The 63,093-nt window shown below is 38.8% G+C and overlaps 2 protein-coding genes and 1 pseudogene across 3 annotated transcripts in view; 2 read left to right on the top strand and 1 right to left on the bottom strand.

The window, feature by feature from the left end:
- Window positions 1-12,253: 12,253 nt before the first annotated feature.
- Window positions 12,254-45,857, top strand: Tcea1 (transcription elongation factor A1). The gene is made up of 10 exons (XM_069990723.1): window positions 12,254-12,513; window positions 21,634-21,696; window positions 26,421-26,526; window positions 29,050-29,137; window positions 33,025-33,170; window positions 34,269-34,325; window positions 35,464-35,618; window positions 37,942-38,088; window positions 42,387-42,458; window positions 44,374-45,857. The coding sequence occupies exons 1-10, from the start codon at window positions 12,451-12,453 to the stop codon at window positions 44,380-44,382; spliced, it is 906 nt and encodes a 301-aa protein (XP_069846824.1). The 5' UTR covers window positions 12,254-12,450; the 3' UTR covers window positions 44,383-45,857.
- A 5,926-nt stretch (window positions 45,858-51,783) lies between these two features.
- LOC138806127 (large ribosomal subunit protein eL34-like) lies at window positions 51,784-52,111 on the top strand (annotated as a pseudogene).
- A 5,522-nt stretch (window positions 52,112-57,633) lies between these two features.
- Window positions 57,634-63,093, bottom strand: part of Rgs20 (regulator of G protein signaling 20) — a 95,660-nt gene continuing 90,200 nt past the window's right edge. Inside the window, exons 6-7 of one of the 2 annotated variants that reach the window (XM_069990719.1) lie at window positions 59,558-59,742; window positions 57,634-59,288 (exon numbers count right to left, since the gene is read on the bottom strand). In XM_069990719.1, coding sequence (XP_069846820.1) covers window positions 59,159-59,288; window positions 59,558-59,742 — 315 coding nt within the window. In that variant the 3' untranslated portion in view covers window positions 57,634-59,158. Of the gene's footprint in view, window positions 59,743-63,093 lie in introns of both variants that reach the window. The other variant, XM_069990720.1, reaches the window with a different exon arrangement.

Raw genomic sequence — 63,093 nt, 5'->3', positions numbered from 1 at the left:
GCTGAGGGACAGTGCCCAGGCCCAGAGTTCAGGCACCATGACTGGCAAAAAAAAAAAAAAAAAAAAAGAATTCACTGGAATTTTAAAATTAGTGTCCTAAAATCAGTTATATTGGAAGTTTTTCTCCATGTATTACATTATTGACTTCTGACCTTTCCTAGTATAGGAGGATTTGTTCTGTTCTGTGTTGTCAGTTTTTCAGTTGCTTTTTTTTTTTTTTGAGGGGGGGGGTGTCAGTCATGGGGCTTGAACTCTGGGCCTGGGTACTGTTCCTCAGCTCTTCAGTTCAAAGAGAGTGAACTACCACTGAAAAACCTCTGGTTTTTCTGGTGGTTAATTGGAGATGAGTCTCCATGCCTTTCCTCTGATCTCAGCCTTGTGAATAGCTAGGATTATAGGTGCAAGCCACCAGTGTCCAAGCCTTTCAGTTTTTTGAATATTTAAAGTGACCAGCTCAGCTTTAAGTGAGTCTGTTTGTTTACTTTTGGTATAATCCTCATGGCAAGAGAGTTCTACACCAAAAACAGTTGTCTAATATCCTCTGTAGATTTACCGTCCATAGCAGTACATTTGATTCTTTTTCTTTTTCCATCATCACTATGAAAAAATACTTTGTGTTAACAATGATCAGAGCTTGCTATTAGTATCTGCCGATAGATTACTGAGGTTACAGATATGGCATAAACACACATACATGATTGGGAAATTTCCTTGCTATTGTAGTCAGTCTTTTTGACACTGTTAAAACAAGATATACAACACATTTATTACCTTCTAAGTACTTTTTTACTTTGTAGAAAATTAATTATGCGGGGCTGGGAAGATGGCTCAGTGGTAGAGGGCCTTGCATGCATGAGGCCCTGGGTTTGATTCCTCAGCACCATAGGAAAAAAAAGCCGGAAGTGGCACTGTGGCAAGTGGTAGAGCACTAACATTGAGCTGAAGAGCTAAGGGACAGCGTCCTGGTCCAGAGTTCAGGCCCCACAACTGACAAAAAAATTTAAAAAATTAAAAAAAAGGGCTGGGAAGATGGCTCAATGGTAGAGTGCTTGCCTTGCATGCCTGAGGCCCTGGGTTCGATTCCTCAGCACCACATAAGCAAAAAGAAAAAAGCCGGAGGTGGTGGCGCTGTGGCTCAAGTGGTAGAGTGCTAGCCTTGAGCTGAAGAGCTGAGGGACAGCGCCCAGGCCGAGTTCAGGCCCCACAACCGGACCCCAAAAAAAAAAAAAATAAGGCAATACCAGACTTATACTAAACATTTTAGATCCTTTATTCATATGATCATGTAATTAGACAGGATATAAACAATGTACCTGTGATTACAGAGCTGTTAAGATTCAAATTAACGTCCCTTACAACCTTGTTCTATGCACAATTGGGGTGATATCAGAGGTTTTTAGCAGCACAAAGTTTATTTGATATGAAATACCTAGAAATGCTGAGTAATGTTATGATGCAAGTCATTGTGCCATAGAGAAACTGTAATCTCTAGTGGCCAGAGAGACCAATGAAACACACTTACATGTGTGCATTGGGCGCAGATGAGGTAAGGTGTGGAAATAATGCACCATGATAAAGCCAAGAGTTGCACACAAAGTAAACAAGGGGAAAGGTTTGGGCCCCAGCACAGGAAAATAAAAGGAAGCTTGTTTTCTGGTACCTTGTACTTTTCTGGGTGCCTAGCTACTCAGGAGGCTGAAATCTGTGAGGACTGCAAGTTCTGGGCAGAAAAGTCCCTGAGACTTTGTTGTTATTGGGGCTTGAATCAGGGCTTTGATGCTATCCCTGAGCTTTTTTGCTCAAGGCTAGCATTCTATCACTCTGAGCCATATCTCCACTTTCAGGAGTTTTATTTCCAATTAAACATTTAAAAAGCTGGAAGTGGAGCTTTGGTTCAGGTTCAAAGCTCAAGGACAGCACCTAGTCCCTGGGCTGAAGCCCTAAGAACGAACACACACACACACACACACACACACACACACACACACACACACACACACACACACACACGCATGCACGCGCACACACACATGCACGTACACACACACACACACAAGCTTGTTCATATATTGGGCTGGGTGCTAGATTAGGAAAAGTGATTTTCCCCCTGAAATGTTTTTAGGCAGGATCTTATGTGTACATATCTTTAGATTTTGAATATACTATTTCTCTGGGCCAGTAACACAAAAATTAACATCAAGAACTTCTGGACCAGCTAGCCTTTAGCGCACGTGGAAGATACAAAGAGTCAAAGTTTACAGTTAGGAGCTGTATAAATTCAGCCCTGTTGAAGTTGAGCTGCACTCCCCAAACTGCAAACCAAATGAAACAGTCACTACAAATGAACAGCTGGTGACAAAAGAGGAAAGGTTAGACTGCTAAAACATTTAAGTAATATAGTTCTTAGATGTAAGAATATAAAAGGAAAGGCATGAAAATGAAGATAGAGGGGCTGGGAAGGTGGCTCAGTGGTAGAGCGCTTGCCTTACATGCCTGAGGCCCTGGGTTCGATTCCTCAGCACCACATAAGCAAAAAGAAAAAAGCCGGAAGTGGCGCTGTAGCTCAAGTGGTAGAGTGCTAGCCTTGAGCTGAGGGACAGTTCCCAGGCCCAGAGTTCAGGCCCCACGACCGGACCCCCCCAAAAAAGAAAATGAAGATAGAAAAATAGAGGTGTAGAAATGAAAATACTTCTTCCAACAGAAAAAATTTGGTGGAGAAGGTACAAAATTCTTGAAGAAAACTCAAATACATAAGAATGGACCAGCTAAATAAATTCAAATTAAATGGAATGCTGTGGAATTACGAGAACGGAATGAATGCATAATATTTTCATTTGGAAAGGATTCATGATACATTCTCTGATGAAAAATAGTATAAAGAGCTGAAAGGGGTAGAAGTAAGTAAGATCATACATCTTAGAATTTGTATTTAAGAAAAAAATGAAATAATGAGGGTAAAAAGGAGGGGAGAAAGCAGAGCTGCCCTTTGTATACATTTTTCAGATATACGAATTTCAGATTTTTTTTATTGTGTTATAAGGCTTACCATTTTAACAAAGCTCTGGGGAAATCAATGGCTAGATCCAGAGGTGCATTGAACAAGGGGGTTAAATTCCATAAATCAGATGAGTACAATGCTTCTTGGACAATTCACCCCTTTCTTAGCTTTCCCTCATCTTCATTTCCCATTTCCCTTCCCTGACTACAAGTTGCAAGGGTTTTGTTTTTCATTTGTGGTTTTTTTTTTTACTTTTTAAATTTTATTGTCAGTCATGGGGCTTGTACTCAGGGCCTGAGTGCTGTCCCTGAGGTCTTCTGCTCAAGGCTAGTGCTCTACCACTTGAGTCACAGTTCCACTTCTGGTTTTTCTGGTGGTTAATTGGAGGTAAGAGCCTCAAGGACTTTGCTGCCTGTGCTGCCTTTGAACCATGATCCTCAGATCCTGAGTAGCTAGGATTACATGCGTGGTCCATCAGTGTCTGGCCATAGTTCATAGTGTATATTGACTGCATTTGTTCACCCTTACTCCCTCCATTCCTGTGCCTACCTTTTGCCTCCTCTCCCCCCCACCCCCGCACAAAAAAAACACACACAAAAATATGTTTCTATTTCCAGGAATTTGTTTTGATGCATAGTACTTTAGTTGTTCAGAGGAGTTTTGCCTTTTGGTTCCTACCCTAAATGTATTCTCCTTAATTTATGTGTAAATGCATAAATCTTTTAATACATTTTTATGTCCAGTTGTATTTTAGATTTAGCTTCCACATAAGAGAGAAAACATGCTCTGGTTCTCTCTCTGAGCTTGGCTTGAGAGTATAGAATATTAACTAAGAATATTAAGTCCAACCAAGTTACCCCCCCCCTTTTTTTTGTGGGTCATGGGGCTTGAACTCTGGGCTTGGGCGCTGTCCCTGTGCTCTTCAGCTCAAGGCGAACACTCTACCACTTCCAGTTTCCTAGTGGTTTATAGGAGATGAGTTTCACAGACTTTCCTGCCTGGTCTGGCTTTGAAACATGATCCTCAGATCTCAGCCTCCTGAGTAGCTAGGAGGCATGAGCCACTGGCACCTGACTAGCTAAGTTACCCTTCAACATCAAAGGAGAAATAAGAACCTTCCATGATGAGCACAATAAGCTGCTCATGACCACTAGCCCAGCATTGTTAAAGATATTTAATCTTTCAAATAGGAGTGCAGAAGACAGTCACAAACACCAGAGCTCAGGAAAGAATCAATTTCAAAAATAGATGAATACATGGGAATTAGAAAGAATTAGTTATTTCCAACTCAGTAAGCCAGTAACCTCCAAAATAAATAAAAGTGAAAGGATTGATACAAACTACATTAAACCCAAGAGAACTGAGATATTTCTGAGGAATTTACTCAGAAGCAAGTTTAACAAAGGGAAGGGAAGTTAACAGACTACAAAAATAAAAGATTCAATATAAAATTAAATGAAAATCGCAGGAAAAACAAGCAATAATTAATGGTAAAAATTAATGGTTGATAGTATCAACCAAAGGAAAAATATTCCAACATAACTATAGATATTAGCAAACACTTCTCAATATAACCTTAAATACAAATAGCCTTAACTAATCAAAAGATGCAGATTGGCTGATTGATTAAAAACCAAGATCTCAGTATTTGCTATCTACAAAGGAGATGTTTCAATAGAGAGGACACATACAGTCTGAATGTGAAATGAATGGTAAACAATATACCAAGAAAGTGGAAGCTGAAAGGAAGCATGAATAACTATACCTAATCAGACAAAAGAGACCCAATAAAAACTGAGATAAACAGGGTTACTATATAGTACTACAAGGAATTGGTATTTCAATTATGAAATGCCAATTAGAAGTTTATGTACACAAAATGTTGGTACATTCAATTCATGAAATAAACACTACTGAACATAGACAGGTGCATACAGATAAAACAATATTAGGCAACCTTAGTATCCCAGTCTTTAAAAAAAATTTTTTTTTACTGTAAAGATACTGTAGAGAGGGGTTACAGTTACATGAATAAGGTAATGAGTACATTTCCTATCAAACACATTGTTACCCCCTCATTTGTTTTTCTCCTACTATCCCTTCCCTCCCCATCTCTCCAACTTTGCCCTCCCCCCATTCCAGTCTTATCAATAGGTAAGTCATCCATAAAAACCCAACGTACTTAATTAATAGTACAGTTTATTAATTAAATTGACGATAGACACTAACAATATTCATCCAACTGGGGTGGTCTACATGTTCACAGCAGCCCATGAAACTTTCTTTAATATAGATCACATTTTGGCCATAAAGCAAGTCTTTACAAATGTGAAAAATAATGTATTTTATCAGATCGTAATAGTACTATTAAAAATCAAAAGAAGCTAATACAATTAAAAATTAAAAGAAACTACAGATTTTTAATAATCTAGTCACTAAATATTGAAGACAAAGCTTTTTCAAATGAAAATGAAAACACAACATACTAGAACAGATAGTATAGAACAAAGGCAGTTCTAAAAGGGATGATAGGCACACATGCCTACATTAAAAAGATCTTTAAAAAAAGATTGATGAGATGTACAAGTCTTTATGTGGAAAACGAACTTTACAACTTTGGTGGTGGGGGAGGATTGGGTGGGGAGGGCGAGGGGAGGATGGGAAGGGGAAACAAAGGAGGAGGCTACATAAGAAGGCTTGATAAGAAATGTACTCATTATCTTGCCCATGTAATTGTAACCCCTCTGTACAGTATTTTCACAATAAAAAAAAAGATTGATATAAACTATATTAAACCCGAGAACTGAGATATTTCTGAGTAATTTACTCAGAAGCAAGTTTAACAAAGGGAAGGGAAGTTAACAGACTACAAAAATAAGAGTCAATATAAAGCTGAATGAAAACCGCAGGAAAACCAAGCAATAATTAATGGTAAAATGCCTGAAAAATTTCTAGATTTGAAAGAAAACAGATTTGAAGAAGTTACTACTAACAGAATAAACAAAACCTCTACTGAGATTTAGTGAAAAGCAAAATAATACAAAATTTAGGACAGGGTGAGGTACTACATGCCTATAACCCCAGCTTCTCAGCAGGTGAAGAAAAGACCAACTATGGTCTGATTGGTGATCTTTGCAAAAAGTCCAATGCTCTATGTATCTGAAAAACAACATCAACAACACAGAAGAGTTAAATGCTGGGGCATGGCCCAAGTGGTACAGCAGGAAGCCCTTAGGTCAAGCCCCGATACAGAAAAACAAGACAAAAAACAACAAAAAACCCACACCAAACACCAAAATAGTAAAGAAATCAAGACCAAAATGAATGATGTGCGTGGATCATGCTATAGTTTGAATATTTGATTCCCAAGCTTAATAGGTTGAAATTTAATTCCTATTGGTAGGTATTAGATAGCCATGACTTCCATTTGACTTTTAAAAAGATCACTTTTTTCTTTAGTCCAGAGCTTGGGGATTAGTATCTGAATGCCTAAATTTTAGCTAGACCTGATTGAGATAAGATTTCTATTTTTTCTTAGGAGAATAATTTTTATATATTTATAACTTTTTTTTTTTTTTTTTTGTCGGTCGTGGGGCTTGAACTCTGGGCTTGGGCGCTGTCCCTCAGCTCTTCAGCTCAAGGCCAGCGCTCTACCACTTGAGCTACAGCGCCACTTCCGGTTTTCTGGTGGTTTATTGGAGATAGGAGTCTCATGGTCTCTCCTGCCCGGGCTGGCTTTGAACCGCGATCCTCAGATCTCAGCCTCCTGAGTAGCTAGGATTACAGGCGTGAGCCACCAGCGCCCGGCTTATTTATAACTTTTTATATATTAACTTTATAGTACTTTTAAGAAATATTTCTAAAGATATTTGCACATACATATGTATGACATACACAGGAGTGAAGTATACATTAGAAAAAGCCCTCAGGCCGGGTGCTGGTGGCTCATGCCTGTAATCTTAGCTACTTAGGAGGCTGAGATCTGAGGATTACAGTTCAAAGCTAGCCCAGGCAGGAAAGTCCCCATGAGACTCTTACCTCCAATAAAAACCACTAGAAAACCGGAAGTGGTGCTGTGGCTCAAGTGGTAGAGCGCTCACCTTGAGCTGAAGAGCTGAGGGATAGTGCCCAAGCCCAGAGTTCAAGCCCCACGACTGACCCCTCTGATGAAAATCAGCCACAACACCACGCCAGATATTTTGTGCATTTCCAGAGACAAATGAAGTTTTGCCTGATGATTGATAGACTAGTGTACAAAAATCTTACCAATAAACAAGTATATTAATTTAGTGTATTCTCAGATCTTTTGGCCAGAGGTTAATTACAATTCTCCCTAGGGGGGGAATAAGATGACATCCAAGTGTCATCATGGAAGAGAGATGGTCTCTATGGAGTATGGCCACTAGGGGAGGCAACCACAAGATTTTTCCAAAAGACTTTCAGATGAAATATAAGCCATGCTATATACAACTTATAAGCACAAATCAAATGTGGAAAACACAAACAAATGGGAATTTCTTTTGCGGGGGGATTCCCAGAAAAAGGTGATAGAACCAATTTAAGAAGTTCTCCTTCCAAACTAGACTGTGCTTCCTTTAATATTTTCAAATGAAATTTACTTATTTATTCACTTATTTATTAATTCTAGTGCCAGTACTTAGGACTTTGTCTTCTTGCTCTGCTTTTTCACTCATGACTGGCCCTCTACCATTTGAACCACACCTCCAGTCCTATTTCCTTTAATTTTTGATAGCTTGGGTAACATGATAACACAAATAGAAACTTTTTTCATCTGGATTTTAACCAGCAACACAAAAAATATCTGAGGAGAGCAAATGACTCCATTGGGCAGAGGGCAAAATGCAAAGTCTGTCCAGAAAGTTAAGAGTAATAGAAGTTTCTAGAGGGGGGGAAAAAGAGATGTTTAATTTTGAGGGATGGGGGGAACATATCACAGAGTTGAAAAAAGATCCATTGGATCTTTGTGGAGTTTGAAAACTTGGGCATTAAATGGCTGTCCTGACTTAGTATGTGAAGGGGACAGAAACTCATAGTTGTCTGCATACGGCAGAGTTTAGAGTGCCTACCTAAGCCTCCAGAGATTTGAGAAAAAGTTTAAGTCTTCAAGAATGGATGCATCTTAGGAACTGGAAGACAGGAGAGGGCTATGAACAGTTTGGATCATGCAAACAGGGCAATGGAAAGCTAGGATCATTTAGAGTATCAAAGGAATCTTTACTTTTGAGGACTCATGTCAGACACATTTGACATCTTTTCTGGAAATCCTGATCCTGACAGAACATGAGGCCTCAACAGAAGGAATCTCAGAACATTTACAGAAATTGTGGCAGAAAAGTTGTAAAATGGTGCTACAGTTAAGAATGCAGTTCTGAAGGCAGATTTCTCAATCTGACAGTTTGTAAACCAGCCATGCCACATTACAAAAAAAAAAAAGGCATCAAATTTAGCTCAGTATTGGAAAATGTGCCCCAAGAATGAGTCTTAAGTGGGTGGATGTGGCTTATCCTACATTGGAAAAGGGATTGTCAGTGGGCATTCCAGCAGCAGAAAAGGGGCCTAGATGCACATGGGGGACAGAATTGGGTGTGTTACCCTTAGTGGGGTATCCTCTTTAATCAGAGGGACCCCAAAATCAGGAGAACATTCTCAAGGATGAGTGGACCCCTGTAGTGCAATTTCAGGGTTGAGAGGACCCCAATATTTGAAGTCAAAGTACTAGGTCTAGACTAGCTCTGACCAGAGAAAAGGAGGGACAATGAACAACCATTATTCACCTCTAGCATCAACATTTCTTATACATGGCAGCAGCACCCTTCTGTAGGGCAGAGATAAAGTCCTTGGAGTTGATAGGGTATGGAAGTAAAAGTATGAAAGAGTTAGAATTCTCTCTTGGATTGGCAGTGAGGACTTGAAACAGAGATGACAGGCTCTTCACTCTTACAGATTGCAGGCAGTCCTTTTGCCCTGATTGTTTTTGTTTCACCAGTTGCCCTAGCCAGAGATCTGCATTTTCAGAAGTAGGTCATTCTACCAAAGAGTCTATAGAAATTTTAGGTCCTTTACTCCTAAGAGTGATTAGTTCCAGAAACCTGAGAGGAGGAAATCTTGGGTCTCACCATGGAGTCATCCTGTCCAGAGACCTGAAGTTTCTTCCACATCTAAGTAGTATTACTAAAGGTCCTGTTATAAAATAAGTCCTCCAAGTCTTTCCTTCAAGTGCCAGTCTTTAGCCAAAAAAAAAGCCAAGAGATTGTGAAAACCATTGGGTTAGAATAAGAGAAGGAAAAGTTTATTGAGACACTATTAGAGAAAAATGCTGGGCAGCTAGGTAAAGAACAGCACTGTTATTGCTGTTACTGCTGCTGTGCCATTATGGTGTTGGGTACAGGTTTTATGGGGATAGCTGGAATTTTGCTGATTGGCTATCTACCTTTCCGTGGCAGAATTCAGACCATGGTTTGAATTTGGCACATGCATAAAAATCCTGAGAGCTTAGTTTTTACATCTGTATTTCATCTGGCCTATTTTGCATTTTACCTGGACCCTGGTATTTCTGTCATGTCTCCCTAAATGGGGATCCTCCATAAAAACTACCAATAAAGAAAAGCCTAAGATCAGAGGGTTTCAGTAGTAAATTCCATCAAATAAAGAATGGTTAATAAAAATTATAAACCATTGTTTTGTATTAAACTCTGACACTAGATCCCAATAGACCAGGCCAAAAATCAAAATGGAGTTGCTCGTGCTAAAGTTCTAGTTACCAAATCAGAGTGTTTATTTCACATTGCTAAACTTCAGGACTAGGGAGAAATCAGCCAAATTTCCCAAACAGACCAGTACAATTAGCATGATAATGAAATTCTGTCCTTAATTCTTGTACCAAAAAATTGCCCATTTTTACTTATTGCTCTGTCATTCCATCCCATCATGTAAGAAAAACAATTTTTCAATGAACAATCTGCTTTCATTTTTTCAACTTCTGCATGCGTCAAATCATAATCTCAGCTTTCTGAGTAGCTAGGATTACAAGTGTAAGCCAGTGACGCCCGTTTCATAGCTTTTCTTTTCATTTGTCTCATAAAAGTCACCTTTCCTGCCCAGCCTATTAGAACACTCTACTTTATAGAAAATTACATGTAAGATATAGTAGAAAATAAGAACAAGTGAGACTAAGTTGTTATTTTTTCCTTTGACAATACTTTTCAACACTTTTAAAGTAAAAGACCATCTCCTCATGCATTCCATGAGACCAGTATCACCTGTTACAAAACCATCCAAAGAACTCCAGACCACAATCTTTAATCAATATAGACATAAAACTCTTCAGTGAAATTCTAGTAAAAAAAAATCTCTAGGTCTATAATCATAGTTTAATATAGAATGAATATCAACTAATCCAGATAAAGCATCTGACAAAACCCAATACCCAGTAATGATAGAAATGCTTAGCTGAGAAGAAAACGTCCTTAACATGAAAGGTGTCTGAAAAACTCACAGCTAACATCATACTTCATGGTAAAAGATGGAAAGCTTTCTAACAGATTGTTGTCTGCCTATTTCATTCAACAGTGTACTGAAAGTTCTTGACAGAAATTGGCAAGAAAAAAGAAAAGGAATCGCAAAGAATTAAGAAAAGCTGTTTACAAATGAGGCAACCTTATATAAAAAAATTCGATACCATTGAAAGTCCTTTAAAAGCTCTATTAAAGCTAATAATTCAAAAAATTTGAAGGATAAAACATTACCAAAAGAAATTAAAGTCGATTTACAATAATGGAATGACATGCCATTGTTATAGATTGGAAGACAATATTGTTAAAATGGTAATGGTTAATGTCCATGGTCTTCATTTGGAGATTATTTTTGAGATTTAACACTAAAAGGTGTTAAGCACTGGTGGCTCACGCCTGTAATCCTACCTACTCAGGAGGCTGAGATCTGAGGATCATGGTTCAAAGCCAGCCCAGGCAGGAAAGTTGCTGAGATTCTTATTTCCAATTAACTACCAGAAAACTGGAATTGGTGCTGTGGGTATTGGCATTGTGGCACAAGGTGGTAGAGTGCTAGCCTTGAGCCAAAAAGCTCAAAGACAGAGCCCAGCCCCAGAGTTCAAGACCTATGACAGACACTTCCCCCCGAAAAGTGACTTATTATTAGGAGAAAACACAAAAGTGACATAATTTAAAAAGAATTCTAGTAGTCACTAAATGACCATAATTGATGCTCAAGAGGAGATTCAACCAGAGTGGATATGGGAACAATACAATTATCTGGCCAATAGTCCTACATGAACACTGTATTTGCTTTTTGGACAAAGGAAGTCTAGTTCTAGAATTTGACAAGCCAAACCTCAAAAGAAGAAAAAGAGCACCTTAGGATCTGTTATTTTCCAAATTCTTACCTCAATAGGAGTTCAAGGTAATAATAAAACGAAATAACTTAAGGAAAAGAGTCTAAACGACCCTTCCTCCGCAGAGAGAGACCGAGCGAGGGGGCTCGCCGTCCCGTCGGCAGGGAAAGCCTGTCATCGGTGGGTGAGCCTTCACCGGAGGGAACTCAACTGGGAATGGGTAACTGCTGTACCAGCGCGCGTGGGCCTCGCCACGTGACGGCGCGCGTGGAATCTTCTACCCGGCCTGCGGCTGCAGCCGCGTCAGCCTCCCGGTCCATTCCCCCGGGCAGGCGACGCGTCCGTTCCACCCTCGCTCTGGCGTTTCTCCCGTACCACGCAACTACCCGCAGAACGCGCTTTCCGAGCTTAAGTCTCAGCCAAGGAGGTTTCAAACGACGTCAACGTTTCGTGGGGGGGGACTTGGGGTCCAATCTGCGGCACATGGGGGACACACTGGGGAACGGGATCCCTTCGGCGCCCCGTGGCTGTCTATCCTGGCGAAGGAGCTCGGTTCCCACACGTTTAAAAACGCGCCAAAGGTCTGCGCGTCTCGCGGGCCGCGGCGGGTTCTGCCACCCCACCCTTCGGGAAGAGACCTGAAGGCGAAATCTCGCGGGGCGCCGAGACGAACGCTCAGCCTCCGTCCCCCGCCCCCGCCCTTCCCGCGGGCGGGAGCCGCGCCTCAGGACTCGCCCCAGCCCCGTGGGCGGGAACGGAGAACAGAGGCTAACCCGGCGGGAGTCTCGGCTCTCCCCGCCCCTTCCCCTCCACCCTCGGCGGTAGATTGGTCACGCCTTTTCGAGGCGCGCGGCGCTCGACTGGCACTGCCTGCGGGCCGGAGCCTTCGCCTCTGTCACGGCTGCCGCGGGCTGGCTTGTGAGGGGAAGGGCCTGGGCCCGGGCCTGAGGTACCGGAGTCGTCGACCGGACCGGACCGGATTGGACCAGACCGCCGAGGCTCGCTTCCTGCCCTTCTCAGTGCTCGCGTCGCCTCCTTCTTGTCCCCAGCTGGCAGGCTGCGGGGAAGGCCTGCCGGAGCCATGGAGGATGAGGTGGTTCGCATTGCCAAGAAGATGGACAAGATGGTGCAGAAGAAGAACGCGGTGAGTGCGGCGGGTGGGCCGGGAGCGAGGCCGGGCCGAGCCGCAGCCCGCGGCGTCTCCCCGGCCCCACGCCGCCGGCCCGGGTCCTCTCAGCGCGAGCCGGCGTCCGCGTCCGCCGAGGGGCGGCCGTGCCCGGCCCCGGGCCCGCGCGCCCAGGCCCGGCCCGCCCGCGGCTTCCCTCCTGGTTGGCACCGCCGCCAGAGCCCCGTTGAGTTAGGAATCGGGGCCCGTTTCCCCTGCGAGGCTAAACTCCCAGAGTAGTAAAAACTACCCAGCAGAAGGTGCCCGAAAGGCTGGAGAGCGGAGGCCCCGGCGGCGGCCGGCCGCAGCCTCGGCCGCGGACGGGGCAGCGTTCGGGGGGGAGCGGTGACCCGACGTCTGGGTGCTCACACGTGAGTCTCCCCATCGGGGCCGAGCTTGCACGGGCTGTCTCAGCTGTGCTGCAGGCACAGTTAGCACTCAGAGAATTAAGAAATACATTTTCCGGGCTCTTGGAAAGTGGCTAAACTTTCTGTTGTTGTTGTTCTTCTTTTCGTTTGTTTGCACACCCCCCATCCCCCTTTTTTGTTTTAAACAAGGGGATCTCCACAGGGATAGAATACAAAGAGCTCTGGTAAGAGTATATTGAAACCACGGTGCTGCTGCTGCGGGTAAACGAGATCCAGACAAGTTTCATTTCTGGGTACTGTCATCTTGCCCTGGATGTACTTATGTGGCCACGTTCTTTATGGTTTATACGAGGTCCTCACACTACATTTCTTTCTTTCTTTCTTTTTTTGTCTACCTGTGAATGCCACTTGCAAGCCTTTTACTGAGCTTGAACTGCCACAATTTCACCTGAACGTGTGTTACTCTGTGTTAGCACATCGAACAAATACGTGAAATAATTATCTCCCATCTATGAAGTAAATTCCACACCATGCTAATATGAAAAAAAAATGGAAGAGTTGCTCAGGTTCATACAGCGCTATAGAGTTAAACCATCTGTGCAGAATGCTTTTGTAACTCACAACACAGACATGGGCACATAAAATGTGTCTCTTTTCCAGATTAAGAGACTGATTTAGAGGTTAAGTTCTCCTGTTTAAGACAAGCACTTACTGTGAGGTGTGGATTAAGTCAGAAGCCAAGTCTTCTAATGGACAGCATCACTGCCAGACTAGGAATTAGTGTTAATAGTAAATCCTTGGGGCTTCTAACGTCCTCTGTTCCTCTTCCTTCAACAGGTGCATTGCCCAGCATTTAATTTCATGCCCTGATAATCTGTATTTGCAATTTGGGCCATTTAAAGTAGTTCCTGTTTGTTTTCTGTTCCATATATGAACCGAGGCCATTTATTTTTTTCTTACCGATTTAGCCCTTTCATTCACCCACCTTAAATGATTTGCTTTTACTTTGATTCATTTGGGAATTTTTTTTCTCTACCCGAAGGTCTTTAGACTTCCACAAATAAGTTTGGAGGGGGGAAAAAGGGCTGTGTTGGGTATTTCATTTTTTTCCCTGTAATCCATCTGGGAAAGAAAGAGTGCATAAGCCCCAGTAATCCTTAAATTCTATTTTCATCTCAAATCTAAGTTTTCTGATAGTTCAAAACTTCATTATGAAGACTTGCTCTGAAAAAGATAAAAGGTAAAACTCACACACACACACACACACACACACACACACACACACACACACACACACACACACACACACTTATATTTGAAACTAACAGGCTGATGAAATATAGTGAAAGGGCAGGATGATACTCTTCCCTTCCCCAAAGTATTTGACAGAAGCTCTTTAGGGTAGGAAGATAGGTAAGAGGGAGGTAGATAGATGGAGATAGATAGATATTGTCCCATCCCCTTTTTAAATCTGTAGTTTCTGATTTTCTTGAGTTGGTGTTTTGGTTTCTTCCCTTTTCTTGGTGAGATAGTGTCTAGTTAGGTGTAGCACAAGGGTCTCCGAAGCTCATGTGGAATATTATTGCTTCGTCCTCCTAAACTGAGATTGTATAATTCACCTTGCCAAACAAATGAACTTTTTACTGGTTAACTGGAGATGAGTCTCTTAGATTTGTCTGCACTGCTTCAGAACTTTGCTGTTCAGATCTCAGCCTCTTGAGTAGCTAGGATTACAAGTATGAACCAGTATTGTCCAGCTATGAGCTATTAAAAATTGTTTTTTGTATTTGTTTTACACTTTGCAAATGAAATCTGGTTGTCAAGTTCGAATGCTATTATTGGATCTTGTTTTGTCTTAATACTTCTATAGATACTACACTAAAACAAAAACAGCTACCACTGGGCTGTTAATCTGATTCAGGTATTTTGCTAAGGATAGTACTTATCTACTTTACCTCATTTGTTGCTCACAACATTACAAGGTAAGTATTTATCCCCATTCTAAAAGTAAGAATTGAGAAAATGCAAACTCCCCCTAGACTCTGAATTTTTTATCTGGGTCTCTTGTGTAACTGGAATTGTGGCTGTATATTACTATCCCTGGCTTAGTACTATGTGCCCTCCTCCTGTTTTTATTAGTGTATATTAATTGCAACATGGGGGATTTCATAGTGATATTCCCATACTTAGTACAATGTTTTAAAGAGCAGTCTGTTATATCTTGTATCTATACCTCATTTCTTTTTATTGATATATCACATTTGTTTTCTCATCTTTTGATACATATTTAGATTGTTATCACTTTTGACTGTGTGTTGTTTTGGTTCTCCTTTTGCTGGCAGTCTACCACTTGAGCCACTTCTGGTCCACTTTTGGCAGTATGAATAGTGCTAAGAACTTTTCTGTACCAGTGTTTGTATGGACATATTTTTTCATTTCTATTGGGTGTATACTTAGGAGTAGAATTGCTGGATTGTATGGTAATTATGTCTAATTTTTTTTTTTTAATTTGCTGGGCTGGGGGTAGAACCTAGGGTTTTGTATATGCTAGGCAAACATTCCCCAGCCCTGTTTAACCTTTTGAGAAACTGCTCCCTCCTCTCTTCCCAGTAAAAACTATTGCTTTCCAAAGCAACAGCACCAGTTTACATTTGGACCAGCACTGCATAAGAGTTCCAATTTCACATCTTGCTAACTTACATTCGACCAGCACTGCATAAGAGTTCCAGTTTCACATCTTGCTAACATATGATATTATCTGTTTTTTAAAAAATTATTATTATAGTTTTCCTAAGTATAAGGTGGTATCTGGCAGTTTTGATTTGAGTTTTTCTTACATTTGAAAATATTAGGTATCTTTTCATTATTTGTTGACCATTTGTGTGTCTTTTTTGGAGAAATATTTTCAGATCTTTTGCCTCGTTTTCCCCATTGCCCCTTTCTCCTACTTTTTGTTGTTGTTTCAGGTAGATGTTTAGAGTCTACTCTGGGACTCAATGCATACTGGTCAAGTAATAATATTCTGTTCTTTTGTTCATTTTTGTTTTTGTGACAATCATTGATATGTAGCTTTGAACTCACTCTGTAGGTCAGGCTAGCCTCCAAATCTTGATCCTTCTGCTTCAGTCTCTTGAGTGTTCCCAATACAGACATGCACAATTATATCTGGCTTACATTCTTATGTTCTGAATACTAGATCCTTATCAGATCTGCAGATATTGTCACCTGTTGTGGCAAATGTCTTTTTACGCTTGATAGTGTGCTTTGTAGTACAAAACTTTTAATTTTGATGAAGTGAATTTATGTAGTTTTTCTTCTGTTGCTTTCCTTGTGCTCTTGGCATAGTAAAACTACAAATTTGGCATGGCATAGTAAAATTGTAACTGAGCTGCAACTCAAAATTGTATAGTGTTTTAAAATTTTTCTTTATTATTATTTTTGAGTTGGGGTCTTCCTATGTAGCCTAGGCCTGGAATTCACTGTATAATCCAGGCTGGTCTTAAACTAATGATCCTTCTATCTCCACCTCCTGTGTAGCTAAAATTACAGGTGTGTGCCACCATGTCCAGCTGGTGTTTCCATTAAAAAAAAAACTTGTAATCCCAGCACTCATAAAGCTGAGGCAGGGAGAATGGAAGTTAGAGGCTACCCTGGGCTACAGTGACTGTCTCAAAAAAAAAATTTTTTTTAAACCCTTGCAATTTCAAAAAAATCTTAAGATTTGAACTCATCGAATGTAAATATACTCACTTAACATGCTGCCTTATGGCTATTTAAGAATGTTACAGTAGAAGTAAATACTTCTGTATATCAGCTGTCTCATGTGTGTCAGGTCTTTTGTTTTGTTTATGAGGTACTAGGGATTGAAGTAGGGTCTCACTAATGTTAAGCAAGTATTCTACCACTTGAGCCATACCCCTACTCCTTTTCTTTTGTATTTTGTTTTTGAGCCAGGATCTAGTGCTACCTTTGCCTGGGCCATCCTCAAATTCAAGATCCTCTTGCCTCACACTTCCTGAGTTATTAAGGATTATATCATTAGGATTATACCACTCTTGTCGCCTTTCTTCTGTTTTGATATTTCATTTGTGTTATTGAATGTGACCACTTCACTTACTACTCTGGGTCAGTGTACTTATTATGCTCACCTATCTATATATAAGAAGCTGAAGCTTGAAAAGGTCAAGGAACATTGACAAGTACTTATAATTAGGAAATGACAAGAACATGGATTTAGATCTAAATCTGTCACATGTATATAACTCATACTTAATTGTAAGTACCGTATTACTTGCTCCTTTTAAAAAAAAATCTTGTGAAGAGGGATGTTTGTCTACTAGTCTTGTGTATACTGGGCTTCTGTACAAGTTTAAACACCATATTTTGTAAAAGCACTTATTTCTGTTAATGGATACCAACCAACAGTGTAATTTTATTTTTCAGCCAGTTCTGTGAATGAAATATGGCTTTGGAAGTTAGTTTTTTCTTTCTCTTGCATCATTATCCATAGCAAAAGACTTGACATTTGGAGGTAGGTGATTGGGAAAATAGAATACAGCTTTTTGTTTGGTAATGCTATGTGCTTGAGTTCATAGAGCAGAGCTGACACTGGTGAGCTACTGGATAGAAAGGGCAATGGTATAAGATCAAGGGCTTATAGTATTTTGTTTTGGGTAGGTTTTTTGGTTTTGTAGTGCTAGGAATTGGACATCAGGCTTTGCTAGGCAAGTGCTGCACCACTAAGTGACATCCCTAACCCCTGAATTTCTTGTCCTTGCTGTTAATGCTTCCATTGTTAAGACCTTGAGCAGGTCAGTTTCCATTTCTTGGTTAATATTCTTTTATTTGGATAATTGATAATATATAATGTAGTAATTTGACATGCTCAAAAGTTTGTTTGTCTTAGAATTCTGTGTGCCTGGTAATGTAGTTTAGTGTTAAAACACTGTGTTAGCCTATAGGTTCAATCCCCAGCACCAAAACAAAATAAGTTAAATTCCATAAAGCCAGTGGGGGTTTCTTTCTTACTCTCTATTCTATCCTCAGCATTAAGAGTATTTGTTGAGATGCAGTAATTTGGTAGAAATGGGAATAGACCTTACCTTTTAAAGTTAATAATCATATGGCCATATTCAAGTTTCCTAATATACCTTAGTTTTGATTTTCTCACTTGCAGAATGGAGGTGCTAGAGTACTTGTGTCTGTGGGGTCTGTTTTGAAGGTTTGAATGAGATAATACATGTGAAGTATTTAAAATAATACTAAGCACACAATAATGCTCAAAGATAGTTGTTACTGAATCCGTTTATAATTATCTGCTTTTTGCTAATCTCACTCATTCAGATAATCATAGTTTTTTTTTTTTAAAGAACTTTGAGTGAAATATTTATCTTAACTGGTTAGAATACATGATAATTATGGGAGAATGTTATAATAGCTATCCATGAGTGTTAGTTTTCCTCCCTACTATGGCCTATATTTCTAAATACTGTCTCACTAAAGAGGTATGAGTAGACAGGGAAAATAACAAAAGTAATACAAATCTATTGCCTTAGAAAGTAACTTAAACTGTCACATTTCTGATGAGTTAAAGTAATCAACTTCATATATGACCAACAGAGTTACTTATATAAGCTTTGGAGAGACCCTGTGTTTTAAGGAACTCCTTTAAGTGTTGGTTCTTTTCCTTCTATTTTCATCTTTGAATCTAAGTCTTTGATCATCTTCTGATTTGAAGTAGGTCAGAAAGACCATGGAGATGTGGTTGGAAAAAAAAATGTTCCTAGTAGATAGAGGGTACAGAACTAGTCAGTTAATTAAAACCCTTGGAGTCTGATATATTTGGTATTTCAAATTTTTCAGATTTTATCAAAAAGATACAGTGCACCATCATACATTGTGTAATTCTCATGGTTGGGATCTGGGCAGTTCCTCATAATCAGACATTGATGTTTCTGAAGTGAAACAGAGTACTCTAGGTGGGATAAATAGAATAAATAGGACATGAGTAGCTTTACATCCATTGAAGTTGTTTTGCTGCCAAATAACTTCATTAAAAACCTATGAAAGAACTGGAAGCATGACTAAAGTCCTAGAGCACCTGCTTAGCATGCTTAAGGCTTTCTTGAGTTCAGATCCCAAATAACAAATCTAAAAAACAAAACAAAACTAAAACATATAAGAAAGGATGGGGATGTGGCTCAAGTGATAGAACACTTGACTAGCAAGAGCGAGACCCTGAGTTCAAATCCCAGTATTACCTCTACCTCCAAAACGAAATCAAACAAAAAACTCTGTAAGAAACATGCCTATATATGTTGGGGTTTTTTTTTTTGAAGATTTTTCATTTTGGTATACACATCTGTGTGTTTGTATTTGCTCATAAAAATGCAATTCTGTGGAAATTTTTATTAACTAATAACTTTTAACTCAACATCTTTTTCTTCTGTAACAATGTTTTGCAGTTTTTTATTCCCTCTAAATAAAAAGAATTTATAGAACTTCACATCAGGAAGGATCAAAAAGTGTTATAACCTGTTTTATAATTCTTCCTGAATTTAAACGCTTCGAATGGGGAAAAAGATCACATGACTGGAAATTTTTTCTTGTTTCACACTTATGAAATGTAACACTATGCAAGTTGTTGCTTGCCTCATCCTTTAGGATACATTGTGTTTCATTGATTTGTATGAAGGGTGATTTTCATATTTTATTATTTTGGAAAAGAAGATGACTTTATACGTATCATTGGCCAAATGGTTGTAGTAGTGTATTTTCACAAACAGCACATCAAATCTAGCATCAGAATTTGTAGTTGATATCTTTGATTTGGAAGAACATTTAAAAGACATTAGTGAGGTACTCTTGAACTCCAAGGAAGTAACTGAACGGCCATCAGTAGAGTGAAGAATGGCCCCTCATAATACAAAGCAGCATGTTGTTAGCTCTTTTATGGATTCTTTTGTGTGTGTTTCTTTTATTTTTTTCCCTTTTGGTGACAAAGTCTTACTCTGTACTTCAAGCTGGCCTCCAACTTGTCATCTTCCTGGCTCAGTCTTCCAAGTGCTAGGATTACCATGCACCACCATGCCTAGTCTATCACTAATACTCTTGGAACAGTTCTGCATTATGGGGTAAATAGCGATAATGTAGAATATGAGTCCAAGTGTTTCATAAGCCTCTGTCTGAATGTGAAATAGTTTTAGCAACACTTAAGCTTATTCTGCTAGTATTTTCTATTTTATGTATGTAAAAGTTGATTTATAATGCCAATTCTAAAGGAATCCTTTTGATAAACAATATTTTGAGGGAAAAAAAAAAACCGAAGAAAACATTGTCAGAACTAGAGGTTTAGCTCAAGTGGTAAAGCACCAGCTGTAAATTAAAATAAGGCCTGAGGGGCTAGGAAGTTACCTCAGTGGTAGAGTGCTTGCCTCGCATGCATGACACCTGGGGTTCAATTCCTCAGCCACCACATAAGCAGAAAAAAGCGAGAAGTAGTAGCCTTGAGCTGAAGAGCTGAGGGAAGCACTCAGGCCCAGAAAGAAAAGAAAATAAGGCCTGGAATTAAAAATAAAAAAGAAAATTAAATATTGTTGTCACTTAACTTTTTTCTGTATTGCTGGTATCTGTAATAATGAATGTTCAAATATAGTACATAAGGTGCACATTTAAATAGGACTAAGTGAATGTGTTAGTTGAAATATGAGATTAAATGAATATCAAATTCAAATGCTTAATCAAAAAATGTAGGTGGCACTGTTGCTTATCTTTTTTTTTTTTTTTACTTGAGGTGCTTTCTACAAATATTCCATGGGTCTTAGTAATCTATCTTGATCATTACATAGGAGTTTTTGATTCCTAGTAGGAACTGGAAATGGGTAGGCTTATGAGCTTAGCACAGACCTTAATTAGGAATTTTCTTTCAGAGCTTGTTCTTTACTATTATGCAAGAACCAAGTAGGTAGCAGTGTTCTTGTGAGACTGTAAAATACAGACTGGGAGCTGGGCGCCAGTGTTTCATGCCTGTAATCCTAGCTGCTCAGGAGGCTGAGATCTGAAGATCACGGTTCAAAGCCAGCCCAGGGAGGAAAATCTGTGAAACTCCAATAAATTTATCTCCAATAAATCACCAGAAAACCAGAAGTGGCGCTGTGGCTCAAGTGGTAGAGAGCTTGCCTTGAGCTGAAGAGCACAGGGACAGCGCCCAAGCCCAGAGTTCAATCCCCACCGACAAAAAACAAAAAAAAAAAAACAAAAAAAAACCCCCAACAGACTGGGAGATACAGAGAGACAAGTGTGAATTTTGTATCCCCTCCCTGAAAATATGCCTTTTCTATTCACCTTATGCTTGAGTGAATGCTAGAGGCACTGCAACATCTATGGGACCCACTTTCTCAGGGTTGACTCCTTCTCTAGGCAGGTGTTCTGTATGGAAACCTGAGTGTGTTATACCACTGTAGTAAGGAGTCTTACATTTCTTCTCAGAATATACATATTAAACCACTACCAAAAAGAAACTTTCACACAACAGTATACACCAGTTAAATAACTAGTGCTGGTCATAACTCATTAAGTTGGTTTTTATGATCCTTATTTTCAACCCTACTTGAAATACTATGCATACATATACATGTATGCATCTATGAGTAAATGGGCCATTGTGAGTTATTTGCCTACCTAATATCTTTAGAGCCATGGGAATTCAATATGACCTTATTTTGTTTTATAGGCTGGAGCATTGGATTTGCTCAAAGAGCTTAAGAATATTCCCATGACTCTGGAATTACTACAGGTATGTATTTCTATGAATAATTGTTTTTGAACTGGTAATTGTAAAATACTGAAACATCTTTAGTACAGGTTTGTTTTTTAACTGTCCTATTGGGGTATATTCTGTTTTTTTGCTGAAGATGGCATCATACATCAATGATCTCCTAAGTTGCCATTATTAAAAATACTCTCTCAAGAAGAATAAAACATGAATCTCCAGGGTTGACCGAGAAAGCGCAATATGAGATAGTGTTGAACTTGTGGCCCTGATTTGATGTTCAACATTTTGATTTCTTTTTTTTTTTTTAAGTAAGTTTTTTATTGTGAAAACACTGTACAGAAGGGTTACAGTTACATGAGCAAGGTAATGAGCAAGGTAATTTCTTATCAAGCATTATTGCCTCCTTTGTTTTTCCCACCCCTTCCCTTCCCTCCCATCTCCACAGCTACACTCCCCCCCTTCCACCTAAATTGTAAAGTTTATTTTTCAACATAGTGTCTTGTATATCTCATCAACATTTTCATTTCTTGGTCTGTCATCAATAGCTGCTGCCAGCATGACATAGCCTCAGGGTGGGATGGCTGTTTATTGCTCTTTTCCAAGTATATAAGACATTTGAATGTTTAGTAGACATTACATAGATTCATTACTGAATTCTTATTTTTCTTTTCTTTTTTTTTGGTCTGAGACTTGATGCTGATGCTTTTGCTCATTGGCTAGTGCTCTACCAACTGTGCCATACCTTCAGCCCCCTGAGTTCTTATTTTAATGTTCTATCAAAACTAAAAACATAAAACCTTAAAAGCCAAACTACTAAAAAATTTAGTCAGTAACTCAAATCTGCTGTTTTTCCATTGTACATATTTTATTATGAATTAGTGTCTTCCTTGATATTTCTTATTTCATTAAGTCAGAATTTAAGAATTACAGGAGTATATGATATGGTGGGAGAGCAAGTTATATATTTATTTTCATTATTGTATAGCTGAAATTGAACACTTCTTTCAATTTTGAAGGCACTAAATTTCAATTATATTAGTAGCATTGTGGGTGTAACTGAAGAAATCACAAACATTTTAGCTTCAGTTGAAGTTGTTGAAAAATGTATTGAAGTCCATTTTTGCTCTTCATATGGCTATTATATCTTTACTAGATCTTGTTTCATACTTCAATAAGGGAGCAGGTATGTTAGTATATTACATTTTTAAATATCCAATGTTTTTTCCAGGGTTGTTTTGGCTGTTTAGCGTCCCTTGAATTTCTGTAATTAAGGGGAAAAGCTTGTTGGTTTATGCACATAAGGCAGATAAGTTTGCTGTAGGCATTGCATTGAATTTAATTAGTATTTACTCTTAACATTAAAGTTTTCCAATCCCTCAACATAAGATGTCTTTTTATTTAGGTCATCTTTGATTTTTTTCCACAAAGTTTTTAGTAGTTCTTATTTGTGTTAATATTGTATATGCTTTATAGTAGCTGCATAAAATGCTGTATAGACTTTTACCAAAGGTTGAATGGTTTGACTGGGATCATAGTCCAGTGGGTAGAGTGCTTACTGAGCAAGGTCTTATTTAGGTTCAGTCCTCTGCACTGAGTAGGGTTGATTTTGATTGATGTAGTAGTAACCTTTCAGTCATCTTGGCAAAAACTCATGAGTGATCATGAAGGAAATTTTTCTTCTGAAAACTCTGCTTGTTTGCGTGATGTTAAAGTGTCTATTATGTTTAGTCTTCTTTTTTTTTGTTTCACTATCAGTATGTAACTGATTCCCTTAATTTGACTCAGCTATGGCTCTCTCTCATTGCCAAGGTATATTGTATATTGTCTTTCTAAATGAACATTTGATGCTCCATTGAAACCTTGTGCCAAGGCACATGATTTCTCAGTACATCAGAATGTATAGCTTATTTTAATGATTCATTATATAGTCAACTGATTAACCACATAGTCCCAATGCTGTTTGCACACTGAGTACTTTTTTTAATAGCCCACCTATCACATCTTGTAAATCTTAGCATATTCATATTTTCAGAAACAGCCCCTGGAGTTTAAAGGGTTTTGTTTTGTTTTGTTTTTTCCCCTGGTAGTGGGGCTTGAATTCAGGGTATAAGCACTGTCCCTCAGCTCTTTTTCTTTTTGCTCAAGGCTGGCAGTTTACCACTTTGAGCCACAGCTCCACTTCCAGTTTTCTGCTGGTTAATTGGAGATAGGAGTCTCATGGACTTTCCTGCTTAAGCTAGTTTGAAACCACGATTCTCAGATCTCAGCCTCCTAAGTAGCTAGCATTATAGGTGTAAGCCACCAGCACCCAGCTAGTTTAAAGATTTTTTTTTTTTATTTTTTTATTTTACTGGTTGTGGGGCCTGAACTCTGGACCTGGGCACTGTCCCTCTGCTCTTCGGTTCAAGACTAGCGCTCTACAACTTGAGCCACAGTGCTACTTCCGGCTTTTTTTTTTTTTTCTGTTTATGTGGTGCTGAGAAATCGAACCCAGGGCCTCATGCATGCAAGGCAAGCTCTCTACCACTGAGCCACCTTCCCAGCCCAGTTTAAAGAATTTTTAAAGACAAATACAAACTTGGTAACTCAACTAAATGACTTCCTAGCCAGTCCCTCTCTTAATTCCATTCCACTCAGAATATTTCCTAAAGACCAAAAAGTGTATATCCTAATTTTACTTTTTAGTCTACCTCAACAACCTTACTTCTTCTTATTTTGATTGGACAATCTCTTCCTTAGTTGAACATGTTTATGATAGACAACTGTATGCTCAGAATGGATTTCTTAGGTGCAAAGCAAGATAACCATTGACTTTAGTAATTAAAACATTGTAATTAAAAGCAATCCTCCAAAAGTATAGTTTATTCATCTATTATCTTTGGTCTCCTCTAAGCTTGTCCTATAATACCATTTTCTTTGTTAATTTGTGTTAACTCTTATGCACAGAACTGCTTTAGAAACTGAAGTTATTTTCTCCACTCATTACAGAAATAGGGTTTCTTGGGGCTGGGAAGGTGGCTCAGTGGTAGAGCGCTTGCCTTGCACGCATGAGGCCCTGGGTTCGATTCCTCAGCACCACATAAGCAAAAAGAAAAAAAGCCGGAAGTGGCGCTGTGGCTCAAGTGGTAGAACGCTAGCCTTGAGCTGAGGGACAGCGCCCAGGCATAGAGTTCAGGCCCCATGACCGGACCCCAACCCCCCCCCCAAAAAAAGAAATAGGGTTTCTTCTAGAAAACATGCTGTTAACCCCAAACTATTTGGAGTCTTTAAAATTATGTTGTCCCCTTTATCTTTCTGCTATTGAATCTTACCTGTTTTGCTCAGCTTTCCAAGATGTAGCTTAGAATACTCCATCCAATCATATATTCAGTTCTTGAACAAAACGTCTTTCTTGAATCTGTCTTTTTGTGGAGAACTGAATAATTTAGAAGGAAACCTTTAAGTACCAATTTATTTTTCTACCTCAAAACTTACAGCAGGAGTTCTCTTTTTAACCTCTAAGGATTTCTTCCTTAGACTGTATGTTTTGAAAGATTGTCCGCTAATAACCTGAACTTACTAAATAATTTATCATTCATTACTTCTCATCCATAGTTGAACCTTTTTGTTCTTTCAGCACAGTTTGAAAACCATTGATGAGTTTGAAAGAGCATAGACTTTGGAGGTAGACAAATCAATATTAAAGTCCTGAACTTTGCTAATTCGTAATAGTGTAAAGCTGGACAGGTTATTATTGATACTTCCAGTCTCTTCATCTTTAAAAATAAGGATAATGGTCTCAACTTTGAAGGGTTGTTAGAATGTCTATTGAATGTGATGTCCTGGCCACTTGCTTATTACTACCATATGTCAAATTTGGTACCATATGATTACCTTTATCTTGCGAAGTCTGTTTTAGTATCTGTGATTATATGCTAGTTACAGGCTCATACTCCCTAATCTCCCTAAAAGTGGATGTAAACCTCTGCAGATGGTAGTTATTGTGTGGATTCCTTTATTATAAGTTGCTCTTGTGCTCTGTGATACCATTCATGTAGAAAAATGCAATGAAACAGATGTGTATAATTAGTTGTATAAAAGTACATTTTGTATTTTATCCTTTGGAAATACTGATTTCATTTAATCAGACTTACTGAGTAGTATGTTTACAGACACTAGTGGTGTGTGTGTGTGTGTGTGTGTGTGTGTGTGTGTGTGTGTGTGTGTGTGTGTGTGTGTGTGTGTGTGTGCGTGTGTGCGTGTGTGTGCGTGTGTGCGTGTGTGTGCGTGTGTGTGTGTGTGTGTGTAATCACCAGTGTTTAATCTGGATGTGTATGTACCTTTAGTCTTCTAGGATAATTCATGTAATTGATGTAGGTTTTTTTATGCTACTGCCCCAGAGCTTGAATTCAAGGCCTGGCTTCTGTCCTTAATGTTTTTTTGTTTTGTTTTGTTTTTTTGTCAAGGCTAGTGCTTTACCACTTGAGTGAGCCACAGCTTCCACTTCTGGCTTTTTGATGGTTAATTGGAGATAAGAGTCTCATAGACTTCCCTGCCTGGGCTGGCTTCAAACAATGATACACAGATCTCAGCCTCTTGAGTAGCTAAGATTGTAGGCATGAGCCGGTATCTGGCTCAAATAATTCAAGTTTTAAAAAGATTTCAAAGCAGAGATGGGAATCAGAAAAAGAAGATGTGGATGATGTACTAATTTGTTTGATGTACTAATTTGTTTGAAATAAAATTGCTGTACAATTTTTTTTCAGTCTACTAGAATTGGAATGTCAGTTAATGCTATTCGTAAGCAGAGTACAGATGAAGAAGTTACATCTTTAGCAAAGTCGCTCATCAAATCGTGGAAAAAGTTATTAGGTATAGTTGATCTTTATGTTATTCTGGCTTGTTAAAATGGTTGTTGTATTTTTTCCTGTTTGAATCTAGATGTATTAAAAGCAGTGCCTCAGAATATGTGTATGTAGGAGGGATGTTTAACCTCCTTGAAAGTTGTATCAAAAAAAAGAGTTGTCAACAACAAATGTCACCAAAAGAAAGAAGAGAGGAAGAAGAGTGTTTAAATTTTTGTGAGAGAAAAAAAAAGACATTACAGCTGTGCTAGTTTTGCTCTTACATTTATTAGAGTTTACATTCTTCTTTAGAAAACTGTATGTGCTGGTGCTGGGCCTTGAACTCATACTCAAGACATGTGCTCTTGCATAGCCTTTTTGTTCATTGTTCGTATTGTATCACTTGAGCCAAGCTTCCATTTTCAGCTTTTTTGCTGGTTAATTGGAGGTAATACTCTAAGATTTGCCTGCTGGAGGAGGCTTTGAACCTTCATCCTTAGATCTCAGCCTCCTGAATATCTAGAATTATAGGCTTGAACAATTGGTACTCAGCCTAGAAAAAAATGATTTTTTTAATATTTTGCAAGGTAGGGATGGAGGTGTGGTTCAAGTGGTAAGGGTGCTTGTCTAGCAAAGAGGAGACCGTGAGTTCAAGCCCAAATAGTGCCCCCCAAAAAAGTTCAAGAAAAGATTTGCATGTTAATTAGTATTAGGAATTTTTGTTGTTGTTGTTGGTCATGGACTTGAACTCTGGGCTTGGGCCCTGTCCCTCAGCTTTTCAGCTGAAGGGGAGCGCTTGAGCCACAGTGCCACTTCAGATTTTCTGGTGGTTTATTGGAGATAAGAGTTTCATGGACTTTCCTGCCCGGACTGTCTTGGAACCGTGATCCTCAGATCTCAGCCTCCTGAATAGCTAGGATTACAGGCATGAGCCACCAGTGCCCAGCTTAGTATTAGGAAAATTAAAGTAGGAAAAACAGAAATTTTCAAATACAATCATTAGTTACTTGTTACCCTTGTCTTTTTTCCCCTTCCATGCCATAGATTTTACTCCACTAACTATAATTTTACTGTATTATATACTTATTTATGGCCATTTTATGAAAATATTTTGTATTTTTCCATTGTAACGTCAGAGTAATCCATCCATGAGTGTCATGATTTAGCTGAGCACTTGCCTATTACTAAATTTGTTCTGCTAAATTACTTGTTTTGAATATGTTGATGAATATCTTCTGTTTAAAGCTTTCCCTTTCATCTTTAGCTCAATTTCTAGACAATTACTAGTACTTGTAGGTAGCAGGTAGCACATTTTAAGCAATTAAGATTGACCTGTTTTAGAGTTTTTACTTCTCACTACAACCTGGTTCTTGAACTTGGCCTTGTGCTCTTGCTTGGCTTTTTTGCTCAAGGGTGTTTTTTTTTTTTTTTTTTATTGTGAAACTACCATACAGAGGAGTTACAATTACATGAGCATGGCATTTTTTTTAAAAAAAATAAGTTTTCTATTGTGAAAATACCTTTCAGAGGGGTTACAATTACATGAACAAGGTAATGAGTACATTTCTTTTTTTTTTTTTTTTTTTTTGGGTCCGGTCGTGGGGCCTGAACTCTGGGCCTGGATGCTGTCCCTCAGCTCTTCAGCTCAAGGCTAGCGCTCTACCACTTGAGCCACAGTGCCACTTCCGGCTTTTTTCTTTTTGCTTATGTGGTGCTGAGGAATCGAACCCAGGGCCTCAAGCATGCAAGGCAAGCGCTCTATCACTGAGCCACCTTCCCAGGCCATGAGTACATTTCTTATCAAGCATTGTTGCCTCCTCCTTTGTTTTTCCTCTACTATTCCTGCCTTCCCATCTCCACCACTACACTCCCCCCCATCCCACCAAAGTTGTAAAGTTCGTTTTTCGATATAACGACTTGTACATCTCATTGTTGCAATGGGTCCACCTGTATCCCTAATTAAACAATTTATTTTTTCCCTTCCCCTCCCCAAATTATACCAACATCAAATACAGTGAAAATGGGTTATACCGTGGGGGAGGGACATAAAAAGCAACAAAAAAATCACCTTATAAATACATTAGAAACAATAACAAGAAAGAGAAAAACCACTTGTGTCCTTGTCTTGGGGTTCATTTTGCCTAACATCATCTTATCTGACCTTTTCTGCTTGTCTCAGACATATACTAGTTATTGTAAATAAGGGAAACCATGGGACCTGGCTTATTTCACTTAATATAATTTTTTCCAAGTCTTACCATTTCAAGGGTGGCATTCTACCTCTTTGAACCACACCTCTAGTTCTGTGAAAATGTTTCATTCACTATCCTGGAGATAACTTATTTGTATTTATATTTATACTACTATAAATTTTTGACTTCATGAAAAATTATTAAATTATCACCTATTGTTTGTAGTGTCATTTAAAAAAATGTTAGTACTCATATTTTTCCCATATTCTTTCCTTCCTTTTGTTCTATATAGTCTGTTAACATGTATATCAGATTTTATTTTTAACAAGTGCAAACATGGGATTTCATACATTTTTCAGATGGACCATCGACCGATAAAGACTCTGAGGAAAAGAAAAAAGAACCTGCAGTTCCATCCCAGAATAGCCCTGAAGCAAGAGAGGAAAGGTACTTCAAGGAAATTATACATTAGATGTCCCATAGTGTTTGTTACCTGCTCCATTATTGATGATCTACACTTCTCTCTCTGCTTTCCAATCGAATGGAAATTAGAAAATGTATATAGCCAATGATCCTAAGGTTTTAAGCAAGATTTCCTAGAATTTTAAAGAGAGGTAGAGGACTACATAGTAAAAAGAAATGATATAAATTATACCCATTATATTTGATTGCTCAGGCTTGCTGTAAAACTGATAATGAAGGTACAGATAAGGGATTCTAATGACTTCTTCCTCTTTTGACCATGTTTCTTGTTTTAGATTTATTTTGCTCTGAATCTTATGCTCTTTTTTTAATGCTTTTTTCCCTTACAAATTTAGCCATTTACCACAGAAGCTTAAAACGTGAAATACAGGCATGATGGGCTCAAATTGTCTCAGCTCCTTTGAGGTTTTTGCATTATTTTTTTTTGCTGTCACATACCATGAACCTGTGCAGTATCCAAAATGTTGCCATAGCAAATGATATTTGTATAGTAGATTACATCTAAGTAGTTCTTCTGGTTTGGGGGAAGCATGTAGTTTACCTGTTGACATTGACTTAGAGCAATGTGCGGTCCCTAGAAAAGCAGAGTGTAGCCGGGCGCTGGTGGCTCACGCCTGTAATCCTAGCTACTCAGGAGGCTGAGATCTGAGGATCGCGGTTCAAAGCCAGCCCGGGCAGGAGAGACTGTGAGACTCCTATCTCCAATAAACCACCAGAAAACCGGAAGTGGCGCTGTGGCTCAGTGGTAAAGCGCTCGCCTTGAGCTGAAGAACTGAGGGACAGCGCCCAGGCCCAGAGTTCAAGCCCCACGACCGACCAAAAAAAAAAAAAAAAAGAAAAGAAAAGCAGAGTGTAACAACATGTTAGAAATGGAAATGCTTAGGTCTCACTCTGAACTACTGAATCAGGAATTCTTTTTTTTTTTTTTTTGTCAGTTGTAGGGCTTAAACTCTGGGCTTGGGCACTGTCCCTCAGCTCTTCAGCTCAAGACGAGTGCTCTACCACTTGAGTCACAGCGCTACTTCGGGTTTTCTAGTGGTTTAATGGAGATAAGAGTCTCACAGACTTTCCTGCCCAGGCTAACTTTGAACTGTGATCCTCAGATCTCAGCCTCCTGAGTAGCTAGTGAGCCACTGGCACCCAGCTGAATCAAGAATTCTTGTGATAGCCCAGAGTTCTATTTTTAACAAGTTCTTCAGGTACTTTGAGATACCCATACTGGCCTTAGTCAGAAATCCTCCTCCTTCTGCTTCTTTAATAGCTAGGATTATAGACATGTACTATCTTGCTTGTATGTTATGAGCTTTTGACTGCTGCTGTGTAACCCACTTATTGCCTTAGAGGTATTTAGGACATTAGGCCTACTATCAGTTTTGACTTTATTTTTCAATTTCCACCAAGTTGATCTTATATTCCTTTTTTTTTTTTAGTAATACTAATATTCCATACACTTTAAAATAATACATATATTAGTACTAACTGTACTTGATGAAGGTTAAATAGCAGTGGTTAATCAAATTTATGTAGTTTTTTTCCTTGAATCTTTTTATTTTGAGATTATTTTCCACTTTTAGAAAATTAAGAATGAGACCTCCCATAAGTCCTAATGCAAAGTGTGTATATACATAAACTAACTTTATTTTAAATTGCAGATGTTTTGCCCTGTATACTCCTAGATATATCAGTGTGTATTTTCTAAGAACAAGTACATTTTTAAATATAAAACCATAGTACAGTTATCAATAATAGGAAAGTAACAGTGAAATAATACTTTTTTCTTGCTGTAGGACTTATTCCTATATTCTGTAGTTGTCCTAATAACATAATTTATTACAAGGGAAAGTATTTTTTCAACATATCACCCAGGATCACATATTTCACTTAGTCATCATATCTGTTTGGTATCCTTTAATCTGCAATACTTTGTTTTGTTTTGTTTTTTTGCTGTTTTTATATGACATTGGTATATAAGCCATAATGTCACAAATATTTTAATAGTCATATTTTTAAAATCTGAATTAAAAATATTTTTATTGTAAAGATACTGTACAGAGGGGTTACAGTTACATGAGCAAAGTAATAAGTCCATTTCCTATCCGGCATTGTTACCTCCTCCTTTGTTTTTCCCCTACCATTCCTTTCCACTCTACCTCTCCTAAATCTGAAGTTTTAATGTAATTTTTATTCAGAACTCATTGGCTTAATGCCTTGAATATATGAAGTATAAGAAAATAAGTAGGCATTAAAGCAAGAAGAAATTATTGGTATATTTATGAATTTTATGTAGTTGCAGTTTAACACAGTCTACATGCAAGTAGAACACATGATACAAGTATTTTGTTTTCCTTTTTTAAAAGTAATGCTTATATTCCATACACTGTTTTTTTAAAAAAATGTATATTAATACTAAATGCACTTGATGAACATAGGGTTAAATAGCAGTGTTTAATCAAATTAATGTAGTTTTTTTCTTATAATTTTTTATTCTGAGATTATTTTCTGAAATCTGTTAAAATGGTTGGTATCTACTCACAAAAGGAAAAAATACAATACTGGAGAAACTAATCTGAAGTATAACATAAAGGAAGTTAGATCTAAGTTGTTAGTAATTGGGATGCAAGACTTTGAGGAAATTATATGCTTAAATGATTAGAAGGAGGCAGCAGAATCTAAGAGGCAGCAGAAGTTGAAGCCAGTCACAATGACACTAATGAGGTAAGGCTGTCAGTGTACTAGGGCAGTTTTCAGTGGTCACACTGAGCGATTGAATATAGGAAGAGAGGCAATTTAATTAAAGCATTTAATTAAAATATTTAAGAAATTAAAATGTGTTTATTTACCACCGACAGATACTGTGGTGCATATTGAAAATACAAAGAGCATTAAGCCATAGTCAGATCTGTTAGGGAAGACTATTTGAAAAGCCTTATGTATGTAGACAGTAATTGTAATGTGAATGCAGATGATCATAAGAGTATCAGGGAGTATTGACTACAGTTACTAGACACAAATGATGGTTTTGTCCATTGTAGTCTGTCTTTGAGCTTTAAAAATCATATTTTTGGCGAAAAGTCAAAGAAGTTGTATCCTTGAAAAAAATGCAACAAGTTACATCTATTGAGGGAGAACAATTTAATCAGTGTTTCAAATGTTTAACACAAATAACTCCAATGTGATGCAATATAATTGGAACTAATCAGAAATAACCTGGAAATAACTTGTTTTGTTGAAAGTGAAATACAAAAAGTTAATCAGAAGCAACCACAATGATTAGGCTGCCTAGAAAGTTATTCCTGCTGTCAATGTTTCTTGGAAAAAATTAGGAAACTGGTTTATAGTATTTAAGATTTCACAGTATACATGTATAAGGAGAATATTGACTCATTGGAACACTAATTGTATAACTAAAATAGGTCTTTTCAGCCCTTTTATTTTTCTCCCTCTAATTTGTTGCAAGCTGTCATCTAGATCTTGCGTTGCAATTTAAGCTTTTCTTCCCTCACCCCATATTCTCATCCTATTAAGCTTTCCTCACACCAAGATCCTTGCTTTATATGTACTTTTTATGGAAAGCTGTAGTGTGTCTAATTCAATATAGTAAACACTGTAGTGTTGTTTTAAAGGACAAAGTAAATATTTGGTGTTTTAAAGAATAGAATGTGATTTATCTCTAATTTCATTTAGTCTATATGTAGGCAACGTTTTTCCTCATTATGTAAGAATCACTGAAATACTATCTTATTTATGTAGTCTAAAAGTTTTTGTTTTTTAGAGAGTGATGGTGATGTTATTTTAAGAGAGTTCTACCTGATTTTTTTGTGTGTGTCTGTATGCATGTATGTGTATTTTAGTAGTTCCAGTGGCAACATAAGCAGCAGAAAGGATGAGGCAAATGCTCGAGATACTTACGTTTCATCTTTTCCTCGGGCACCGAGCACTTCTGATTCCGTACGATTAAAGTGTAGGGAGATGCTTGCTGCTGCTCTTCGAACAGGAGGTAAGTTGTTTTGCTTCTCAGGCTTTCAGCATACCACTACTGTGAGCTTCATCTCCATAAATGTTGTTTTATGAGCTTTCCTTTCAATAGTCTCCCACCCTGCTTAGCTCAGAAACAAGTTTTTACTACTCATTACTATAAGTAATTCCTTATAGTATTTTTTGCTACTTACTACTATATAATTCCAAGAAATATACTGCTGCTACTATATAGATCTTCCATACTAATTTAAACTTTTCCCTGCATTTTTTCATTTTCCTGATTATACCACCCTTAGATTATGAGTTAACAATACTGAATTGTTAAATATTAGTATAACCTATAAATTGAATATTCATAATTGTGTTTAATTTTTAAAATTAGAAGAGTGATCTTGACATTTTTATAGGAACTTACATACTCTCTAGACTTAGCATGTAGAATTTTGTCTTTAAAGTCTCATATATAACTGAAATATATTCTAACTAAGTATAAAAAATGTGTATGTTTCTGTTTAAAAGAAAAGTTTCTTATATAGGAATTATTGTCATCTTTTACAAATTTACCCTTTTTCTTCTTTTTTATTATACTGAATCATAGCTAGTTTGACCAACTTTGATTTCCTTACTGTCTTTCTCTATATAAATATTCCCTTTTCCTTCCTAGTTTCTATTTATTTCCTTCTATCCTTTTGAATATTTGTATAGGAGTCTTCTGAGTGTGTCCGTATATGTGATTGGCAGATGAAACAAATGGTTTCTTTGCATTGAAGCCTGAGTCACAGGAGACAAGACAGTTCTTTCTATAACTTTCTCTACTCTCTGCTGGAGCAACCAGAATTTATGGAATTGTGAAATGAGGAGTTGCCTGCTAGATGAATTACTTCCTCACTCCTGAGGAAAAAGGAGTCATCAATGCAGGAGCACTATGGATATTAGGTGAATCCCAGAGGAGGAGTCTAGTGGGTAGTAAGAGGCCAGATTCTAACAAGACTAAACTAAAAGGACTTGAGGCAAATGGGGTTGAAGAAATAGGAATCATGTACTTAACTCTGCACTGGAATTTTTTTTTTTAACATGTAAGTTACAGTGTCTTGACAGTTCTTTGTACCTGTTTTAGATGACTACATTGCTATTGGAGCTGATGAAGAAGAACTAGGATCTCAGATTGAGGAAGATATCCTTTGCATGCACATTTATCCTTGTTTTATGTAATTGCTATGTTAATTGTAATTTTTTCCTTCTAGTTTATAATTCAAAGGTTTATTCAGTTTCTTGGTTGTATTATTTTGATTGGAAAGAATGTTAAAAATTAAATAAGGATAAGAACAATTTTTCCATTCTGCCAAGAAATTTATTCCATTTGCTTGTCCTGTTGTTCAAAAGTAAGCCTGAAGGTAGGCACTGGTGGCTACTCAGGAAGCTTAAGCTTGAAGTCTGAGGATCACAGTTTGAAGCCAGGCCAAGCAAGAAAGTCTGAGTTCAAGCCCTAGGAAATCAGCACCCCCTTCTCCCCCTCCCCCCCCAAAAAAAAAGTAAACCTCATAGTATTCAAGGCTATTCAAGGCATTTTGGTTTTTCTGCCTTGGAAAGTTGGGGAAGTAGCATTTGAATTTAATTGTGCAAAAAGTTAGGGACACACACACACAGGTAAAGATTTCTTAGTTGGAGATCTTAGCAAAGCATACATAATCCTGATTGTGAAGGGAAATATGTTTATGTTGGATACCATATGGTGAGGGGAACAGAGAATATCTTGGCCTTCTTAGGCAGAGAGCTCCTCTAGGGCTCAGTTTCTTCTGTGGCCTGGCCTTCTGTGCAGAAGAACTTGCTAAAGCATCTTTGTGCTCAGTAGGAAGAAGAGATTAACCTGCTGAGCCACCTTGAATGGTCTCTTCTCAGAAGACTGAGAATCATGGCCATAGTCATTGAGACTTAGTGTCTTTAGTGAAATTCATATTTGGACAAGTTAAAGTTTGCCTGTTTGAGCTCCTTTCCAAAAATTTGCTCACTTAGATTGAGCGTATCTGAGTTATACTTTTTTAAACCTTATTGATTTGCATGCTGTTGATATTAAACATTAAAAAAATTACTCATCTTAAGTATTAAAGTACTAATAGTACTATTTGCTGATTATATCTCAACTAGGTAGAACCAGAGCCTTATTTTTATTTAAATTTTGGAAGCAATTTTTATAACTGCTTAGAAATTTCAGGAATTCTTATTTTGGCAGAATAGAAAAAATATTCTTATATTTATAATTTAATTTTTTTCTTTTTATGTAATTTATATTTTTTTCCTCAACGGTCAAATACCTATATATCAAGAAATAAGGAACACAGATATGAAATATAAGAATAGAGTACGAAGTAGGATATCAAATCTGAAAGATGCAAAGAATCCAAACTTAAGGAAAAATGTACTGTGTGGCAACATTTCTCCTGATTTATTTGCTAGAATGACAGCAGAGGTAAGCATGTCTGTATGTAAAGTTTCTTGATGTGATTCCCTGATAACAAGTGGAAAGCCTATTTAAATAAGTACTATGTTAATAGTGCATATATAGCAAGTTGATATACAAATACTTACGGTTATTGAATCTATTGACATCAATGCTTTGACCCTTTTATTACTGTTATATGATATTGTTGTTTGAGTGACAAACAGTAAATCATCTAAAACTAGAACTGTCTTTATGAATTTATCTAAAATAATGAAATCTCTAATTACAAATATTGGTCAAGTATACTTACGTTGGTTTTATCTTTTTTTTTTTTTGGGGGGGGGTCCAGTCGTGGGGCCTGAATTCTGGGCCTGGGCGCTGTCCCTCAGCTCTTCAGCTCAAGGCTAGCGCTCTACCACTTGAGCCACAGCGCCACTTCCGGCTTTTATTCTTTTTGCTAATGTGGTGCTGAGGAATTGAACCCAGGGCCTCATGCATGCAAGGCAAGCGCTCTACCACTGAGCCACCTTCCCAGCCCCAAATTAGTTTTATCTTATTCATTGTTCTTAAATTTATGTAGGGAAATTTATAGATGCAGATTACAGTGTGGCACCAATCTATTAAGTATCTTGAGAAGGGATTTATCTTTCTACATAGCTAATAAAATTACTATATTTACAATTTTTTAAAGAATCACATTAAATTTAAGCCTTCACAAAGAAGAGAATATAAGTATTGAGAATTTATCATCCTTTTCATCTCACTTTGCTTTTCTCAAATTTATTTTCAAGAAAATTCAGGCATTGTAGCCTCTCACCTCTGTATACTTAGGAAGAATCCTTAAAAATATTTTTTTCTGATAAATTACCTTTCCTCATGCCCAATAAAGTACTATGTAATGTTGGCTCACTTTACTTTATATCAGAATCTAAAGTCTACCCACTACGTTTACTTTGGTGTGTTGAAGTTGATTTATATGCTTGTTTCTTTAAATCTGAAGAATGTATTTTCCTACTTGGAGAAACTAATTCTGTATCCCACATTGTGATTTTATCTGCTTCTTCCTAAGGACATCATTTTTCTGTCTTCTCTGTTTTTTTCTATCCTGAAAGCTACTAACCAATTCTTGTAGGATTAATTACATTTAAGTTCAACCTTATTTCTGCATAAATTCTTGATAAGTGATGATCTTCACTTCCACTGCATCTGGAGACATATACTCCTCATAATGTTCTGGGATCCATCAGGGTTCATACAATAATAAGGTTTCTCCATTGTAAACTTTTCCATTGACCTCTTCTGCTCAAGTTCACTCACTGAGATGATCTTGAGTTGACTGTTTAGTAGGGTTAACCACTGCAAGAGAGTGATTGTTGTAATTTTGTCATTCCCTTTGCAGCTAGATTTGTTTGATAAAGCAACATTTTCTCTTATTAACGCAACCTGTTAGTTAAAATTTAAGAGGCAGGATAAATTTGTAAATTTTTTTCTCTCGTTACCAGTTATCAAAACAATGAGTTGGTTCCCTGGTTAATGGCCCTGGTAGCTATTTCTGGTTTTTGCATATGGTGCCCTTCTAAATATTGCCTCATAGTAATTCCTTTTGGTGACTGAAGAAATTGTTCTATTTTGACCAGTAGATACTCCTTCATGTTCATCCTATGTCCCTTTGGTTTAATCATAATACTCTGGTAGCTTCTGGACTTTCTGGCACAAAATGGTGACCCTGGCATATCCTGTATACTTCTTGTCTTATAACAAATCTAAACATTTACAAAGGTCGCTGGTTTGGGGGAGTGGGGAAATGGTAGAGAACACAATCTGCATACTACAGGTACTCATTTCTATAGGTCTCTTTTTTTTTTTTAACGTAACTTTTGAAAACAAAACTTGAATCCAATTTTCATATATAAATTTAAGAGTATTTAAAAGGAATATTTTTAAAGGAGACAAAGTCTTAAGTCATCTAAGGAAAAATATGAGATATACTTAAAAACTTTACAAGCTAGGGCTGGGAAGGTGGCTCAGTGGTAGAGCGTTTGCTTTGCATGCCTGAGGCCCTGGGTTTGATTCCTCAGCACCACATAAGCAAAAAGAAAAAAGCCGGAAATGGTGCTGTGGCTCAAGTGGTAGAGCGCTAGCCTTGAGCTGAAGAACTGAGGGACAGCGCTTAGGCCCAGAGTTCAGGCCCCATGACCGGACCAAAAACAAAAAACAAAACTTTACAAGCTAATTTTACTTTTATTAATATAAAGCTAATTGAATATAAAAGCATTCAGGCTATAATATATATATTGGATGTGTATGTGTATGTTTGTGTAACTGTATGATATTGCCACTTCATTCATAGGAAATGGCTAGTGATGAGCTAAAAGAGATGCGGAAAAACTTGACCAAAGAAGCCATCAGAGAGCATCAGATGGCTAAGACAGGTGGAACTCAGACTGACTTATTTACATGTGGCAAATGTAAAAAGAAGAATTGTACTTACACACAGGTTTGTGATCCTAGATTATTTAAAATGCTTGCATTGTTATTTTAATTACAATTTCCTGAATAGAGAACCTCTCCTTTTCTAAGAAATTTCTCCTTACTTTAACCCTGTTATACTAAAATAAATCCTTGTTAATAAAGTGCTTGCTTGCAGCTCCTGCTTTATATAGGTAGCAAAAATGCTTACTGTTACTTTGACATTTTCACTAGGAGATGTGATCTGTTGGTGAAAGAATACTTTCTCTGTACTTTATTAACTGACAGTAAGTTGGAATAGTTATATCTTCATAGAAAGTTACTGTGTGAATTGTATCAGTTGAATGAAATTGAATAAAGTAATCATTTAATTTTTAAAAGTTGTTATTATAAAGGTGATTTATAGTAGAGGGTTTCAGTTGCATAAGTCAGGTAATAAGTATATTTGTTTTTGGACAGTGTTATCCCTGACCATATTGGTTAATATATAAACAAGTCAAAATTGTTCATAGTTTGCAAAACAACAGATGTAATAGAAGGAAAGTTCTTCACTCTCTCATGTGACATGTGGGAACTTCAGGTATAACTGCTTTCTGGATACTTTTTTTTAACATATTGATAACTTTTGCATGTATCATATGATTGGTGTGTGTGTGTGTGTGTGTGTGTGTGTGTGTGTGTGTTTGTATGTGTATGTGTTGTGCGCCACAGTCCTGGAGGTTGAACTCTGGGCCTGGTCACTGTCCCTGAGCTTTAGTGCTCAAAGCTAGTGCCCTCTCTTAAGCCTCAGCTCCATTTCTGGCTTATTGGTAGTTAATTGGAGAGTCTCACTGACTTTGCTGCCAAGGCTGGCTTCAAACTGCAATCCTTAAATCTCAGCCTCCTGCATAAGCCCCTGGCTCCAGCAGACTTATTTGTTTTTGAATATGCTTTTTATGGTTATATTTATGCACGTGAAAATAATTTATCACTATTTCAGTTTCATTTGCCAAATAGGGTTTTTTTATTTGTCCTTTTGTTTTGTACTATAGCTATAATCTGCCAAATTCAGAATTCTCTCTTTACAGGTCATGATATGTTTCAGGTCATAGATTTAGGGTATTTCTCTCTTAACAAAATTAAGCATCTAGAAAATCTGCTGTTCCAGTGGTTTACATCTGTAATCCTAGCAACCCAGGAAGCTGAAATCTGAGGATTGTGATTTGAAGCAAGTCATGAGATTTTTTTTTTTTGGGGGGGGGGTCTAGTCGTGGGGCCTGAACTCTGGGCCAGAGCGCTGTCCTTCAGCTCTTCAACTCAAGGTTAGCGCTCTACCGCTTGAGCCACAGCGCCACTTCTGGCTTTTTTCTTATGTGGTGCTGAGGAATCGAACCCAGGGCCTCAGGTATGCAAGGCAAGCGCTCTACCACTGAGCCACCTTCCCAGCCCCAGCAAGTCATGAGATTTTTATCTCTAGTTAACCACCAGAATGCCAGAAATGGAGCTGTGGCTCAAGTGGTAAAAACAAACAACTCAGGCACAGCAGCCAGTCACTAAGTTCAAGCCACAGTATTAGTATCATTCTGTATATAGGTTGTAGAAGTTGAATTACTCATTTAGGAAAATTTTAGCAAAGTAGAGTGATATATTTACAAAAGCAGATTATAGAGAGCTAAGTTTAACAACTAGAAAAATCATAGATATACAGTTTGCTTTTTTTATTTTTAACAGTATTGGGTTGTTTTGTTTTGTTTTGTTTTGCTGGTTCAGTGTCCCTAAGCCTTTTTGTGTTCAAGCCTAGTGCTCTATCACTTGAGCCACAGCACCACTCCCAGCTGTTTCTGAATTGTAGCTAAGAGTCTCATGGACTTTTCAAATCACAGTTCTCAGATCTCAGAGTAGCTAGGATTACAGATGTGAACCACAGCACCTGACTAATATTGGGTTTTAATTTAGGGCCTCATGCTTTCTTGGCACTGGAGTCATACCACTAGCTTTTTACTTTTATTACTTTTTAAATAGGGTATTGCTTTTTTCTAAGGCTGGCCTAGATAGCAATCCTCCTATTTAGGTTTTCCACATAGTTGGAATGGCAGGCATGTATCACCATGCACAACTTTTTATTTTTTGAGATGGAGACTTAGAAACTTTTTGCCTAGGATGGCCTCAAACTGGCATCCTCTTTTAGTAGCTAAAATTGCAGGTATGAGTCAAGGTGTACCCATCTTCAGTTGTTTCTTCTAACAGAATTTAGTCTAGAAGTGAAATGATTTTCTTATAACCAGAAAACACTCCTTACAAACCTTCCAAAGTTCTTGTGCATATAGCATAAAAAAATTAAGTGTAGTTATGAACCTGTAATCCTAGCTGCTCAGGAGATGGAGATCTAGAGGGTCACAGTACAAACTCAGCCAAAGCAGAATAGTCCATGAGATTCAGTCTCTAAAATAATCAGCAAAAGGAAGGAAGGAAGGGAGGGAAGTTGAGAAGAAGGGGGGGGAGAGAGAGAGACAGAGAGAGAGAGACAGAGAGAGAGTGTTAGTGTACCAACTGAACAAGGAAATCTAATGAGAGTGACTATGAGGCCTATTTAAACCCCAGTACCACCAAACAACAATAGAAAAATAGTTCAAGGTGATTCTTGGTTATTGTGGCTACCAAGTTACTAAAGGTTTCCCCAGAAAGCATAAAGTTCTTTTATATAAGTATATATAAAAGGGCTCCAGATAGTATTTGTTGAAATTGTTTAAAATAGTAAAACTTATCTGAAGGCCTCTTTGATTTTTTTTTTTTTTTAAGCTTGGATCTTGCTAAGTAGCCAGGCCAGTCTTGAACTCATCCTCTTGCTTGTTTTCTTAGTGTTGGGATTGCAAGAGAACCCCACCATGCCTGACTTTTTTTTTTTTTTTTTTTAATTTTGTCAGTTGTAGGGCTTGAACTCTGGGCCTGAACTTTTCAGTTCAAGGCTAGCGCTCTACTACTTGAGCTACAGTGCCACTTCTGGTTTTCTGGTGGTTTATTGGAGGTAAGAGTCTCACGGACTTTCCTGCCTGGGCTGGCTTTGAACCGAGATCCTTAGATCTCAGCCTCCTGAGTAGCTAGGATTACAGGCGTGAGCCACCAGCGCCCAGCTCCATGCCTGACTTTTAAGAATAACTTCAATAAACCTCCATCTTATTTGGGAATGTATATAGTTTAGAGAAGTAATTTTTCTGACTTTGAGACATTTTGTTTTAGTAATTTTCTTTAGTGAAGAGCTTCAGAAACCTGTAGTCCTATATCTATTTATAAAAATCATATTACTTGTTTTATTCTTGCTTAGTTCTCTTTTTAATATGTACATGTTTTGAGACAGGGTCTCAAATATTTATAGCATTGTGCCTTTCTCCTTCTGATCACTTTTTCTCTAATAAAATGAAAAGTTGCTCACTAAGCAATAGTTTTCTTTTCCCCTTAGCCAGTGCAACCAGAATTCTATTTTGTCTCTCAATTTGACTTCTATTACCTTTAGAATTTGTAAATGAATATTAACATGTTATATTTGTTTCTTAATGATGTTTTTCCTATTAGCTAGTATAAAAGTATAATGATTGACTAGAGGATTTTCCTACTTGTCTGAGATAAATTCCATATGACATACAAGGAGATATTAGAGAACTGAAGCTTCTAAATAATTTTTTTTTAGTGTATGTATATATCAGTACTGGTTCTTGAACCAGTGTGTACTATCCCTTAACTTTTTCTTCTCCAGGATGATGTTCTTCAAGGCACTATTAGCTCATATTTATAATCCTAGCTACTCAGGAGACTGAGATCCTGAGGATCATGGTTCAAAGCCAGCCTGGGCAGGAAAGTCTGTAAGACTCATCTCCAGTTAACCACCAACAAATGGAAGTGGTGCTGTGCTGTGGCTCAAAGTGACAGAGCACTAGCCTTGAGCACAAGAGCTCAGTGACAGGGCCCAGTCCCTGAGTTTAAGCCTCCACAATCAGCAACAACAAAGAAAAGGCATTCTGTCATTGAAGCCACAGCTCCACTTCTCGCTTTTTTGTTGGTTAATTGGAGATTAGAATCTCATGGGCCTTTCCTGCTTTGAACCATGATCCGATCCCCAGAATTCACCCTCCTACATAGCTAGGATTACAGGCATGAGCCACAAGCAAGCACCTGGCAGTAATTTTTTTTTTTGACATTATATACTATTTCTGAACTTGTTGCAGGTTTTTACACATTTTATTGTGGTAGTATTAGGATTATTATATACCTTTATGCCATTTGTCTTTATTTAGATGAGATTTTTTTAAATGGTGCTTTATAAAGTAATATTTTCACTTGATTTTGCTGTAGGTGCAAACTCGTAGTGCGGATGAACCAATGACAACATTTGTTGTCTGTAACGAATGTGGAAACCGATGGAAGGTATAGTACTCTCTTGTAATCATATTGTTTTCATTTATAATAGAACAGTTTTCTCTGGTCTTTTCATATCTCTGTATAATGAATTACACTCGTATGCTCACAATGTCTAGCACTGTCAAGTGACTGAATAACTACTTGTATATGTATTAATATATAACCTACTAGGAATAGTGAACTTGATTTTACCACTTGGTGTATATATTTTGATGGTACTGGGGTTTGAACACTTGGTGTTCTACCATTTGAACCACACCCTCAAGCCTTTTTGCTTTATTTTTCTAATACTTATTTTCTATTTAATTATTTTTCTTGAAATTTTGCCCAAGTTGATGATGCTTCTACTGAACCTTCCACTTAACTTGATAATAGGTACATGCCACCATTCCCAAGTTTATTAGTTGAGATGGGAATCGTTCTGATTTTTTGCCTGGACTGGGTGGGAGCTGCAGTCCTCTTGATATCTGCTTTTATAGTAGCTGGGATTGTGGTATGAGCCATTCTACTCAGCTAGCAAGAATCTTAAATGTACAGTTACCATAACAATCCTATTTGTTTCCCCTGTTATACTTCCAGAAAAATCTGTGTTTATCACTTGTTTTAAAAGATTTTGTTGCTTGAGAATTTTTCTTTATTGAAATGGAGTCCAGTGATCTTAGAGTTGATTTTAGGAATTACAGATCAATGCTGTCATACTTTGGTAGACTTTTTTTTTAAGTAAGTATTTGCATTGCCTGTATATTCTTAAATTTGGCTCCACAGACATGTCAGTGTTACTTAATTTATTCTTGAATAATTGCTTAGAGTTACAAAAATAAATAGATAAATAACTGGCCAGAATGGCTGAAGCCTGTAATCCTAGCAAGTTTGGGGAACAGAGATCAGGAGATCATGATCTCAGACCAGCTGGGGCAGAAAAGTTTGTGAGGCTCCATTTCACATAATGACTATACACAACTGTTAACCAAGTTGTAGGGAAACACATGGCTGGATCTATTGTGTGCCTGTCATTCGTGGTGACTATATTCTATACTTCCCCTTCCCTCCCCAAAAAAGGAGAAGAAATTAACCTTAGAAGGATTATACATCAGTCACAGGAATACTTTCACTGTAAACAAAGTTGGGAGGCAGCTATGGTAACAACAAGACTTTGAAGTTTGTATACCCTGATTTTAATTCACTGTAATGTTCTCATGTATTTAAATTACTACTAATTCTAGACTGAAAAAACTCAGACACTTAAGATGTGTAAATTGTGTGAAAATTATAATGGCTTTTATTTGTGGGATCTGGAGTCTGGACCTCATGATTGCTAGACAGGCATCTACTACTTGGCCTAACTCCAATACATTTTTGCTTTAGTTATTTTTCAGATAGGGTTTTGTATTTGTTTTTCTAGGGTTGCCCTCAGACCTCCAGATCCTCCAGATTCTCCAGATCAGTCTCTACCTCCCAAATACTTGAAATTACAGTGTGTATCACCAGACTTGGACCCAGTCTTTATTCCAAAAATGCCTTTAAAAAAATTAATAAAAAGCCAGGTGCTAATGTCTCATGCCTATAATCCTAACTATTTGGAAGGTAGAAAAGTTTATAAGACCCCTTCTCAGTTGAGATTTGGTACAGTGGTACACACTACTAACCCTACCTATAACATGATGGGTGGATTGCAGTCCAGGTATCCATCTAGGAAGGAAGCAAGACACTGTCCCAAAAATCCCAAGGTCAGGAAAGGGCTGTTAACTGTAGCTTGATGATACATGTCTGCCAAACAACAGGCCTTGAATCCAGTTCCTAGTACTGCCAAACAGACAACAGAAAGATAGAATACAAGCTGTGTGCTGCTGTGCTAAATGGGAGGTCATACCCTAATGTTTCTATTTAAAAGTCTCACAAAATATTTTTTTTTTTCCCACAGTTCTGTTGAGTTGGATGGATTGGCAAAATATCTGGACCATTAAGAAAATGGATTTTGTAATTAGCTTTAAAACTAAGTCAAGTAACTAGTTTTCCTGCAAGTTGGATTTTTAAAGCAGCATACTTCCTACATATATCCCTTGGGTTAGTCTTCGTTTGTAACCTAACTTCCCTTCCTCAAATGCCTTCTGTAGTTTCAGATCAATAGGGAGGCCACAATACTGGTATATTGGTTTCAAACTTTTTTTCATTTTTGTAAGTAGATTGATATTAAACTTTTATCAACTAAACTTTTGGCAATTTTATTATTTTTTCTTCCTAAAGGACATGTTAACTTTTTTATAGTCTAAAACATGCACACATGTACAGTAGAAATTCTGTTATTCTCTGTTAATACATAAATAGAAAGTACTTTGTTTTTCATAACTGGTATGTACCTATGAGGAGAAAAGGTAATATATTAGTTTTACCAAACATAATACTTGACCAGCTTATCAAAACTGTACATATTGGAACTAGTATATGATTTTGACTTAATTATTATGTCCACAATCCTTGAGTATTATTTTGCATCTGTAACTAACCATGATCATTTCTTATATTTCTCATACATGTATATTAACTTCTCTTAATAGATTTTACTCTCAGAAATCAGTTTGTTTTTATTGTTTATTTGCCTGTCTGGCTTTTCAGTGTATTTAGTTTTGTAGAAGAATTATTGTTTGGTAGGCTTTTTCATGAATTTTCTCATAGGCAAAAAGCAAAAGCTTCTGATACGTATTTTTCTCCTCATAGGAATAATACTAGGAAGGAACTGTTGGCATTTTAGTAAAATGTAGCTGTTGTAAACAGTTCTTAACTTGATTTTGACTTGGAAATCTATACTGACCAAGAATTAAGCATAAGGACCATATATAAGTCATTAAAGCTGTAGTCTCCCAATGGAGATAGAAGGTGTTTTTATCCTGAGTCTTACATGCTGACTTTCCTGTCATATTATGAATAAGATTGTTCAATGAATTGAAACATGGGCTATAGAAAGTAGTTTTACAGTATAGATCTTACAATGAAGTTTTGCTTTTAAGTTTGTACCATTTGTTCTGTTAGGAATAAGAAATGATGGGTTTACATGCTTCTTTGGGATACTCTCTTTAAAGGCCACTATTACAGTCTCTCATTTATCATGCTGAGACTTCCTCCTCTCAGACAATTGTGGAGAGATACTTGTACCCACTTTGTACCTTCCTTCTGTTTCTACTGCAGATCATTTTAACAGATACAGAAAATAACATTGAAATGTCCATGTTATGGATTTGTCCATGGGTACCAACACACCTTTACTTTGTTAGTTTTGTGCTATCACTTTAAAGTACATTTTTGAAAGAATGAGTATAATAATAAAGTTAAAATAATCCCATTTTTAAATTAAGTGATCCGTTTAAAATTTGTAATTCAATAAAGCTTTTTGTTGTTGTTACGCATGTATCACATTTTGTCGTTTTCTTAAGACATTGAATCTTGTTTGATCATTTGTAAAAATCCTCTTTTCCTCTTCCTGCTAAACTACCAAGGTACTTTTGTTTGTTTGTTTTTTTTGTTGGTTGTGGGGCTTGAACTCTGGGCCTGGGCGCTGTCCATCAGCTCTTCAGTTCAAGGCCAGCCCTCCTGAGACACAGTGCCACTTCCAGTTTTCTGGTGGTTAATTGGAGATAAGAGTCTCATGGATGTTCCTGCCTGGGCTGGCTGTGAACTGTGAACAGATCTCAGCCTCCTTGTTCTGAAGGCAAGGTACTAGAAGATTTTTTTTTAAGCCAAGGAGAAGCCCAGGATCCAGTCCACAGCTGCTGTCACAGTAGTATAACCTTGCAGGTGCCTTACTCTAGTTTTTAAATTCAACTTCTTACTTTATACGCACACACACACACACACACAATGTAACATGCTTGTTTTAAAAACTTGCTGTTCAAATATTTCAAATGTGAAAAGTATCTTTTTCTTTTAAAAGCTACTCCTTTCCCTATACTTAGGATTGAATTTAGCACCCTATGCTTACTAGGGAAGCTTGTAACCACTTAATCTTCACCCCAGGCCATTTTGTTTAACTTTTTTCCCTCCCTCCCTCCCTTCTTTCCTTCCTTCCTTCCTTCCTTCCTTCCTTCCTTCCTTCCTTCCTTCCTTCCTTCCTTCCTTTCTTTTTTCTTTCTTCCTCCCTCCCTCCCTCCCTCCCTCCCTCCCTCCCTCCCTCCCTCCCTCCCTCCTTTCTTTCTTTCTTTCTTTCTTTCTTTCTTTCTTTCTTTCTTTCTTTCTTTCTTTCTTTCTTTCTTTCTTTCTTTTCTTCTTTCTTTTTCTTTTGCTTGCTTTCTTTTTCTTTTCCTTCTCTTCTCTTCTTTTCTTTTTTCTTTTCTTTGGCTTGAGCTCAGGGCATAGTCTCTGCCCCTGAGTTTCTTTTGCTGGGTTTGCTTTTTCTGTACATGGTTATTTAGCCTGTTTTGTAACTAGCATGAATTTAAAAGGGCAAATCTATAACGTTCTATGTGTAGTAAATTACAAACTAGAAAAATTACACTATTTAGCCTCCATAAGCTTTATGTAAGCATTCTTCTGGGAACCAGCTAAGCTGTTGCTCTGGTAATAGACTATGGTCTAGCTTTTAGATTAAAATAGATTCATTGGATGTTTGCATGTCAGAGAAATCATGTAATTCAGCTTCCTTTCATAAAGAAGACTTTTTGAGCCATAACTTGACCCAGAAGTAGGAGAAAGAAGTATTAACCAAAGGTAGCTTTTAGAAAGGCTTGGGCACTCTAATACTCTAATCTTCCAACACCTCCTTTAGGCTATATATTTTCTTCTTAAACTTTATTGGTAGGAAAGCTCAGATTTAAATTAGCTACTTAATTACTTGTGGTTTATGTAAAGATGACATCAAATTGTATATGTTAATTCAGATGTTGAAGGGAGAAATCTTTCTTGGAGACAGATTCAGAAGGGCCTTCATTAGGTGTTACTTCACCATGTTGGTGAGCTGTGGCTTTTTTGGAGGAGTGCATCCTTTTTTGGTCATTTTTGTTTTTTAGAATTCATTAACAGGACAAAGAGTTTTAATATGAAAATTCAGAGATATGTATAGTTACTCTTTGTAATATTTCTTCCCTCTCTTTTTAAAATAGTACCTGTGGGTTTCATTGTGTGCTCTAAGACTTTAAATGACCAACTATGAAAAAAGGAGCAAATTTAGTAAAACTTCGGCTTTATTAATACCTTTTCTTTTTTTGTAATAGGTTTTGTGTTTACTCATTTCAGTGTCCAAACTGTGACCCTTTAATTCGTAAACAATCAATTTTACTGTGACTGGTCTAGAGTTCAATGGGCTTTGAAAATTAGTGAGTCATAATTCTCACATAATGTAATAAAGTAAAATATAAGTATAATTAGTAGCTTAAGAATATAACAATATTCTATAATAAAACAAATGTAACTATAACAATATATAAAACTATTCTATTGTCCTCAAGTTTCTTTGTAAAGAATTTGTTTTATATAATCCTTAACTGTGGCCCTTCTATTCCAACTCCTTATCTCTTTTATGCCTTACATTTTAATCCCTTCAGCATTTTCCCTTCATCGCTTTTCATTAGTTCCCCCATTTTTCATAAGGCCGGAGAGAATGATGCCTGGAGTTGATTGCCCTTAAGGTGCCTGAAAATGTGGGATGCTCAAGATAATGGTCTCAGCCCTTGCCTAGCCCATGGTCAGCACCTACTGCCTAGGGTCCATAAGAACCTTGCCAGCTAATCTTGGTCAGAGGTAAGAAAGCTGGTCTGGGGAAGGGCCCCCATTGAGAATCATCTTCACCATTCCAGGCACAAAAACAACATGTATCCTACTGAATGTAGGACTCCCCTGCCAGACTAAGCACTCACCTGGCCGGTGTGCCTGTCTGTGCATAGACCCTCAACAAAATGTGGTGTGTTCCTGGCCAAAGTGACTGTATTGGAGGTTAATCTGCTGCCACTTCAGAGAGGCAATTGTGTGACTCTTGCTTTTCTTGAGCAGGGGTGAATAAAGTCTCAGTCCTTGCCAAGATGGCATAGGGTCTGAATGTGTTACACAAGGGGTCAGATCTCACTGTGGGGATAAAGGGGGGGAGACAAGGAAGGAATAGTAGGGACAAGGTGCCAGGGACAGGAGTGAAAAGAACTGGGGTGATGAAGTCTGGGGTAGGGCAGAGCCCTGCCCCACTAGACTTGGGCTCTGTTTTTGCAGATGTCCATCTGGTGTCCCTTAGCAGCTGGAAGAAGAAGGGGATGCAGCAGCTGCCCAAGTTTGCCTCCATTTTCTGGAGGTCAGGCAGCACTGGCTTGATTTGCTGTGCAGTAGGAGTCTCTAGGGGTGAAGCTACCCATGTACCCCTTTATGCAGGCTCCTTAATGCAGGTTCAAAGTCATCTTCACAGGCAGTTTTAGTTTCCTGGGGTTCCCAGGGGCCTGAGCTGGGCTCATCAGTTGAGCTCTGTGAGGCTGCCTGTACTTGAGCTGTTCTCAAATAAACTGCTAGTCAGCTAGCTCCTGCAGCTCCATCTCCATCCTTTGTGTGTCCTGGTCCAGGTGGTTTATGTACTCCTGTTGCTCTTCTAGCAATGCCATGCTCTAGACTCCATGTGTAGCTTATTTTTACTCTGGGTGAGAAAAGCTTTTATTTAAAGATGTTTGTAGGTGGTATACCATTGTCATGTTTTAGGTTCAAAACATGAATGGGTCACTGCTTCCAGTTTTTAATTGAATTTAACCAAGGTGTGTCTTTGTTTTCTAGTGTATCTTCCTTTACTAGGGTAGGAGTAGTTCAGATATTGAGAGTGTAGTCCTCTTGGAATAGTTATACAGGGAGAGGAATGGTGGGGATTAGGCTTTGTAGAAGAAGTCAATTAGGAAATGGGGTAAGGAGTTCAGGTGAAGGGAAACAGTATAAAAAAAGGATTAAGTGAAGCCAGGCACAGGTGGCTTATGCCTGTAATCCTAGCTACTGAGGATGCTGAGATCTGAGGATCATGGTTCAAAGAAGCTAGCCCAGGCAGGAAAGTCTGTGAGATTCTTTTTTTTTTTTTTTTGGTCCGGTCATGGGGCCTGAACTCTGGGCCTGGGCACTGTCCCTCAACTCTTCAGCTCAATGCTAGCATTCTACCACTTGAACCACAGCGCCACTTCCAGCGTTTTTCGTTTTTGCTTATGTGGTGCTGAGGAATCGAACCCAGGGCCTCATGCATACAAGGCAAGTGCGCTACCACTGAGCCACCTTCCCAGCCCAAGTCCGTGAGATTCTTATCTCCAGTTAACCACCCTCCCCCCCCAAAAAAAATCAGAAGTGGGACTGTGGCTCAAGTGGTAGAGTACTCACCTTGAGCTGAAGAGCTCAGAGACAGGGCCCAGGCCCAGCATTCAAGCCCCATGACCAACCCTCCCCCCCCTCCAAAAAAAAAAGGATTAAGTGGTAGGGACAGTGGTTCACATGCTTTCAGCTTAAGAGAGGGAAGGAGAAAAAGAAGAAAGGGTGGTGGTAGAATCACAATGGTTGATTGATGAGATTGCAAGGTAAATCACCTTTTTCTGATTTATGGCTGTGAAAAATAGAATTTAACAAATACAACATTCAATGTAGTTGAAGCGAAAAATATAATTTAACAAATACAACATTCAATATAGTTGAAGCTATACTAAGTCCAATATTTTTTCTTTTAAAAAATTATTGTCAAGGTGATGTACAGAGGGGTTACAATTACATAAGTAAGGTAATAGATACATTTCTTGTCAAACTTGTTAGCCCTTCCCTCATTTTTCTCCTACTTTCCCTCCCCCCACCCCAAGTTGTACAGATCATTTCCAACATATTGTCTTTTGTATATATTGCTATTGCATTGGTCCCCCCCTTGTCCTTTGTCTCAAAGACTTTTTGTACAGCAAAAACGTGAAGTATTAGGTGTTTTAATCACCAAAGATCCCTTACTTAGAGAGAAGGACTTAGAGATTAGGTTGTGGGCTCTTACTGACTGTGGCTTTTCACTGGCTCCTCAGGGAGTCCTGAGGTTTCCATGCAGCCAGACTCCAGCCTGTCTCCATCAGCTTGTTACTCCTGTGTGCTCTGGTTTTCCAAGGTTTAGTTCTCCAGGCACAACCAAACTTCACTGCCCTCAGGTTCTCATTATGTGTCAGTGGGTGTTCCCAAGGCTGGAAGCATGGGGTTACTTCAGCCTGCACCTCGAGGTAGCAGCTGTGGTATCTCTAAGCCCAGCTCTAGGTAGGAGTGAGCTGCTTTATCCCAGTTCTCTGTCAGTGGTACTGTTTTAGGTGGCACCTCCCTCTCCCCAGGTTTCTGGTGTTCTGTATGTTCCACAGTTGGGTTCACAATCAGGACCTTGTGGGTGGGAGGGAGGGGGTCTCTGCTGTCAGGCTACAAAAATTGGGATTTGTTGATCTTGTGGCTGCTGGCGGCCATGGTGAATAATTTCTAGGCTCCTGGCAAGTTCTCATCTCTTCCCTCGAGTCGGGGTGGGGGGGGTTGGGTGAGAGTGAGGTGGGGACACCCTTTGGCACCCTCCCTAATGTCAGTCTTGGCTCTCACATGCTAGCCTCAGAGTCACAAAATTAAGTTCCTTCCTCACATCATCCCCCATTTCTCCAGGACCAACCACTCTGATCAAATCTGTTGAAACAGTGCAAGGGAAAGGGTGACGTCCCCCTCCACCCAAAAATGTGCTCTTGGGGCTGGGAAGGTGGCTCAGTGGTAGAGCGCTTGCCTTGCATGCTCAAGGCCCTGGGTTCGATTCCTCAGCACCACGTAAGCAAAAAGAAAAAGCCGGAAGTGGAGCTGTGGCTTAAGTGGTAGAGCGCTAGCCTTGAGCTGAAGAGCTCAGGGACAGCGCCCAGGCCCAGAGTTCAAGGCCCCACGACCGGACCCCCCCCAAAAAAAATGTGCTCTTTACCTGACTTACATAACTCTGTAAATTACCTTTATAATAACAATTTTTTAAAATCTGTTGATACAAGTTCTTGCTCAGGTGCAAGTAAGTAAGGCCTCAGCAATCTTATTGGACCACCTCGCTCAGGTGCTGCTGGATGTACTGCTTCAGCACCAGAGCTGTCTCCGCAGGCTGTGCTGTGCCTCTCTAACCTCTATGTGCACCCCAACCCAACCAGGGAGCATCATCCACAGTCGGGAGCCCCAAGTGGCTCCACTCCCCAGGCGGGTGCCACAGTTTCAGGTCCTGGGTTAAGCGGGAACTGCTGTCCATCTTTTTTAAAACTTTATTGTAATAAGGAAGATAATATAAGATCTACCTGCTTAACAAAGTAAGTGTTTGATAATATAATAATCTTGCCTTCCTCTCTTCTGGGTTTGGTGTCTAGAGGCTATCAAAATGGTCCAATGATTGACATACCGCCTTAGGCATTCCTATAACACAGCCTCTAACAAAACCAGGCTGTCTCAAACCCCTGGCAATAGAATTGTTTACTTTTACACCAAAAACGTCGAGAAAGCCCAAAATCTGCATGTGGTATGTGCCCTGGCCCACCTAAAGTCCTCATGCGATTGTCTAAAACAAACAAAAAAACCATGTCAGCACAGCCTGTGGTGGTTCCATGTGTGCCAAATGTGTCTGGGATAGGATCAAGTGCACTTTCCTTATTGAAGAGCAGAAAATAATCATGAAAGTGCTGAAGACACAAGCACAGTCAGAAAGCTAAATAAAAATAGGAAACTGCTTGTGTGTGCCTAGAATGCCAAAGATCCATAAATTGCTAGCAAAGAACCTTTTTGATAAGGCTTTGCATAATAAAATGTCAAAAACAACACCACCACCACAAGAGCATATCTAGATCTTATTTATCTTACATACATGTTGAAGGGCAACACTCCATCCTCCTCCCTGAAGTCCATGACAATCACCAGTGTACCTTCCTCTCTGCTTCTGTGAGTTTGAGTATACATCTTGTTTATAAATGTCATCGTGAAATTCCTAGAAATAGGATTGCTGCATGACACAGTATTCTTAATTTTTAAAAGCATTTTCAGACTGTCTATATCATTAATATTACCACCAGCAGGGTATAAGAAATCCACAATTTCTCCATTAAAATTAAGAGTTAAAAAAAAATGAAGCCACACACAGTGTAGCCCAGGCTAGCTTTCAACTTGACATGAAGACCAGGCTGGACTTGAGCTTGCAATTCTGTTGTTAACTGCAACCTGAGGCAGTGTGAGGGGATACTGGGCCAAAGAAAATTAGAAAACAGTGAGATAACAGACAGATAAAAGCGGGGAGACCAGGGGTCCCAAGGCTCCAAGTCCCCCAAAACAAGCATATTTATTTGTGTTTACTCAAGGAAGATTACCATGGATACATGCAGTAAAGCATCTCACAAACAGAGTTTGTGAGAGACACTGGTTCCCTTATTCTTTTGAGACAGAAGACCACAGCCCAAGGAAAGTCCTGACATGGTGTCTATATATTTACCCAATGTTAAGTTGCCAACGTCCCCAACACAGCTGCTAGCCCAAGGAAAGGAGGGAGGACAGCACCCCAGTCTCTTCACCTCTGTTTTAATCTTTCCATGGCCAGCTCTCAACTTTGAGTGCTGTAAAAGTGGCATTCCAATCTCTCAAACCTTTTCCAGGTTATCACAGCTCCGCTTCAAGATTCCCTAAACAATTCTCCCTTGGCCTCCCAAGTGCTTGAGTTATAGGTCTGCATCGCTACATTTGGTTATCTTTTATTTTTTGATGGGCTTCCCTTTTAGTAGGTTTAAGGGATTATTTGTGGCTCTGATGATTACTAATTATTGAATATCTTTTCATGTACTTTTGACCATTTGTATGCCTTTGGAGAAATGTAGCCCATGTTTTTTGTTTTTGGGGTGTGTTTGTGTGTGTGTGTGTATTTGGTAGTACTGGGGATTGAACTTAGGGCCTCTCACTTGCTCGGCAGACGGTCTCCCACTTAAGCCATGCCTCTATCTATTTTTGCTATTTTCGTGTGTGTGTGTGTGTGTGTGTGTGTGTGTGTGTGTGTGTGTGTGTGTGTGTGTGTGTGTGTGTGTGTGTGTGTGTGTGTGTGTGTGTGTGTGTGTGTGTGTGGTATTACTGGGGATTGCAGACGGTCTCCCACTTAAGCCATGCCTCTATCTATTTTTCTATTTTTGCTATTTTCTTTTGTGTGTGTGTGTGTGTGTGTGTGTGTGTGTGTGTGTGTGTGTGTGTGTGTGTGTGTGTGTGTGTGTGTGTGTGTGTGTGTGTGTGTGTTATTACTGGGGATTGAATTTAGGGCCTCTCACTTACTAGCCATGCCTCTGATTATTTTTGCTATTTCCTTGCTCTTGAGTTATACCTTGTCTCATTTTCATTTTGGTGTCACTCCAAGAAACCATTGCTAAGATTAATGTCCTGGAGCATTTCCCGTGTTTTCTTCTAGCAATTTTGGACCTTTACTATAAATCTTTTTTTTTTTTTTTTTTTTTGGGTCGGGGGTCATGGGGCCTGAACTCTGGGCCTGGGCGCTGTCCCTCAGCTCTTCAGCTCAAGGCTTGCACTCTACCACTTGAGCCACAGTGCCACTTCAGGCTTTTTTCTTTTTGCTTATGTGGTGCTGAGAAATTGAACCCAGGGCCTCACGCATACAAGGTAAGCGCTCTACCACTGAGCCACCTACCCAACCCTTACTATAAATCTTTAATCCATTGTGTGTTAGATTTAGTTTATGGTTATAAGGTAAGTGTCCATCTTCCATATTTATATCTAGTTTTCTCATGTGATTTAATACAGACAGTTTTCCCATTGACTATTTGAGGCAATCTTGTTGAGAACCAGTGACTTTACACTCATGTATTTATTTATGGACTTCTTCTATTCCATTCTTCATATAGTTATTTGGGTCCAGTACCATACTGTTTAAATTTGTCAGTTTGTAATATATGTTGAACTCAGGAAGTATAATGCTTTGAAGTTTGTTTTTTTTTCTCAAGATTGTTTTGGCTATTTGTGTTTCTTTATAATTCCATGTGACTTTCAGGTTTTTTCCCCTATTTTTGTTAGAAATGCCATTGGAATTTTGATAGGAACAATTTGAACTCTGTGTGTGTGTGTGTACAGGCACATGCATGTCACATGTACTTGTGCTGGGACTTGAACTCAGAACTGGTCACTGTCCCTGAGCTTTTTCATTCAAGGCTGGTGCTCAACTACCTGAGCCACACCTCCATTTCTGGCTTTTTGGTGGTTAATTGGAGATGCGAATCTTGCAGATTTTGCTGCCCAGGCTAACTTGAACCTTCAGCCTCAGATCTTGGCCCTCTTTGTAGCTAGGATTCCAGATGTGAGCCACTGGCACCTGGCAACAACTTGAATCTTTAAATCTCTTTGGGTAGTATGGATATTTTAACAACAGGAAGTCTTCCCATTCATGACCATACATAGATGACTTTCCACTTATTTGATGACTCTTTCTTTCATTATTGTTTTTCAGTTTTCAATGTTTAAGTTTTTACCTCTTTGGCTAAATTTATTCTCAAGTATTTTATTTCTTATGCTCTGGTAAATAGGATTATTAATTTCTTTTTTCAGGTAGCTTGTTGTTAATTGTGTTGATTATATATATATATATATATATATATATATATATATATTCTCCAATTTTACTGAATTCCTTTTAACAAGATTTTTGTTTTGTGGAAACTAGGAATTGGTACGTCTTGTCATCTGCAAACAGGCATAATTTTATGTCTTTCTGATGTATTTTTTTCCTTGCCTAATTTTTCACGATGGAACATCTGTACCATACCAAATAGAAGGGCAAGAGTGGGCACCACTTGGTCACTGTGTATGGTTCCTTTAGTATGCTCTTGATTCAACTTGATAGTATTGAAATTTTTTTTTGTATCTACCATCATCAGGGATACTGGCCTGCATTTTCCTTGGTGTTAAATGAAAAACCTCAGTGTTTGTCCTCAATACTAGCTGTGGGCTTTTCATATAAGACCTTCTTATGGGGCGAGGGGAGGATGGGAAGGGATGGGAAAGGGAAACAAAAGAAGGAGGCTACAATGCTTGATAAGAAATGTACTCATTATCTTGCCCATGGAATTGTAACCCGTCTGTACAGTATTTTCACAACAAAAAAAAGAGAAATCTTCTCTAGTAGAAGAAGAAAAAAAAAGACCTTCTTGTTACATAAATTTCCTTTTGTTTCTATTTTGCTGAGATTTTTTTTTTTTTTTTTTTTTTTGGTCATGGGGCTTGAACTCTGGGCCTGGGCGCTGTCCCTCAGTTCTTCAGCTCAAGGCGAGCGCTCTACCACTTGAGCTACAGCACCACTTCCGGTTTTCTGGTGGTTTATTGGAGATAGGAGTCTCACGGTCTCTCCTGCCCGGGCTGGCTTTGAACCGCGATCCTCAGATCTCAGCCTCCTGAGTAGCTAGGATTACAGGTGTGAGCCACCAGCGCCTGGCTTGCTGAGAATTTTTATCATGAAATAATGTTGAATTTTGAAAAATGTTCTTTTGCATTTATGTTGATGACCATGCGATTTTTATTAATTCCTTTTTCTTGTAGTGCTAAGGATGGAACACAGGGGCTTATGCATGCTAAAGAAGCACTCTACCAGTGAGCTGTATCTAACTCACCTAACTCATCTTTTTCTTTTTGGGGTCCGGTCATGGGGCCTGAACTCTGGGCCTGGGCGCTGTCCCTCAGCTCTTCAGCTCAAGGCTAGCGCTCTATCACTTGAGCCCAGGGCCTCATGCATGCAAAGCAAGCGCTCTGCCACTGAGCCACCTTCCCAGCCCTAACTCATCTTTTAATGTGGTATATCACAGATTGATTTTCTGTTGTTTAGCTATGAATACATTTCAGGGAAAATCCCATTTGGTCATGCATATGGTCCTTTCAATGCACTGTTGGATTCAGCTTTCTAGTGTTCATCTTGGATATTGGCCTGTACTTTATTCAGATTACACAATTCACCATAGACATTTATTTTTCTTTTTGGTGCAGGTACGAGGGCTTGAACTCAGGGTCAGGGCATTATACCTGAGCTTTGTTATATTCAAGGCTACTGTACTACCACTTGAGTCACATCTCCACTTCTAGCCCTTTTTTTTTTTTTTTTTTTTTTTGGTGCTTAATTGGACATAATAATCTCATGGACTTCCCTACTGGCACTGGCTTCAAAGTGAGATCTTCAGATTTCAGCCTCCTAAGTAGCTAGAATTATAGGCCTGAGTCACCAGTGCCCAGCTACCACAGACAATTTTTGTTCTTGCTGGGGATTAAACCCAGGGTCTTGTGCAAGCAAGCATTCTATCAATGAACTAACTACACCCTCAGTCCCTCAACCTTGACACTTTTTATTACACACTTCAAGAAAGAGTTTGGGTGGTTTAGTTTCAAGTTCAGTAATCAATGGAAAACAAGTTTCACTGACTTGTGTATGGCAATACTACTGTCTTTACTTAGGAAGGATTTTTTTTTTAAACAAATGTTTATTCTGTATTGAATTCAGTGAGGAAAACTGGCTGCCTGGGTCTTTACAAATCCTGAGAGTGGAGTAGGTTTGTTGAAGTCTGTTCTTCCCATCAGCTCTTAAAACTGGTTTCCATTATATTCATTAAAGTCATTACTGTAAGGAGTGCTCTTCCTGGCTCTGGTTTTGCATCTGTGTGTGCATGGGCTTACTCTAGCTATGTAGTTTTTTTTTTTCCTAGAAATTAGCATTACAGAGTGGCCTTATGATTTGGAATAGAAACTGTGTGTGTGTGTGTGTGTGTGTGTGTGTGTGTGTGTGTGTGTGTGTGTGTATGTGTGTGTGTGCGCGTGTGCGTGCCGGTCCTGACTCAGGGCCAGGGTCCTGTCCTTGAGACTTTTTGCTCGTGTGTGTGTGTGTGTGTGTGTGTGTGTGTGTGTGTGTGTGTGTGTGTGTGTGTGTGTGTGTGTGTGTGTGTGTGTGTGCGCGCGCGCTTAATTTGAGATCACAGTCTCATGGTCTTTCCTGCCCTGGCTGGCTTTGAACTATGATCCTCAGATCTCAGCCTCCTGAGTAGCTAGGATTATATATGTGAACCATCAGTGCTCAACATAATTTTTGCTTTATAGACTTTTTTTTCCTCTTCCCATCCCTTCCCATCTCCCCTGCTCTCCCCCCACACACCCTTCCCCCCTTTATAGAACATTCTTTAGTTCTACAAATATTGGATTAATATTTCTTATAAACTGGATGTTAAATGTAAAATGATGGGTCACATGTTTTTTCAGTGTCATTGGTGTTTACAGTATAGTGGGAAAGACTGATGTAAGCATAATGCATAAGCACCGAGATGATGAAATACTTGTCCAGGATATTCCTGAAACACTAAGGAAAAACATCCAGAACAGCATGTTGGGCATGACTTAGGTAAGAAAGGCTTCTTAGATCAGGAACTAGCGAGGTAAATCTTAAGAGAAGGGGAGGAGATAAGTGGGTAAAGAATGGCATCATATGGAACAGATTTGAGGTTGCAGGAAGTATGAACCAAGTTCTCATGAGCATTCATGAAGGTGTGAGTGGTTACCACACCCAGCTTGTTTGTTGAGGTAAAGTTTCTTTTTTTGCTTCTCAATGTTTGTTTAGCCCAGGCTGGCCTTCAACTTGATCATCTGCCTTCTAGATGCTCAGATTACAGGTGTTCACAGCCACACTGGACTGCTTACGGTCTCTTCTCAAGGAGGCAAGATACATGCTGAGCTTTACATATTCTAAAGTGACTGGTGGTAGAGGGGATTAGGGATACATGTTCATCATGAAGCAGGAAGTAAGATGGTTTAATGAGAAGAGAGGCGGTTTATGTTTGGCGCTTGAGCTGAATTATGGGGGTAGCAGGGATTGAAGATCCAGATAGGACACATGGCTAGACCCTGTAAAGTTGGAGAGCCGAAGCATGGCACAGGACTGGCCACTTTAAAATTTATTTCTAACTCCTGTGAGATGTCCAGATTTTGTATCTTCCCTGCTCCCTGTGGACCTAAGAGTCTTCAGGATGGTTTACAAACCATTGAAGTTACTCCAAGCAATGAGATCTTAAAACTACATACTAGTCTAAGAACTAAAGTGTATGTTATACATCTTCCTAATTCATCTTATATTTCCCAGATTTTCACATATGAAGAAAACAAAACAAAAAATTGCAATAAAACTCTTGTGCTTTATTTTTATTTCTCTTGACCATAAAGATGGAAATATGCTTTTTGAAAGTTTTGTCTGTGAACTTAAAAAATTTATACTTTATAGGGGCTGGGAAGGTGGCTCAGTGGGAGAGCGCTTGCCTTGCCTGCATGAGGCCATGTATTCGATTCCTCAGCACCACATAAGCAAAAAGAAAAAAGCTAGAAGTGGCACTGTGGCTCAAGTGGTAGAGCACTAGCCTTTAGCTGAAGAGCTGAGGGACAGCGCCCAGGCCCAGAGTTCAGGCCCCACGACCGGACCCCCCCCAAAAAAAATTATACTTTAGGTTGGCCAATTCAGATTAATAATAGTAACTTTTTTTCAGCAAGAGCATTTTCTACATACTGTTTCTCTTACCAAACATTGGAGTGGGATCCACTTAAGAGCACAGCTTTATGTTAGCCATGGGTGCACATGCACACACAGACATCTACGTGCATACACATTCTGTAAGATAGAAAGCATATTACCAATTTTACAGGTCCAATCACGTCCTCATAAAATGTAAATTTGGGTCTTGTCATAGCACTGATAAGTGAAGTATTCAGACCAAGATTGTTAGAAGAGAGGAACTGCTGAATGTCCTTTCTTTGTGGTAATCCATTGCTGATCTCATGCAAATCAACCTGATTCCCATTTTCTTAGGTGAGTCTTCATGAGATTTCCAGTGACACCTTTGCCATCAAGAACAAGTAATATAAATATACTATCTTTCTAACGCAGCCATTCCCCCCTTTTTCTTCCCTCTCAAAATTCTCACTAAGATGACTGCAGTTTCCACTGTGGACAGACAGCTGTCTTTTGCAGCAAAGAGGGAAGCTTGTTATTAAAATAGCCCAAGTATTACTCCAGCTGAAAAGAGTACTACTTCTACATTCCCTGTGCTACACATAGTCCATGAGTTCTTGTTTTATTAATCATAAATAAAGTTGAGATCACCTACGCTTCAGCTGACTTCTCAGCTAAAGACTGAAGCAAATCCTTATAGAGAGTAGAGTTCATGAATCGAGGATACGAGTCTCTATGCATTAGGGTGTAAATCTGGAGCTGCGCGTCATCAAATATATGCGAGGATGGCTCCCCGATGTTTCTGTTGATGACTTCCCTTACTCGTGAATCCAGGCTGACCTGTCAATAGAAAATTAGTTATAGCCCATACTTTTTTGGTAAACCCATCCCAAACTCTCAGCTTGTTTTCCCTTAAAAGAAAAAAATCAATGCTCGAAAGGAAATGTTCTCATTGCCTTACTCATGTAACTGTAACCCCTCTGTACAGTATCTTTACAATAAAAAATATTTAAAAAAAAAAAACCCAAACCAAACAAAGTCATCTAAAAACTCAAACTGCCAAAAGAGAAACTAAAGCACCTAATGAGCGGGGATTCTGGGACTTAAGTGGCACCAGGAGTCCCTTGAGGGCTTGTTAGGCAGATTGCTGGGCTCTACCCAAGAGTTCTGACTCAGCTCTTCTGGGTAGGGGCCAGACCTTTTATTTCTCACAAGTTCTAAGTGGTGCTGAAGAGGATCGCGCTGCTTTGGAAAACTACAGCATTGTTTTGCTTCTCTAAAATGAGTGTATGATGTCCTTTGAAGGAAAAACTTAGCATGCATGGCCTTATCTACTTGCTAATTTCCTAGTAATACAAATACTAAACTCAGAATACTGCCAGCTTCCGCCCAGCTAGAACTTGGGCACAGGTTTCTGGGAACCAGGCCCAAATCACAGGGTCTGAGAGCAAGTGAAGCATGGTTTTCAATACCAGCTCTGTTCCTTTAGAGTTGTGGGGCCCTGGGCAAGGTAAACACTGTAGTATTCATGTTATACATGAATTCTTACTAATGAATTCATAAATTGCAGGGTAGTTTATAAATTTCTGGTGAGGGTTTAATGAGAATTTACTTGAAGTGCTTGGGATACATCAAACCTCTAGGCAATGTCAGCTATTAGTCTTCTGATTTTTTGCTTATCCCAGACATTACTGTCATAGATGGGCAAACTACTGGGCTCAGACTTTTCTACAAGGACACCAAACAAACAAGAGTCAAGGCCAAAGCTGCTAAATGAATTCCATAGCTTTCCCTCTGAGTGAAAAGCTCAACTGAATAATTTTTTCACTAGCAGGCCATTGTAGTTCTAATGCCGTGAAATGCATATGCTACAGATACAGAACTGAAAATACAATCAACAAAGCCATTCATTTACATGTAGAATACAGTGATACAGCAAACCCAAGATACTGGAAACACTCCTAGCCACACCACCCAACTGGGTGGTCCTGCTTATCTTTCATTGTCCTCTGACTATGAGTCAGTCACAAAGTTCTGGTCTTACCCTTTTTAAAATATTATTTTATGTTTTTTTTTTTTTTTTTTTTTTTTTTGCCAGTTCTCGCCTTAAGCTCAGGGCCTGGGCATTGTCCCTGAGCTGCTTTTGCTTAAGGCCAGCACTCTACCACTTGAGCCACAGTGGCACTTCCATCTTTTTCTGTTTATGTGGTACTGAGGAATTGAACCTAGGGTTTCAAGCATGCTAGGCAAACACTCTACCACTAAGCTACATTCCCAGCCCCAACTTTTATTAGCTGTAGAAGAGAGTTTCCATATATGCACATAATGTGTCTAGATCAGACTCACTCCTTCCATCTTTCTTCATCTCCTTCCCACTATTCAAACTAATTTCAGTAAGTTGCATAGTTCTATTTTCACATGTGCACATAAAGTATTTTGACTCACCCTCCTTCACCTTTTCTTGTGGCCTGTGCCCCCCGCCCCTTGGTACCTACATTCCACACATCATATGTTTCTCCTCCCTAATATTGATTATTAGTAAAGTTCCTGTTAATTGTTCAAGAGTTCCACCATGGCATCTCACATACATATTCTAAACTTCAGTAAGACTGGTCCTACCTCTTTACCACATCTAACCTGCTCCATCATTATGGAGGCCAGTCATTATTTGCTGCTGGGTTTGTGTAGCACCCACCTAACTGGTCTAGAGCCAATACTCGTGGTTCAAAGCCAGCCTGGATAAGGAAGTTTGTGAGACTTGGCTTTTTTTTTTCCCCTACCAGCCCTGGAGCTGGAACTCTGGACCTGGGCACTGTCTCTGAGCTCCTTTTTGCTCAAGGCTAGTGCTTCTAACACTTGAGCCATAGTGCTACTTCCAGCCTTTTCTCTGATTAACTGGAGGAACAGCACCTATGCCTTGTATTCAAGCCTCAGGATACACACGCACACACACACACATCACACACACACACACACACACACACACACACACACACACACATACACACACACAGAGTTGTTTTGAAGCACTGGGATTTAAAGAAGGAAGGAGATAGCACTGTCTTGTTTTAATCCCTTGTCTGTCCTGCCTGAAGAAATCTACTTAGTCTTCAGGTCTTGGTGTAAATGTCACTCCCACCCTGAAGGAGGCCAAGCAGCCTCTCTTGTACCTGCCACTGAGCCTTCTGTGGTAGCACACCTCACTAAACAAGTCCCACCCTAGGTTAGAGGATTGCAATCAGGGAGCCCTGCAATGGGGGAAAAGTTCACTTTGTAGAAAACACTAAAAACGATTCTAGTTCATAAACAGATAAAGCACAAATAGAACCTTTTTTTTAAAATATAACCTCCCATGGAATCTGTCCTTGCAAGTGTTCTGTGGAGACAGCTCAACCAAGGCCACTGGGTAATATGTTCATAAATGAAAACAGAGGATTTTGAAAACTCCATCTTTGGTGTCCCTCCTCACTATATTGAAAGTATGGCTTCCCTGCCAGTCCTACAAATCCACCTCAAACCCACCCTGCCCCTGTCTAGTTTTTCTTCTGTTACCTTTTTTTTTTTTTATCATGTTAGACATAGAGGACTGAATTCCTCTTCTAACCATCCACTGCCTCTTTTCTCCCAATCCATCTTTCTTTTAGAACTCTAGATTTGAGCATATAAACAGGCTAAAATCCTACAGCCTCACATGCTCAAACTCAGAAAAACCTCAGCATGGCCTCTATACCTCAGATCAATCCTTTTCTAAGTTTGGTATAGTTGCCTGCCACAGCCCTAATAGTTTGGGGATCACCCTACATTTGAGGCCTAAAAAACTGCTTCTACTTCACCATTCATAATAATACAGTACTGCTTCGGGTACTGTCCTCTGGGAATTGTTTCATCTCCTTTGGTTTCTGAATATGTCCTTTGCATTGGTTGATCTTCACCCTCACTGGGTATCTTGCCTTCATTCTCATCACCCCACTGGAGATAGCTCTCTCCACCAACCCTTCTTGATGACAACCAGCCAACTAGCCAGGGTTACTTGGCTGTTGGCCTACTTCTCTGTGAGCTGCTTGACAAGAGAGGCTCTACATTATGAACTTCCATTCTGAGAAATCACATGGTAGGAGAGGACAAATGACTTTAAAATTAGAGCTACAACACACCCAATAATGAGAATAACACCACCTTTTACATTTTGCA

This window comes from Dipodomys merriami, unplaced genomic scaffold (assembly GCF_024711535.1).
Source record: "Dipodomys merriami isolate MVZ:Mamm:240054 unplaced genomic scaffold, mDipMer1.0.p SCAF_4, whole genome shotgun sequence".
Classification (NCBI taxonomy): Eukaryota; Metazoa; Chordata; class Mammalia; order Rodentia; family Heteromyidae; genus Dipodomys; species Dipodomys merriami.
This window is presented reverse-complemented; position numbering and strand designations above follow the sequence as displayed.

Coding starts and splice junctions, on each gene's coding strand:
- Tcea1 (XM_069990723.1), top strand. CDS start 12,451: ATGGAGGATGAGGTGGTTCGCATTGCCAAGAAGATGGACAAGATGGTG. Junction 12,514..21,633: donor TGGTGCAGAAGAAGAACGCG/GTGAGTGCGGCG, acceptor TTTGTTTTATAG/GCTGGAGCATTGGATTTGCT. Junction 38,089..42,386: donor AGAATTGTACTTACACACAG/GTTTGTGATCCT, acceptor ATTTTGCTGTAG/GTGCAAACTCGTAGTGCGGA.